Genomic DNA, 72,089 nt, shown 5'->3' on the forward strand with positions numbered 1-72,089 from the left:
AGGCGTGGATTGCTGTTTCAAAGTGCTGTTTTTGAAGGACTGGTTTAATTTTTGCCAGCTGCCTCAACTGGAAAAAGCTTGATTTTACCACAGATTTAATCTGGCTGTCAAATTTAATGTCAGAGTCCACTTTTACCCCCAAATTTGTCATGATTGGCTTGTGGTACTGTGCTAACAAACCCAGATCAACCAGGGGGGTCACAGAAGTGCCACCAAAGACCATGACTTCAGTCTTTTTTTCATTAAAATTTAAAAAGTTAAGAGACATCCAGGCTTTAATGTCATGTAGGCACTCTAGCAATGGTTTAATACTGTAAGCATCTGACTTTTTAAGACGGACATAAATCTGTGTGTCATCCGCATAGCAATGAAAAGAAATGCCGTGTTTTCTGAGAATTGAACCAAGGGGGAGAAGATAGAGAGAAAATAAAAGAGGGCCAAGCACAGAGCCTTGTGGTACCCCATATGAGAGGGGGACAGTGGAGGACACAGAGTCACCAACACTAACACAGAAGGTTCGATGTGACAGGTAGGACCTGAACCATTCCAGAGCTGTGCCTCTGATGCCCACCCACTGCTCCAAACGGGCAATCAGGATTTCATGGTCCACTGTATCAAAAGCAGCAGTCAGATCAAGCAGTACAAGGACAACGCAGTGACCAGAGTCAGTAGCTAAAAAGATGTCATTAAAAACTCTTAAAAGCGCTGATTCTGTGCTGTGCAATGTTTTAAAGCCAGATTGGAAGATCTCAATAATATTTTGCTCATTTAAAAAGTCCATGAGCTGGGAATACACAATCTTTTCTAAGATTTTAGACAGAAATGGCAATTTGGATATCGGCCTGAAGTTTGCCAAAACAGTAGAATCCAGCCCAGGTTTTTTTAACAATGGTTGCACAACGGCATGTTTAAAATTACCTGGAACCACTCCAGAGGTCAGACTGCTATTAATAACTGCAGTAAATGATGGTCCAGCAGTCTGAAAAACCTCCTTAAGAAGTCGGGGAGGGACATTATCAACTGGTGAGCCTGAGGGCTTCAAATGACCAACAATATCCAGCACAAAGGGCAGGGTCACAGGCTGAAATGAGTCAAAAACAGCAGAGAAGGGGACAGACACTGAAGGGTCAATTGAAATGACACTTGTAATTTGTCCTTTTTCCATTTTCTCTCAACTCTTCGGCAATTCTGTCTGGCAGCACGGGTTGTTTCATTCAGCCAGGGCTTCGCCTCCGACTTAGTTTTATGCCGTCTAGTCTTTAATGGAGCCGCAATGTCTATGGCAATTTGACAGGTGTCGAGAAACCATGAGTTCAGAGCCTCAGTATCATACCCAGATGCAGGCAATACACAGTTTTGACTGAAGGCAGTGGTGAAGCGAGCAGCAGTGGAAGGGTTAATAACCCGACATCTACGAGCAGCAGCAGCGCGAGGTTTGGCTGCTTGATAGCGAACAGTAGCTTCAAACAGTACAGGCATATGGTCAGAGAAAAATGCATCACAGATCTCCAGATTGTCAACAGGCAGACCGTAAGATAACACAAGATCAAGTGTGTGACCACGTTCATGTGTAGGCCCAATTACGCACTGTACAAGATTAAACGAGTCGATAATGTTTAAAAATTCTCGTGCCAATGGGTTCTCAGGGCAACACACATGAATATTACAATCTCCCACAATAAGGACTCGGTCATATTTAGGCATAATATCCGCTAAGAACATAGAAAAATCAGATATAAAGTCTCTGTTATATTTGGGAGGCCGATAAACCACCGCACACAACACCGTGTGAGAAAGACCCAGCTCAAACAGACTTAGTTCAAAGCTAGTGGTCGATGGTAACGTTAGTGATAACTGTTTGCATTTAAAGTCACTCTTAAAAACAGTCGCAATTCCTCCACCTCGGCCAGATGTCCGGGGAGAATTAAAATAGGAGCAATCGTCAGGTAAATCGTCAAGGGGCCACATGACAAACTGGGACTGTTGAGGAGGGCCGGACCCAAAATACCGAAGTCTGAACTCAATTCTGTTCAATTCTATTCTGTTCTTGTATAACATTAAGTAAATCATATGGTTTTGTTTACTAGTCGTAAGAACAGATGAAAATGTGAGGGAGACAAAGGAAAAACAGCAATGTTATTTAGTCTATGTCCAGTATTTAATCCTCATTCTCGAAAATGATTTTTTGACTTTTTTCAGTTTTCAAAGACTGATATAAAAAAGTACTACAATATCTATATAATTAGGCTAGGTCATGAAAATGTGAAGGAGTCAGTACAACCGATAGGCCTGTGCCACCATTTCATCAACACTCAGCAATATTTCATCATTAAATCATTACCATCATTAAATTAACTAATATGCAGAATTAGACTACTAAAATGTGGAGCAGACAATAGTAGGCTGTCATTAGTTAATCAACATGCACAAAGAAAACTATTTTAAAAATGTAGGCTATGTTTTTGCTTTAACTTTATGCACATAACTGTGATTGGTCAACTCGATCTCTATGCTAGGCTCTTGACTATTGTTCTTTCACGGATCTTACGCGGGCCGGTCAGGGAAAGCCCACGGGCCGGATGTGGCCCGCGGGCCGTATGTTGCCCATGTATGGTCTAGCAGGTTGTTCTGATATAGTAAGTTCAAGACTTACTTGAAGATCACTTTCTCCAAAAACTTTGACAAGAAAGGAAGAAGGGAGATACAGTAGGTCTGTAAAAACAGGAATGGTTTTAGAGGTGGTGGCAAATGATACATTTTCCATCTTTATCCTCCTTGACTGATTTTTCACTAGTTTCCCATTTGGCTAGGGTCAGTGTCACTACTGGTAGCATAAGCCAGTACTTGGAGCCTACAAACATTGCACAGGTAGTCCAACTCCTCCAGAATGGCACACCAATACGTTCCATTGCCAGAAGGATTGCTGTGTCTCCCAGCACAGTCTCATGAGCATGTAGGAGATTCCAGGAGACAGTTGCTCTAGGAGAGCTGGGCAGGATGGTAGAGGGTCCTTAACCCAGCAGCACCACCAGTATCGGCTCCTTTGTGCAACAACAAACAGTAGGAGCCCTGCCAGAGCCCTACAAAATGACCTCCTCCAGGCCACTGGTGTGAATGTCTCTGACCACACTGTCAGACTTCATGAAGGTGGCCTGAGGGCCCGATGGCCTCTGGAAGGACCACTGCTCACTGCCCAGCACCGTGCAGCTCAATTGGCATTTGCCATAGAATACAAAATTGGCAGGTTCGCCATTGACACCCTGTGCTTTCCACAAATGAGACCAGGTTCACCCTGAGCACATGTGACGTCTAAAGATGTCTTGGAGAATGTAATGCTGCCTGCAACATCATTTAGCATGACTGGTTTGGTGGTGGGCCAGTGATGGTCTAGGGAGGGATATCCTTGGAAGGACGCACACACCTCTACGGGCAAGACAACTGCACCCTCACTGCTCTTAAGCATCAGGATGAAAACTTCAGACCCATTGTCTGACCCTGTATTGGTGCAGTGGGTCCTGGGTTCCTCCTGTTGCACAACAATGGCTGGACACATAGCGAGAATGTGCAGGCAGTTCCTGGAGGATGAAGGCATTAATACTAGTGCTGTCAGTTAAACGCGTTATTAACGGCGTTAACGTAAACCTATTTTAACGGCGTCAATTTTTTTATCGCGAGATTAACGTTCTTTTTGGTGTAATAAACGTTGTAGTTTTTTCACATGCTGTTGCAACAACCCGGAACGTTAGAACAACTACAAAACCACACCGGATCTAGCTAGACCAGAAACGAATGGAATGGAACGTTGTATGTGCTGCACGTACACGCCCCTTTTAGGTGAAAGATGACTGATATAAAGGAAATCTATGCTGCTGCATCAAAGTGGGGAGCGAAAAGGGCTTATAGTAAACTTACTAAATCTTGAAACCAACATGAATAAACCCAGAGGAAACTTTTGCTTCTCATTTGTATCCCTTCTGCTGCTAAAGAGACAAAATGGTGATTCTCTTTTAAGGATCATTTAAGTATTACTTTTGTCACAATTATTTCTCCTAATTTTGCCTTAGGAGAAATAAAAAAAGCAAAAGATGAGACACATAGCAATAAGACAAGTAGGAGTCACATAAAAGATATTAGTTTGAGAAGCAGGAGAAATACGGGAGATCTCTTATATGTTTGAGTGTAGTCTCACTTACAACTTGTTTCTCCTTAGGAGAAATAATAGAGCAGATGGAGTCACATAAAAGATACTAGTTTGAGAAGCAGGAGAAATACTGGAGATCTCTTATATGTCTGAGTGTAGTCTCATTTACAACTTGTTTCTCCTTAGGAGAAATAATAGAGCAAATGAGGAGACATTGCAATGAGAAACTGTTGAGAAGTTACAATTGAGATGTCAGTTTGAGGGTCAAAAAACAGGGCACTCCATAGCATTTCAAACTTTTATTTTATAAAACAAAGCAAAACAGTTGTACTTTAAAAATTGACTTTATACAATGGGAGCTTGCACAGATGCACTTTAAAATGGACTTCAAGCAATGGAACCATGTTAATGCCTTGGTATGTTCTTTTTATAATGTGTATTCTTATTTTATTTTTTTTGTGTGAGTGTGTATGTGAGTATTATTTTTAAAAGCTGCACAACCAAATTGCATTGTGCGGACCAACTGCACAATGACAATTTAAGACTATCTATAAATCATACAACATGGAGAAATGAACTAATAAACAATAACATAAACAAACTGAACTTGTACCAAAGCGTGCCATACTGTGTACAATGGTGGATGAAAGCGTGGGCTGGTCAATCTGCGTCTTTTATCCTGGTGGTGGAACCAACCAAAGGGAGGAGGGAGAGAAGAGCAGAAAATAGAACATTGTTAGTTTGTGAGCCACTCAAAAATACAAAGTAAGACATTGGTTTGACCGTCTGCTTTCATAACTGTGGGAATTTTGATACAGCACAAAGATCAGACACATCTTATTAATCACTTAAACACAGAATGGGGGATGTGATAGCTACCACTCACATTTTTGCTATATGTTGCCCAATTGAAAAACAGATTTTATTGATATATTTGTCAAGCTTAAACAAGTTTGTTGAATTCCCTCACCTCATCTAGTGAGTAAACTGTATTGTCAGGCTAGGAATAACCCCTATCCAGCTTACCACTAGGCCACCAAATCATCACCAAATGGCGGACCGCGGTCCGAGTCCGGACCGTGACGTGATCCTATCCGGACCCAGACCATAATAGCCTAATTTAGATTTTCACGTAAGATTTGTACTTTTTAAAAGTACATAATCCGTCCATGCTGGAAGTGTCTCTCTTTCTCTTTCTCTCTCTTACACACACACACCTGTCTGTTTGTCTAGCTGATCCTTTACCCTTTTTTTTTTTCTTCACACTTACATAGGCTTCAGAAGGCCTTACAGACTTCAGCTGGTACTATCTAAAAGTCTATTAAACTTGATTTAACAGAGATCTCTGCACTTTGTGCTCTGAAAAAATGTTTTATAATGTTGTATTGTTTATGTGGTCCACTTTTGCACACTACCTTGTAGAATATCTTTGCTTTTTGGCACCAAACTCTATGCTATAATACCAGCAATGTGAGGTTTATGGACAAAACACCAAATTTGACCTTTTCTGAATTTGACCTTTGATTTGGGTCCTTCAAAACCTTCAAAAAAATGGAGACATGTTTTTTTTTACTCTTAAGAACCCCTAGAACAAAGATATATTACTCTCCAAAAATTAACATGCGAATCCCACAAGCCCCCAAATTAGACACATAGGCCCCCCTACTATTATGCATATGTGCTAATATAGCACACAAACAGTGAAGCAGTAAGACAGAGGTAAAAAGTGGCTAGACAGACAGTACACAAACATGGAGAGGGTGGAAGGCAGACTATGCGGAAAAGTCTATCTCTCCTCTTCCCTTAAAGGAATTATCCGGAGTAAAATGCACTTTAGATCGATTTACGGATGATTGGGGGTACATACGTTGAGTTGACATCAAAATCATGTCATTCGGATGTGTTTTGAGAAAGTTCGATTGTACTGTTTTCAGTCACAACTCGGTAGCCTGGAAGTGAGCAGGGCATTTCAATTTCGCCTCTTCTACAGTTCCAAACAACATAACACTTACGTGGTAGTGAGTAGAGGGTCCCTAAAGCCAAACCGAAGTATCCCGAGGTCTTTATGTGGTCGAATAGAGAACCGCCGTCATGCTATCCGGCAAAAGATTCTTTGGACGCCGCTATTTATGTATTTCCGGCTCCCATTGACTTACATTGAACACATATAAACAAAACGTCAATTATGTGCTCAAACTAACGCCGCTGACTTATGAAAACAACCATTCCACTTTGATACGAAACTACATAATTGTACAACATTTATACAACAAAAATCACAGAATTTGGATCAAGTAATGTGGAGAAATCTTATGCAAAGTGTCAACCCCTAACAATGTGCCCATTGCCCAAATTTATGGTGGACTAATGTCGAATGTCAGAGTAATGACATTGAAAAAGGTACCTTAATGATACACTTCAATTCATAAAGGTACGAAGTATAAAAAGAAAAACACAATTTATCAGATGGATTACCCATATAATTTAACATTTATTCGAGGGCACATTTATTCCCAGAACTATAATGGGTGTTAAATATTCCACAACCGCTAGATGGCAGCATGACACAGCACATAAAGTACACCTACGTGTCACTGCGACCTGAAGGATGGCGTGGTTGAATATCCACTTCTCCTGCACTTCGGGTCTAATAGCGGGTGAATTGCATGACCACCAGATGACGCCATTTCACTGCACCTCGGGCCTAATAGCTGCTGTAACTTCGTTTAAGTAATAAGCCTCGAGGAGCCGACGGTTACACTTGTTTTAGGGGCGTTGTTAGCCACGCTGCTACAGAAGAAGCCCATAGGCTACAGTCGCGTGTGTTTGTGGTGATTTATTCCATGTATTAACAAAATAATAATGTAACATTAAAAAAATAGCCTACATAGATAAAAAAAACTAAATAATTACATCAACAAGTAAAGAAGCTTTATCATTGATATATAAGCTTACTGAAAATTAAATATAGGCCTAGCCTACAATTGTGTTCCACAGACAATATGTCCTACAGATAATAACAACAGTAAGAACATAGGCTAACCTAAGTCATGACGACACGGGGGCTTAAGTCTCATGTTGGCCTATGACTACGTAGCCTAGGCTACCAAGCACGTCTGGGTCTGCGACAGTGAAATAGCTCCAATAATAATTGTGTCGCCAATGAATATATGCTAACATGAATCTCATCAGTCACCTATAGATAAGGGTTAGGCTATAACATATGTAGGCTATAATGTAAAAATAGGGTCATATCATATAATGTTGACTTATTAAGATGGGGGAGAGAGCTGAACATATTACACTGAACTAACTGTTCATTGTTGAAAATCAATCAAAAGTTTGTAGTTGATCCGGATGTCATTGGTCGCAAGGACTGTTAATGGGTGTATCCACAATTGGGACCTTGTTACAAGTTGGTCTTTCAGCTGCTAATGCAATCAGTGGCCGTCAGAAAACATGTTAGACAACTGGGGAATGAGATGCCACACATAAAATGTACAGTCAAACAGAACCCACAAACATCAATGGGAATCAACCAAACACTGCAGGGAACCATGTTATTGTCAATCAGCACTCTGCCACGCTAAATCAGACCCTGCTTATGTTTGTGCAGAGCAGAACAGATATTTGTAGATATGATGCAGGACCTGTTAAGAGAGATTGGCAGCTCAGTCTCCCTCATACTAGTCCCTACAGTGAACGATGTAATAGCATAGTGCTGCTGCTGCTGATGTGCAAGACAAGACAGGGTATATTCATAATGTGACAGGCAGCATGTATTTATCATTATGTTACAACCTCTGCACAACTACTATTGATGTTAGAAGAACAAAACAATACATCTTCAAATGTTCATTGCTTATTACATGTGTTATAAAAACAAAATCCTTGTCTGCTTTCTGTGTTTTTGCATGCACCTGTCAACAGGGGTGTAAAGACATATTTGTTCACCATGCACTTAGGCTGTTCTGAGTCATTGTTTGTATGTTATAGTATTTGTTGATTTTCATTTATTGCCCATTGATATTGCATTCACATTATTGTTTAGTATTGCTATTCTCCTTATTATGACCGCCGCGCAGCGAAGCTTTCTTTTTTCTTTTTCGCATGTCCAAATTTCCATCAATGATTCCCGGGACACTGAAAGACCGGGGTAGACGAAACTTGGTGGGCATGTTACCCCATATGGATAGCATGGAACCATCGTTTTTCATTTTGATCTGTAGCCCCCCCGCTGGACTGCACCCCCCGAAAGGAGGGTAGGGCAGACACAGTTCTCTGTGAATATCTTGAGAACTGTAGGGCCTAGGATGACCATTTTTTTCCGTATATTTGCCTCCAGGGGTCATGTTAACCCATTTCATGTGCACACATGTGCACAAACAGATACACACACACACACATACATTCACAGTAATCATATGTATGACACATACTCGTAGACATATGTACGCTTGCATGCACAGGAACATACGCAGGCACACACACAAGCACGCACGCACGCACACACACACACACACACACACACACACTCACACACACACACACACACATAACATAAACATGTACATGCACACAATTCAAGAATTTCTCAGAATTATGAACAGGCAAGATGGAGGTGGGTTGTATAAAATTATTTTTACATGTGAAATCTATGAACTAATCATGTTTTGGTACTTGTTGTCTAGTAGATACCAGTGAGAATTGAGTGTGGATAATTCAATTTAGTGAGACAGTTAGAATCATATAGGCCTTTCAGCGTGATTTCTTTTTGTGGAAAAAATGTGCTGGACTGGGCGGCGGTCATATTTTGTACCGCTCTGCGGTACATCTAGTTTAGTCTTCTTTCTCTCGACTCTAGGCTAGCGCATGCATTATCATGGCCCTATAATTGTGCAGACAGGCGGGATATCCGACGCTCCTTTTACAGTAAACTACTTCACAACGAACGTTCAAATAACCCCCAGAGTTCAGTGTCCATCAGTCCCAACATTTAGAAACATAATCGAAAAGTCCAAGCGTGAAGTGGGTGTGTTTTGATTTTGAGAGAGACTGGAGAAGGGCCGTATGTCTCACAGCAACTGCGATAACCTTGTTTCTTGAAGGCTATTCTTACCTCCAAATATCCACATGAGGGTCGGCGACTATCCAATACCCAATACTATTTGCAATACCCTCGATATACATATTGTTGGAAAGCTTAGTTTATGGCCGTTCGTGTGAGTACAATAACTTAATTTTGTAAATTTTACCAAAAATTTCACCTTGCAGGGTCACATTTCATTTGTTGTCTTATCTTTTTTTATTCAAAACAATTCGAAGGTATTCATACTCAAGTCTAATTACCACCAGACACAAATAATCATCACCAGGGTAGGAATTTCACGGCGGCCACGACGGCCATGGCCGTCGTAGTCCCTTGCGTTGGCCGTGACGCCCCTTTGAAAATCAGAGGTTTACAGGCCACGGTGGCCTTGGTGCCCCCTTCTTTAAATATTCTGCTTTGCGTCCTACGAATAGCGATATATATTTAGCCTATGGCCTGTCAAAATAATCTTAGCATTCGCAGCGCAAATTACGCAGTGGAGAAAGTGACAACGCAAGAAAGAAAGTGCGTCCAAATTAACCCATTCTTAGTTGAACTACTCGCGAAGTAGCCTACTCATCACACAGACATCACAAGTATCACATGAAAGAGCTTTTTCTCCGCTTTGAAACGATATTAGCCGCTAATTGCTGTGGTGAACGGTTCGCGAGAAAAGTAAATAATATTCAATTTAATCATAAATTCTACTGAAGGTTTTGCGTCCATCTCCCTACCCATTCATCTCGGTGGAATACTTCACGAACCCTTCGTTTAACATATGACAAACCATATATCAGAATAAACAGCAGACCTTACCGAACAGAAAGGTGTAAAGCAGTCCCCTGTACAGTTAGCCGTTCCAGACTAATCCCGTTTTGAATTTGCAGTAAATTTCAACATACATGGATGTCTCCAAATTTGGGATTTAAGTTTTACACTGTGTTTAAATTGTTCCACATTATTTCATAACGGGCCAAATACAAAATAAATATTACAAATGTCGCCTAGATATCGGTAAATCAGAGGACGGCTGACTATAAGAGTTTGTGAAAATAGCCTTAATGATCACAAAATGCTAAGCATGCATCTAGACTATTTGAGTTTCTTAAAGCTGAGCTGTGCTTAAATTGTTCAATACATGATTTCATAACAGGCCAAAATATAAAATTAAATATATGTTAAATATAGCCTAGATATCTGAAAATATTAGATGATCAGATGATTTACAGTGTCATGTTTTATGTTTTATATTTTATTTTTTATGTTTTATATATGTCATGTTTTATGTTTTTGTAATGTTTCATACAGTGATGCAGGTCTACTGCAGTGAATACAACTTTGATCATTTTTATAGCATACTACTGTATAGTTAACTTTGGCCTTGGTGCCCTGACATGTGGCCTTTGTGCCCCCCACCAAATATGCCCAACTGAAGGCCAAGTGGCCTTGCCCCTAAAATGGTGAAATTCCAAGCCTGATCATCACCTAGGTTAAATCCTCTCTCTCTCTCCAAAATCTCTTCCTCTGAGATGCACGCGCTATAGGCTATAATTTAGGCTACCCGACATTTCAAATGTGACTCTCTAATCAACTTTTTTATCAATGTAGCCTTTTATTGTTTTTTTGCCATGAATCGTCTGAGCTGTGATGAAATCGTGTGTTGTTTAAAGTTGGGACGACTACTGTAGGCTTAGGCTATACTGCCCATATTGGCCCACCCTACTTCGCAATAGTCCACTCCGTTGAAAAATCCTGGCTACACCCCTGTTAATGACCTCGTGTCGGAATGGCAGGACGTTTGAAAAAAAGGTCAATAGTGGGGTCGCATGTATCTGTAATTTTTCTCAGTCTCAGGGTCTATAGAACAATTTGAGTCCGAGTGTCAAACACACAGATAACAATAGCCTCTAGGGGGCGCTGCAAAATATTTAAACTGCTACAACTTTTGACTAGTTTAACCAAATATAACATATGAGGTATGTATGGATTCAGAATTAAAAGGAGAAACTGGTGAGCTAAGCATTTGGTTACCAGATTAAAAACACACTTTATAATAAACACACTTTTAGCCCATGGACAGCAAAATGGTGCTTTTTTTAGATAAAGGGTGGAAATGCCCTCAAAGTTGCAATGAAACATCATTTTTAAAGTTATTGTAAATAAAGCCTGGGTAATCACTCAACTCGATTTAAGATTGTTGTTCAGAATATCCCTGAAGCACAAAGATACCTAGGATACCCATACACAAATATGGCTGCATAAAGCCGATGTGATATTAAGCACCCAACTTGCAACTTTGAGTTTATGAATTTAGGATCATGAGTACCAATTTTTTTCAATCAAGCCATCATTTTATTCACAAAAAAATTCACAAAAGAACTTTATATCTGGAAGAAATAATAATGTGCGTGGAATTTTGAGGAACCCATTGCGTAATACAGGCTTGTGAAAAAGGCTATGGCTATTTTTGAGTACATAAATCAATGACCAATGACACAGTTTCTGAATAAAGACGGTTTTAGGTAGTCATGATGAAGTAGTCGTGATAGCCTAAAGTAGTCTAATAGGCAACAGACCCATTACACAGCTCAGTCATCATCATGGGCATTGCCTAGCTCTCTATATCAGGGCCGTGCAGAGACCTTTGGAGGGCCAGGGGCTCAAATTGAAAAAGGGGCACATGAAACAAGAGTTTTAAACATTTGTCAGCATAATTTACCATTCAATCCGTTAAATTATAGCGACCCATATTGAAACAAAATTCAACATGGAATCTTACAACAAACTACATCATACTATAGTATATAGATAATTTACCCCACCAGGTGAAATCTTTATCTATTTGTTTGTATGTGTGGTGTGTGTGTGTGTGTGTGAGAGAGAGAGAGAGAGAGAGAGAGAGAGAGAGAGAGAGAGATCCACTGCCTTTTGTGGCTTTCTTTCTGCATTTGTCTACTGTCTTTGAGGCATCTTGCACTGCATAATTCAATATTATGATTTATAAAACAAAACACAATTTAACTTTGTAAAAACCAACCTGAATTGACATGAATCTAGCTTTTAGTCAGTTTTATAGCTGTAGTTCAGCTGTTCAGCTTTGAATCAGAAAATATAGTATTATAGCAATAATTATAGCAATTATATACAGTAACCTCCGGAATTATTGGCACCTCGGTTAAAGTTGACTAAAAACTGGTATAAAAAAACAATCTGTTGGTGATGTATTGTAATCTCACAATGAAAGAAATTAGGAAAAATCCAACCTTGAATGGAAGCAAATTTATTTGGAGAAAAAGGAAAATCTCAAAGAAATAAATATTTGTAACAAAAACACATTGCTCACAATTATTGGCACCCCTGCTTGTAATAACTTCTTAAGCCTCCCTTTGCCAATAAAACCCCATAAAGTTGGAGAATGCAAAGCAAGTTAAGACTGTTCGTCTTTACAAAATCTCCCCAGATCCTCCAGATTCCTAGGTCCACACTCCTCTTTGACTCACCCCACTGTTTTCCTATGGAGTTTAGATAAGGGGACTGAGATGGCAATGTCTGAAGCATGATTTTGTGTTCAGCAAACAATATTTGTTTTGATCTGGACATTTGCTTTGGTTCATTGATCTGATGAATGATCCAATCATGACCAACTTTTAGTGTCTTGGCAGAGATTGGCAGATTTCCTTTGAAAATGTTCAGGTTTTTCTTGGTGTTCATGACACCATGCACCTTAATTAGGTTCTCAAGGCCTTTGGGAATAAAAACAGCCCCACAATAGCACAGCCCCTCCACCATAATTCTCATTAGGCATGGGGTTCTTTTCAGTATAGTCATTCTTCTATGTACACCAAACACATCTAAAGTTTCTAGCCAAAGAGCTCAATCTTCATTTCATCTGACAATACACCACACTTCCAGACAAAGTCACTGTACCATTCAGTAACTGCTGCCGTTTACATTAATAGTTAAATGGCTGGACAGGCGTTTACCTGCATGCCCTCTAAATAAGCTATTAGGAGTGAGGTCACTTTTGAAGATTTTTTTGGGGACTTGGTGACCCCAAGATGATACATCATCGGTTTAATACCGCTATTATCTGGCCCTATAGCCCAGAAACCCCCATTCAACCCCATCTTCAACCTTTACAATTTATCTTCATTCACTTACATAAACATACTGTCTACTGTTTTAGCCAAAATTGTGCAAAGTAAAGAAGCATCATACAGGCCCCTCTGATTGGACAGACAGTCTATCAGTCAATCCCCGTCAACAACCATTTCCATTGATTCAAAGGGCCAACATGTGAAAATAGACACCAATTTTGCAACAAACCAGTCTGAAATAAGCATGAGAAATCTTACCTTACTTTGCCTGGACTATATGAAAAAATTCATTTCTTGAATTTCCCCTAGGGATCAATAAAGTATATCTATCTATCTATCTATCTATCTATCTATCTATCTATCTATCATGCATGGGATATCATAGGCCTAATGTTTGTTTGTGGCAATGCAAGGGATTAGGCCTACGACAGTGTTTTTCAACCACTGTGCCGGGGCACACTAGTGTGCCGTGAGAGATCATCAGGTGTGCCGCAGAAAATTACCCAAATGTCACTTACTGGTCCGGAAAGGCAACTGTTGCATCAAAAAATTTAGTTAAAAATGATGTTTCATTGCAACTTTTAAGGGGCATTTCCATCCTTTATCTAAAAAAAGCACAATTTTGCTGTCCATGGGCTAAAAGTGTGTTTATTATAAAGTGTGTTTTTAATCTGGTAACCAAATGTTTAGCACACTAGTTTCTCCTTTTAATTCTGAATCCATACATACCTCATATGTTAAAATTGGATAATCTAATGAAAAGTTGTAGCAGTTTATATATTTTATGGCGCCCCCCAGAGGCCATTTTTTATCTGCGTGTTTGACACTCGGACTCAAATTGTTCTATAGACCCTAAACTTCAACTTGGAAGTGAAAACCAAACTTTAACACAAATTTGAAATGACTGAGCCTTAAACAACCCCACTACAAGTGTCGCTACTCCGACAATGGAAAACAAATGTCGCAGTAGTGGGACGCTTGAAAATTAATGTTAATGCCGCCACTTCGACAATTGACCTGTCGCTAAGCTCCGCCCCCCATTGTTACCGTGTGAAAACTCGGACAAACAAACCAGACTTGATTAGAAATACATTGTGGACAATGGCAGCTGACAGTATATGAAAGCAGGCTTTGAGGACGTTTTGGTCGATAAAGGATTTACTTTCCTCCAGAAGCTATCAAAAGGGACTTAATTATGCTATGGAGGGGTGTATTCAAAACTTTAGAATACATACAAGGTGACAAGCAGTTGTGGCGAGTAGCCGTGCAAATCACCGTGCAAAAACCACTGACATTAATGCTAGCTAGCTAGCTAGTGGAAGATTGATACTAAGATATGTTAGGTTACGTTAATATTTGATGTAGTAGGAATATAGTAGTTGGTTAATGAGCATTTTCATCTTGGGATTTAACAGGGAACCTGTGCCCACGTTGTTGGCTTAGTAGCCTACATTACGTCGAGCTGTTGCAAACGGGAGAGGCATCCTGTAGGCTACTGTTGATGGAAATATACCCGTTTTCTAGCCTCTCGGGGTACCGGCTATCAGTATTACACGTCCCCCATGCAAAACGTTTGACAATGGTTATCCATCGGGTTTTTTTTTAGTTAATAAACTCCATAAATAACCATTAATTTGTCATTTTATGCCTCCTCCCTGTTGTTTCCTATGGAGTTGTCCGAGCTGATGTCCGAGTCCCGCTGAGGCTGAACTGTCATTGGCTCATCAGCGTTCTAAGGGTGGTGCTTAGCGACAGGTCAATTAGACGCCAATGTCTAAGTAGCGGCATGTCGGAATAGCAGCATGTAACCCATGCATGCGTATATATGTCTACTGTGTGAGTATGTGTCATACGTAGGATTACTGTGAATGTATGTGTGTGCGTGTGTATCTGTTTATGCACATGTGTGCATATGGAATGGGTTTACATGACCCCTGGAGGCAAACATATCCAAAAAATTGGTCATCCTAGGCCCTACGGTTCTCAAGATATTCACAGAAAACTGTGTCTGCCCTACCCTCCTTTTGGGGGGTCCAGTCCAGCAGGGGGGCTACAGATCAAAACGAAAAACGATGGCTATCCATGTGGGGTTACATGCCCACCAAGTTTCGTGTACCCTGGTCTTTCAGTGTCCCGGGAATCCTTGTTGGTCACTAAATGTACACATAAATTATTTTATTGTAAGGCCCCCCATGAACGAAAGTCCACGAAACTTGGGATGGATTCGGAGGGTGTCATAATGATCCTACACTTTCAATTTCGTGCAGTTTTGACCATGTCAGCCAGAGATATTGTGATGAAAACACCTAATGTTTTGCTTTTTAATTTTTAACTAGGTGGCGCTATACATGAAATAAGTGGTAATGGGATAGGTTGACATGCCCCCTCAAGACCAACATACAAAAAAAGGTGGACCTCCTAGGCCCTAAGGTTCTCGAGATATTCACAGAAAACTGTCTCCGGCCACCTACAGGCCAGTTGGTGTATAGTAACATAAATTCATTTATTGTGTGGCCCCCCACAAACGGAATTCCACGAAACTTGGCGTGCATACAGAGGGTGTCATAATGATCCTACACTTCCAATTTCGTGTAGTTTTGACTATGTTAGGTCACAGATACCTGCGATTACAACACCTCATTTTTACCTTTTTGTGTTTAACTAGGTGGCGCTATACATGAAATGAGTGGTTATGGAATGGGTTGACATGGCCCTTTGAGATCAACATACAAAAAAAAATGGTCCTCCTAAACCCTACGGTTCTCGAGATATTCACAGAAAACTGTGTCTGCACTACCCTCCTTTCGGGGGGTCCAGTCCAGCGGGGAGGCTACAGATCAAAACGAAAAAAGGTGGTTCCATGCTATCCATGTGGGGATGTGGGGTTACATGCCCACCAAGTTTCGTGTACCCCGGTCTTACAGTGTCCCGGGAATCCTTGACGGAAATTTGGACATGCGAAAAAGAAAAAAAAAAAAATCTGACTAAACCTATATGACCGCTGCTTCGCTGCGCGGCGGTCATAATAAGTGAGTAGACTAATAAGTCTTTTATTTTACAAGGCGGTAGACTAATACGTGATAACTGTTTGGTTGACAGCCTTTAAAGTAGGCTCAATTTCATTTTCAGGGAAAGGTTTTTTTTATGTTTTAGCCTGTTACAGCAGGAATTAGTGGGGTTGCTTTCCAACCATCGGCACAACCCTAATTTGGATAAGGAATTTACTGTGAAAAACGATGCCAATCACAAAGCATGATTATTGGTGCAACGATGGCTGTGGTGCAAGTAGCCAATTATGAAGCTGTGCTGGGCTGGGCTGTCTGTGTCTGTGAAGGTGTGTGCATTTAACTTTTGACCTGTATGTCCAATTTTCAAAAATGATGTACCGTTGGAATCCTTGACTGAAGCCCAGTTATGCCTAGCCACTGCAGCCAGCACCAGTTGTAAAGGTCATGTAAAAAAAGATGGGCAGGCGCGGTTCTACGCAGTCTTGCCACCCCATTTATAAATCAGATAATATTGTTTTAAGTATATTTTATGTTCATACATGTTGGTCTGAGAACTGTGAGAAGGTGTGAACCAAAGATTCTAGAACAGAGCCGCTCTAGAATCTTTGGTGTGAACCCCGCACCAAACTCCCCTCAAACAGAAATCGCCAATTTAGAATCCCCCGCCCCCTCACAATGATTTCACCCATCACCATCACAGGGTGTCCGCGCGGTAGTAAAAGGTAGTCAAGTCAAGTCAGATTTATTTTTAAAGCGCATTGAACATGCACTCAGTGCAATCCAAAGCGCTCCACAAACAAGACACATAACAACAAGACAAAAGATGCCGGATGGAGCGGCGTAGTCGCCAGCGTACCCATGACATCAAGACATGACAAATACATTTAAAAAATAACAAATACAAAAAATGCCGGACGGAGCGGCGTAGTCGCCAGCGTACCCGTGACACCAAGACATACAAGACAGACAACAAAACAAATAAATAAAAAAAAGAAAGTATATTTAAAAAGTTGAAAAGTGATGTTAAAATTAGTCCAATTTCCAAACCAGCTGAAAATGTCCAAGGGCAATGATGATCCGTGAAAACTGCGCACAGAGCTGTGTCTTCACAACCGATGCAATGCCAACAAAGTTCTTTAGCAACTGACCAACCCGGTGAATTCACTGGCAGTCTGGAGATAACGTTAACGTTAGAAGCTAGGCCTGCTAGACTGCAGTCTGGAGATGATGGAAGCACAGTCCAAAGTACTGAGCGATCGTGTAGATCCGCAATTCGGTGGACTTAACAGCGACCGTTTGTTGCTCCGTGAGATTGCAGCTCTTCACCGTTAACGTTAGTCTGCAGTTGGCAAGGCAGCTCGCAGGTCAGCAACAGCTCGGCAGCCACGGTAGATCTTTCGCAGAGTAGCTAGCCTAGGTCCAGCTGTCCTGAGAGATCCCCTCGACCAGACAGTGACGTGCACTACTCACGGATGGATGGAAGGATGTCATAGGCCCAGTTAGTCTGCAGTTGGCATGGCAGCTCGCAGGTCAGCAACAGCTCGGCGGTCACGGCAGATCTTTCGCAGAGTAGCCTAGGTCCAGCTGTCCCGAGAGATCCCCTCGACCAGACAGTGAAGTGCTGCACCGCTCACGGATAGATGGAAGGATGTCCGATGCCCAGCTAGGGCAAAAGCTAGCCATAGCAAGCTCCCAATGGACAAATGTCAACGACATCAGCTGACTTACAAGTAAAAAGGACTAAGAATAACACGAAAACTATCAAAAATAGCGTAAATAAATATGGAAAACATTTAACTAGACAAACCAATACAAAAAATAAACATGACATTACATAAAATTGCGAACATTACATAAAAACAAACAAAAACATGATGCCAGACGGAGCGGCGTGTCTCGCCAGCGTCCCCGTAACCTAGCAACCTTGTAGTAAAAGGTAGTAAATAGAATCTACCAAAATTAAGGCCCTTGAAAGGTAGTAAAAGGAAATAAATGCAATTTGACTTGGTAGTACATTTTTCATCACCACCTCAATATATGAGTTTACATTTTTTGCTTAATATTTGTGTTTTAACTTCGTCTCCTAATTAAAAAATATATACGTGCTAACAGGACCTGAGTGAGTCGGAGTCGATAGCAATGACGTAGAAGCAGAGCCCGTCTACGGAGAGCCTCCCCACTCTCTATTAATCCCATACAAACCGAATTTGGCTGCAGTTCACCAGAGTTCACCTAGATGGCGATCGCGGGCGAGTCCAAAATGCATGGGGTCCTATGGAGCTACATGGCTACATTTATTGTTTTCACCTATTTAACAACTGAAACCCTCAGATTTTATTTTATTTTTCGCAAAATGGATATGGATTATCAATCAAAAGTGAAATAATCCGGGAGTCATGTCCTTTCGTTTTCTTACAGGTTGGGTCGTTGTTGCCCATAACATGCTAGCATTGATGCTATGATATGCTATGATCATGCTAATGAATGACGTCATTGACACGTTTGAAAGGCTTTTTAGAACAATTAAGTGACTTTAAAAAATATAATACTCAACCAAGTGTAATGTCTTTGCCTCCCCTTTCGAATACAATATTCAAATTACTTGAAAAAAAAATATATCCCGAGAAAAGTGGATTTTGAGGGGTACAGCTCCATAGACGTCCATTCATTCTGGACTCGCCCGCGAGCGCCCCTAGATGCAGTACCACACCGGAAGAGTTCCGAGAGTGAAGGTTCTCCCCTTATTAGACATTCTCTGGTAGAAGTAAACTGTGTAGAGTTCCGTGGTTGACAGCCTATCAGCGACGCCAACAAAGTTTACATTTTCGACTTTTTGCTTCAGTTGATATTACAGGGATACAAACAACGCGCTTTTCGGTGTCTCCTTCACGTTGCTTTGGGCGACTTATATGAATCGTGCAGATCCGAAGAGTTTTTTAGGGGCCAGGGATGCAGGGATGCTTTTCGGCGACTCTCACGTTTTTCACGTCATCTAGGCCCTACCGCAGGCTACCAGAGCAGCGTTTATCATATGGGCCTGCTGGTCCAGTGTCCGGTGCTTCTGTCACTCATCTAATAATATTTCTTCATGTAGCAAAGAAGCGGTAGATGTAGGCCTAGGCTAGCCTATCACTCTGATAACAGCTAAAAATATATAGGCTACACTCACTCGAGTCACTCTCTCAGTTTACACTAGGCTACTTCAGCTGGAAGTTTTAACAACTGTGGACTTGACTAGTGTACGCTTTCGTTCAGCTGACGGCAGCGCTGCCATCTGACTGTGATCATCCAGAACCGTGCAATAAAATTCCACCTATCCCATCAGTAACAAAGTTCGAACTAGTCACTGACATAGTAACCGACAACATTTTTTTAACGTAACCTAGACCTAATATCTAATGTTACGGAATTGCAAGAAAACGAGTGAACACAATTCCTTACTTTTAACCACGCAAGTGCGCGTGTCATTTATTAAAACGGTAGAAAACTGAATCAAAGACGGCACTGTCCATCAACAAAAACAGCATGCAGTTTTTAAAGTCCCGTTATTTAAAGTTCCAGACATTTAAAGGGACAGCGATCACTCAAGACAGACCTACACTTCAACTGAGTGATGAACGTGAAATTCTTTGAATAGCCTACAAAACACTGCATTTAGATGACAACTGCGTGAAGAACCACACTAATCTAGTTAATGGCGAATTAAGTTTATGGCATTCACATTTAAATCATTCAATAGCCTATGAAAACTTGATCAGTTAAATTGTTCTCATAAAAGGAACAGCAGGCCTACAAAATATTCCAAATAGGCTAGTTTTATTGCAGTGACAGAAAACTGCAACATATTTAACCATGTTAAATTTGAAAGCATCTAGCTAGTGACAGGAGGTTTTAGGGGGGGAAAGAAACTCTGTAACCTACTTGATTCCACAGTCAATGTTCAGTATTTGGCCTATAATTTAGCCTATAATATTGGCATTTGAATCCATGAAAACTAACCAAAATCTATCATTTCCTATCGACAACAGACCAGTAACGCATCGAATCGCATTGCTACACATTTTGAAGTATTGAAAATAATCAAATCATTGGCTTAAAGAATCTATATTTTATCAAATTGTGATTAAACTTGATTTACACTCCTAAATGGCATCCTTACCTACCTAACTAACTGTTGTTTTGGGAAGTATTTATCATGCAAGCATCGTGCATCCATGCTGAGTAATGCAATGAAAACATAGTTTTCAATTTTGCATTAGTAAAGCAGTCCACTGATGCAGGGACGGATCATGGCTTGTGCCAAGTGTGCACGTGCACAGGGGCCATCAGCCAATGGGGGCCCTCGGATTAAAAAAAAAAAATTGCCATGAATTGAGGCTAGATTATGCCCGTGCTTCTGTCGGTTAATTTGCGGCATAACTGAATGGTGTTATGGAACCGCGGACCGAAAGAAAAATAAACTAAATGTTTTCCTGATCAATAAATACTTCTTAATTCATAAAATATAGAGGCATAACATTAGGTGGAAGTGGTAGGCTATGAGTGCTCATTCAATGTGTATGCGTGTTTGCGAAAGTGAAACTGACAAACTGAACCACTCGTGGGTAGGTGAATGAAGTGGATTCCTGCAATGTTCATGAAAACAGCATAGCGATTGGATAGCCTAATAAATCGCGACTTGTTGTAGGCCTAACAGTAGCTTATATCGTAGCAAATAGCCTATGGCGATGCCGATGACATACTGTAGGCCTACACTTATTTCACTCGTCTCGCTGGAGTGAGCGCAATGTGGGTTGTTGCGCAAAGAAATTAATTAGGGGAGATGATCTGCATCTCCATTTACCAAACGCTACTACTCCACTGTTAACGTGAAATATGTCTCAATGCAAGGTAGTGTCAAGCAGCAGTGAAGTGAAAACCTTATCATGCAGGTAGCCAATGTTCATTTCACCTGAGTCAGACAGAAAACGGGCCCTGCTTGCTCTGTTAAAGTTTGTATGCCCCTTCCAAACTGCATTAAAAGGGTATATTTAACAGCCAGAATTTCAACATTTTCCCGGGGGAGACATCCCCGAACCCCCCGTAATTCACATCCGTCCCTGCACTGATGTGCATGTTTTCACGGACTGCTTTGTGTCAAATGTGCAACAACAATACCATACCAATAATAATGGCTTTATATATCCATATAAATAGATTTCTGGGCCTATCCTTAGACTGGAGTTGTTGTTTTTTTTTTTTTTTTTTTTTGGGGGGGGGGGGGGGTAGTCGGTGGTGTTTTAACTAGGGTTGAGATAAGGACAACTGAAACTGAACTCCTCGACACTACAAAAAAACATTGTCATTGACAATGACCATACTTAATGATCACAATTAGAAATTATTAGTGTACCTAATATTTATGATTTATACCTTATAGCAAGTTGTAAGTGGTACCCCCGCCCCCAAAAAAAAGGGCTGCTGCTTGATGTCATGTTGGTAGTAAAAAATACTGTGGAGGTAGTAAAAAAGGTAGTAAAAAGTAGTAAATTCAACTCAATGATTCCTGCATATACCCTGCATCAGCACAGTGACCCCCACGAAATTTCACCATAGGCAGCAGATTTCACAGTCCATGCAACTAAAAGTGTCAACTGTGTGTAGCCTACAACGGAGTGGTAAGTTTGACCACCAAGTCGAAAAAGTCCATAATCAGACCCATAGTCAGTCCATAATCAGTTAACCCGGCAACAACTGTTAGTCTAAGTTATTTACATTCGCAAGAATTTGTCTCATCGATTTTTTCGATGATGGTCAGGTCAGATAACTAGATGTACCGCAGAGCGGTACAAAATATGACCGCCGCCCAGTCCAGCACATTTTTTCCACAAAAATAAATCACGCTGAAAGGCCTATATGACGAACTGTCTCACTAAATTGCATTATCCACACTCAATTGCTAGACAACAAGTACCAAAACATGATTAGTTCATAGATTTCACATGTAAAATTCATTTTATACAACCCCACCCCCATCTTGCCTGTTCATAATTCTGAGAAATTCTTGAATTGTGTGCATGTGTGCATGTACACCTTTATGTTTATGTGTGTGTGTGTGTGTGTGCGTGCTCGTGTGTTTACCTGCGTATGTGTGTTTGTGCATGTGCATGCATGCGTACATATGTCTACTGTGTGAGTATGTGTCATACGCCGCTTCGCTGCGCGGCGGTCATAATAAGGGCATGCTAGTGCGTTAACGTTAGTCTATTTGTGTGTGTAGCTAGTTTATAACCTTTGGTTTTAACTATTGCTATCGATGTCAACCCGTTAATGCATGTGATAATTCAATGTGGGTTCTCAAAATTGTCATGCATCCACTTTCCCAGCATCTGACTATCCAATTTTGGTTGACATGTCAAATCAAACTAGGATATCTAATCGGTGTCAAGCTGGTGATGGGGGTTGCGTTTTTCTTTTTTCTTTCTTTTCATATGGTGTGAATCAATCTACACAAGTAAAAGTAGGCCTACAGTTACATGACTAAAATTCTATTCAATCACAATAATTTGTGGGCAGCCGTGGCCCACTGGTTAGCACTCTGGACTTGTAACCGGAGGGTTGCCGGTTCGAGCCCCGACCAGTGGGCCGCGGCTGAAGTGCCCTTGAGCAAGGCACCTAACCCCTCACTCTCCCCGAGCGCCGCCGTTGAAGCAGGCAGCTCACTGCGCCGGGATTAGTGTGTGCTTCACCTCACTGTGTGTTCACTGTGTGCTGTTTGTGTTTCACTAATTCACAGATTGGGTTAAATAATTTCCCTCACGGGATCAAAAAAGTATATATACTTATACTTATAAGTAAAAATACTATTTCAAACAAACCCTACTCAGAGTAGGGTACTAGACTAGACGTTTGATGATGTCAAAGCACATCACATATGTAATTGCTTAGATTCCAGTTAAATTTTCCAGTTTCATTGGGTGGTAGATGGGTGGATTTCAATCATTTGCTGGTAGATGAAACAACAAGCTGAGGCCAGCACAGGAGTTTGTGTCCTCAAGAAATTAACATGTTGCTTGTTCACTCGTGTTTGAGGTTGTTTCCTAATAGGAGATTTATAAAGGTACTTTAATACAATAACTGTACTTCATTATCCACCACTTTGTCAGCGAGTGAGTAGATTGTGAATGGCAAAACATAATTTGGCACTAAAGATCAGGGACTGAAAACAGAATGATTTTCATTTAGGTTCGTTCTGAGCAAAAACATTATTTGATATCATAATATTATACCTGTATAATATTAGGTCTTAAAAATGCTTGATGTCTAATGCCTAACTTCAGGCACAGAAAATGTCCTTGCTTTAAGCCTTGCATGAGCCTAACCTACAGTATGTATGGTGCTACCAACTGCATGACAGGTCTATACATATTTGACTAGTGTCTCTGGTAGCCTATCTTATTTCACAAATTGTTTTGGCAATTTAGACTACATACTTGGAAAAGGCAGTTAAATAGTGTTGGATATGAATATTCTTTTTATCAACTAGTAGTTCTAGCCAATTATACAGGGGAGATACCGATTCAGTTTAGGGAACGTTCCCTAAACTTTAGTTTTTGGTGTGGTTCTAACTAACCTTTAGAGAATCATAGGCTAACGTTCCCTAAACGTTCTTTGTTAGTAGGGATAGACCCACCAGGGAGTAGACATCCCCAGAGAAAGGAACACAGAGTATTAGACCTCATCATCACAAACACAAATGACTGTCGCCACAGTCGGATACTGAATCTTGATTAGTTGGTTAGCGAGGTATGTTGCGCTTAAAGCCAGGGTATGCTGTGCTACGAAAGTGGCTCTGTTTTAGCATCGCTGTATCACCATGGTGTCTTATGCTGTCAACCAAACCTGGTCGGGAGCAGGTTATGTGTTAAGTTATAACTCAAATCTTGTGAAACTACCGCCCACTGACCAATCAATTATCTTGAAAAACGAAGTTATCTCACATGTAGGATTCTGTCATATATCTTACAGGTGGAGCTCCGCCTCTACAAACATTTTGGACCTGATGCGCTTTAACAGTGTTGTGCGTGCAATTATGCCACTATAGACGTGCATACCGTACAACATCTGATGACAATCGATTTATTTGATGTTTAAGCTAGACACTAAAAATGACCACAGTGTAGATTACGCTATCGCTTATAAATGCGGAAGTAATTGCTTTTTAATATAGGCTGTCTTGTGCGTCTCCATGTTTCACGATTGGCTAACATCATCCCAACACCGAGAAGCCTAGTTTGACAAATATATCACATAACTGCTATCGTAGTATCATTTAACTTATACCCCTGAGGCAAGGCTTTGTGTAGCCTCTATGTCTAGATAGCCTAGATATGTCTAACGTGCTTACACAATCACATGTTCTAAAGTGATAAACAAAAAGTGACCAAAAAACAACAGAGCACAGCAGATGATTATTTTCTCTCTCTCCTCTTCAGTGTCTTCAGTGTGTCTGCTAAGATGTGGGTGGCAGTCACTGTGGTAATTCTGGCATTGATACCTTTCTTAATATATAACAAGGTAAGGTCTCTCTCTTTCTCTCTCTCTCTAAACTTGTGTGCACTGTCTGTAAAGCCAGACCAAGTATTCTGTCTGGCACTGACAAAAGCAAGGGCGCCTGCTGGAATGAATGTTATGGTACGCACACCTATCAATCCAATTAGTGTGGTTTACGTGAATCCCAGCTTGGTAACTATGGGGATTTATGACCAGTAACTAGCCTGGTCCTTAGGAGGTTAACTTTCAACACTAAATCAAGCTTTGTTGCAAAAAAAACATCAGTTGGAAAACAAATTCAAAATCACAGTTCTCTCAATGTGCTTTTATGTTCATGTTTATGCTCATCACCCTGTAGCCTACAACTTCAAAAATAGTAGTCAAAACTTTTCCACGATAATGTCACCAAGCATTGATTTACATATTCACTAGTTCCAAAGAATTTCTGAAAATTAAAAAATATTAACTTGACGTGTGTGGTTCTAGGAATCTTGCTAGGAAGCTTGCATCTGTGTATTATGCAATGGTGTAATGCAATGGTGTAATGTAAAGGTTTTTTTTACGCACTTCAGTTACGCATGTTTTAGTTACACGCATTCTCCCATTCTTCAGTCACACCCACAAGTTCGAAATCAAGGAGTATCAGCATATTAAAACACGCCCTCTGTCGTGCGTAAATGACAGAGGGGAGAATGCGAGCAAGGTGAAATGTGGTGTTAAGTGGGTTTTACATATGTTAAGTATGACCATAAGGCTTGGAATTTCACCATTTTAGGGGCAAGGCCACTTGGCCTTCAGTTGGGCATATTTGGTGGTGGCACCAAGGCCAAAGTTAACAGTAGTAGTCAGAGCTGCCAACTCTCACGCATTGGCCGTGAGACACACATTTGATTAGTTTCACACGCTCACACGCCACACCCCCGATTTCTCACGCTGAACTGTCAACGCGGTCGGTCAGATGCCTGAAAAATGAGTTTAGCCCAGCGTTTCTCAAACTGTGGGTCGCGACCCACTACTGGGTCACGGAGACATGCCAGGTGGGGCGCGAACTGACGTGAAAAACAGGAGTCTTTTTCATTTATTTTTTATCTGTAGCCTAGGCCCAGGTAGCACCCGATGCGCAATGGACGCACTATGTTATTCATAGGGAAGCGCTCGTGTCAAGGCAGCTTAGTTAGTCCCGACCTGAATGAGATTTTGAACGAGGTTGTGAGAGTGGTGAATTTCATCAAGACCCGGCCCTTAAAAGCGCGTCTATTCTCCGCACTTTGCGAGGAGATGGGAGCTGACCAGAAGGCTGCACTGTTTCACAGCGAGGCAAGGTGGCTTTCCCGAGGTAAAGTGCTGTCGCGCGTGTTTGAGCTCCGAGTCGCCTCTTCTGGGAGGAAGAGCGCATGTTTGAATCTGCAAGCACGTTCACTAATGAACATTTCTTGACGAAGCTGGCCTATCTTAGCGATATATTATTTGGAAATCTCAATGAGTTAAATCTCCAGTTACAAAGACAAGCACCTACCTCACCTAGCAGATAAGATTACTGCATTCACCAAAAAACAGGCGCCTCGATCGCAACAGTATTATGCCTTTGAGAATCTGAGTGAAATCGCTGAAACGTCTGCTTCGGGAGCCACTCTTGTGATCCCATGTATTAAACAGTAGGCCTACATCACATCCCTGCAAAGTTTATTTCCAAAATATTTCCCAACCAGCAGTGCTTAGTATGACTGGATTATGGATCCATTTAATGCAGCATGTTGGTATTTCATTGAATATATTGTACAGTGCTGTAAAATATTGGCCTATGCTTCCTAATAATGTTGCTGGAAAACAGAAATATGTGTGTTTAATTTACAATGGCACATTATGTATTTATTTATTATTATATCTGCAGCACCAGCGGATTTTAACTCTGCTAAAGAGAATATATTTAGAACTTGTCATTATTTCAATACATTTAACAATTTTAAGCTTGACCTATAGGCTACCACTTTCTTAGAGCAATGAGGGTCAGGTGGGGCTCGAAAAGGCTCCCTTGATCAAAGTGGGGAATGAAAGAAAAAGTTTGAGAACCACTGGTTTAGCCTATCTATAGATCTACCTGTTGAGCCACTGATCGACTAGTTATGCTTTCAGAGACGGTGAGAGGGTTCAAGACCACCCCTGTGTAATTTTGTAAATTTTCTCTCATTTGCGATGCTACTTCAGAAGCCATCCCAGGCGCATTTCCCCCGCTTCAGGTATGCTTTGAGTATTATTGAGTATTTTTAACGCTGAAGTGTCAACCTGGTAGGTCAAATATCTGACAGATGAGGTTCAACTAAACTAAACCTATACATATCACACATCATGTGAACGAGCAGAATCTAAGATTTCCAAAGTATTAGTGCCAAGTTGCTGTGATAAATGGTTCGCCAGAAAATTAACATTGAACTGACATGCAATTTAGGCTAATCATATTTGCATTTTGCACACAGTGCACACCCATTACTCTCGGTTAAATATCTCACTAACCCTTCACACAACACATGGCAAACCCAATATCACAATAAACAGCAAACCATACCGAATACGAGGATATAAAGCATGCCTCTGTGCAATAAGTGGTTCCTGAGTAATCCGGTTTTGAAATTGCAACACATTTCTACATAGCCTCATTGGGGCGAAATTATAATGTATTCTAATGTAAACTAGTAGCCTTCATACATTTTTGTAAATTGCTCAGCCATAGATTATCCCACTATCATGGTTCTTATATTGTCAGGTTCCAGCCAATCCCACTTAACACAGATAAATGAATATATTTCTATTGGCATGCTACCTAGTGACATTAATGCAAAAATATGAAGAAAATCAAATAATGGGACACAAATATTGATATAAAGCCTGACATAAGCCATATGCAAACATTCACATCATACGTTCCCAGATATGGGTACATCCTGAAAAAGGAAGAGCATGTCCTGTAGGCTATAGGCTAGATGGCCATTACAATGACCAATATAGTATCTTACATGAACTAGCTGAATAACACAGGTGACCACTTCTGCATAATTTCATGGAGTGCTGAAATGTACACACATTTTTGAAAATTTCTGAACTGTGAAATGTAGCATATTTTGAGTTTAACGTTAGGCCTAATGTATAACGTTACAAACTAGGGAAGGGATTTTATCAAATTCATGTTAGCTGATGTGATGCTTGATAACGTTAGCAAAGTCGCTGTTCTTAGCTTCTAGCTTAGCCTACAATGCGCATTTCTTCAGATAGCGGTCATTACGTGCATGTAACATGCTCTAAATAGGCAGTGGTTTATTTAACGTAGTCACGTACTTATATCTGTTTTATTTTCAGAAACACACACACGGACACACACACAGCCGAATTGGGACTGAACCGACTTTTGGAGCTGAATACCATGCAATACAACTAGAGAAATGATAAAAACAGACCACGTAGCATTTGTTTAGGGTTGTCTAGCATGGTTCGAATTACGGGGGGATTGGGGGGGTCCGACTCCCCTAGATGAGACTTGGACCCTCCCAAATGGGATGAAAATAATAGTTTAGGGGGTACTGAAAAAAATTAATAAAATGTAATGTTATCATATATTGCATGTAATCAAATGTATTACCATCACATACCAACAATTCAGGATATAATCTAATGAAATACGATTTTCAAACCCTCACCCCCATTGGGCTGTACCATTTATCTGGTACGTTCAGACTGTGTTCTTTGCTAGCCTATGATATAATACTGACGACGAATTAAAACAAATGCACAGTGTAGGCTGCAAACGCCTAAATGGATTGACAAGCGGTGGACAACTGACCATACATTTGTCTAATATTTCACTGCCTTTGTAAAACATATTGATAGCCAACCTTAGAAAAACATTGAGTACAGATCGCGGTTTAACCGGAGGTCTCCCTTCACTCAGCGGCCACGACCATCGCTGCTGCTTAGCTTAAAAATCAGGCCTACAATCACACGCCATAGGAGGAGTTCCATAGATTAGATATACAGACACGGAGAGAGGTTTAATGAGGCGATTTATCATTTTGTGCAATTTCATTCTTAATGAACAAGAGGGAATCTGCACTAATATTCAGGGAATTTCGCATGGTTCTCAACCTTTTTAAAGCAAATGCCCATACACCCATAATTGCAACGTTACCTGCAGTTTGTTTGAAACGCTAGGTAAACATATAATAATAAATTGGACCTGAAATGTCTTTCTTTGTTGCCATTATTAGAGATCAGGGGGCGTAGGCCTATTACAGAAACTTCCTAACTCGAAAATCCTATCTTATCTGTTTGGTAACTACGGTAACAAGGGTTAGGATCCATAGTAGCAGAGTTAAAATCCGCTGGTGCTGCATATATATACAGTCTATGTTAGGATCGGATTTAGGGAAAAAGTCATTACCAGAACGGCCGATCCTAAAGTCAGTTTCTTATCTTAACTCCAGATAGGAAATGTGTATTACAGAAATATCCTAAGTTACCAAAATCCTAAATAAACTGTCCTAACTTTAGGATGACCCATCAGCTCTCCTAACTGTCAAATTACTGTTACAAATAAGCGAGATGGCAGCTCTTTTGTTACATGTAGCGCAGGTACTGTCTGTATAAATCGTAAATTGTAAATAAATCGTAACTTGTAAATAAACTACCAGTGCTTTTTCAAAGTTCACAATGTCTCGTTTTAAATGTCAAGGCCCTCGGAAGTCTAACAATGAAGTATGGAGCTACTTTGAGACTCGTAAATGGTGTAAAACAGTGATTTATTTGCATGGCTAGGCGGATAACTAGCGCCCGATTTCTGAGTGCAGGGGATAAGCCGAGATGAGCTAGACATACGTTCACACTCGGTATCATGTTTCAACACATTTTAGGTCAATATCACACCGGAATTCTCCTTTAACAGAGGTGGCAAAAGCCATTGGTGGATTAGCGCGAAGTTACATCAAGTTTCCAACGGGTAATGAACTCCACATTGAATTATTATTATGATAGCTGCTAGTTGTGAAGTGAGGTGATCCAACAAGTTTCATCTGTTGCTAAGTAACAGACATAAAAGCTGAACGTCGATGCTAGATCGCCTACTTAGGATATCTTAACTTGAGATAAGATAGGATTCCTAAATTAAGATAGGATATGTTTCTGTAATACCAAATTGAGAAAAATCCTATCTTACACCTCTCCTATCTTAACGTAGGACTTAAGATAGGAAGTTTCTGTAATACGGCCCCAGCCTTTCTTAAAAGCGTATTGCTGCACGTTTTGTGATAGAACACCAGGCGCACAATCCACTAGGCTACATTATATGAAATGCCTAGCTTAATTCCAACTGTGAACAAGTCATTTTTTTATTATCCAAGAAAAAAGAATTAAATGGACCAAAGGCACGCTAGGTGAACTTGGCTATTAAACGGGAGACTTTCTGTGGCCCATCTGTAAACAATTCTGGGTCTTAAATTAAGTAGTATGTTTGCCATTTCCGTGCTATTGGTCTATGCATGTCCATGTTTGCATTGCACTGCTATACCAAATATTTTTTGACTGTGGCGCGCAATTTTACGCACGGGACGCACCTTGAAACAATGTTTACCCAAATTCAACCCTTCCCATAACGTGCAAGGTATATTGTGCTTGCTAGTATGATTAGGCCTACAGTAGTTTCTTTTAACTTGTCGACCAGCCAGCCACGGCCATATGACCTATATTTCGAAGGAAATTTGACTGTGAACCACAAGTGTAAAATCATGTGTAAGCCTATATAAAATTGAAAGTGACGTCACCAGTCAAAATAGCTGTACCCCCCGAAGCTCACGGTATAATTCGAACACTGGGTCCATCTCTGCTTATGCACGAGATAGAAAAGTAGACCAAAACAGTAGATTGATGAAAAAAGGATATGTCGTAAAATGAAGGCAATACTAAAGGTTTTCTGTTCGATTTACAAGCACCATCTACAGGATTTTCATCGAAAGTCATCAAATTGAACATTGACAAAAAAATAGATATGCCTAGGACTACATAAATTGGAAAGTAATGAAAGCATAAATTTAAACAACAATGATCATGGTTTGTCTCTTGAACAAAACAAGTGAATAAATAAATAGTATTAACCCAAAAACAACTTTGGCATAGGCAGTTCAAAATAATAGGCATAGCCTACGTTCTTAGATTAAAAGGGTTCACTCCAAATTATTGTCTAGGCGTAGGTGGTCATAAAAGAAATTGGTATCAACGTATAGCCTATGTCTCATAGTTCTGCCAAAGTGTAAATATAATTACATACAATAATTAGTCAAATATAATTATCTGAAATGCAATGGCTTTCAATTTGTCATTTAATATTTAATCTGTGTAGCACACAGTTGATTTGACATTCATGAACAGTCGTCGACACATGACACGGTTTTAATTAGGCTATTGTCACTGAACAGGCTTCCAAATGTGCATGACACTATCAACAGTAGGACTTGTCTCTCATTAAAAAGTATAACTAAACCTGTACATCCAATCCGCGAAAATAAATCACATTAATCAATTTGTCTCCATCTTCTACTCCATTCCCCACTCTTGAAGTTTTTGTGTATGCTTGTTTGGCATGTGTGTTTGCGGGCCGCACAGAAAGTAGCCTACTGGCGCTGCAAAGGTGAATAGATTTGTAGCACTTGGCATGTGTGTTTGCGGGCCGCACAGAAAGTAGCCTACTGGCGCTGCAAAGGTGAATAGATTTGTAGCACTTGCCAAAAAATGTGTAGCATTGTTATAAAAATCTCTAAACAATCACAAGTAGGGCAGTTCATCACAGTCCTTCCATTGCAACTGGACTGATGAAAGGTCATGTGCACCTGTAGGCTACATTGTATTTGGGAAAAGCAGAAGGTAGCAACATAATGTATTTATTTATTTATTTATTTATTATTAAACAAAACAATCCCTGTCATGTCCATGCAGTTTTCAACAGCTATCAAGAAGAGAGGTCATGTCATTGATATTTTGTGAATGTTTCTTCTTCTACATATGCAAGAGTTTAGTCATCTAGTTCATATGATATTCAACTTTATTGTCAATGCACAAATTAAATACCAGTAGTCTAAAACAAAATGTTTTACCCAGTGGTGCAAATAACTGACATGTCCAAAAGGGCCTTCATGAAATGCGTCGCTAGACTGTTCATACACATTTTAACGGGCCAAGTTGAAGAGCTGCTGTCCGTTATTGTTCGTGCAAATATAGGCTGATTAATGTTCCCTTGCATTTTGCAACTGTGAGGTCCATGGTTAGTCTGGCTTTCGCCAGACCAAGCTCAATCTTTTAAGAAATCGAAAAAGAAATCGCCGGCAGATCAGGCTGGGTTCACCCAGCCTAGTCCATGGTAGGCGCTCGATTGAAATATTGTTTAATTTTGCGATTGAGATATCCACGTACTGGCACCCCCCAGCTTCAGAGCTATTCTAAATGCAAAAATGCATAGAGGGAGTTATGACAAAACCGTGACTGTTAACAAACTATAAGCTATATAAGGTAGGCCCTATGCTAGGCCTATTACACAACATAAATTGTCACTAGGCTATGCTGGCGACCAAAATAAAGTCTCCTTTGGGAACCAATGGCTTACAGTATCAAGCGGACTTAAGCTGCCACCTCTTGGCGAAAAGTTAATAGTTTTGCATATCAGTAGTAGGCCTAATACATTTCACGCAGCTGCGTGAATCACGGAAAGCGCAAATGAAGTGGACACTTCTAAATCATCGCCCTGCCCTGGATACTTCTCTCAACATGCGCTCTAAAACATTTGGTTTAAATTGAGACGTAGATCATCACAGGTGCGATAATAAATCTACATGGTGGCGAGTTGACACAAATTATTCACTTTGACGAATTTATGTAGTTTCAGTCCTAGTTACTTTACTTTGAGCCATGCTCTTCCTTACTTGAATTACCTTTGAAAATAGAGGATTGAAGTAGCCTAGTGGGTGTTTGGGAATGAACGTTAACTCAGATGCTTTTTGAGACTTTGAGCAGAAATGTCCCAGCCCGGTGTTTAGGATGCATCATAGACAGGTTATCTTTCAGGTATATATTTTCCATTAGAAAACCATCACGTTAGCGAACGTGTTGTGGCTAACTCACTTAGCTCCTGTTAGTAGCCTATGTCATGGGTTCCCAAAGTGGGGGTCGGGACCCCCGTTGGGGTCGCGGGACGCCAAGGGGTGGGTCGCGAAATGATTTCCATAAATCAAATAAATTTGGGGAAAATAAAAGAGGTGTCACTTGACCGCACTTTAAAGACAGATTTCAATTCCAAGACGCTTGCTGAGTTCTGGATTTCAGTCGAGAGGGAATATCAACAGCTATTCAAGGCCGCGATGGACGTACTGACGCCGTTTGGCTCCACATACCTGTGCGAAAAGACTTTCTCTGCACTGACATACAGTATATTAAAAACAAATACAGATCGCGTCTAAATGTGGAGGATGATCTCCGTGTGGCCGTCTCCACAATTAAACCAAGAATGGACTTGCTGTGTTCCGCGCATAGCGCGCATCCATCTCATTAGATGAGATTAACGCTGAAACATAGTTGCCAAAATGTAAATTTGCGCAGCAACAATGTACATATGTTTACAACAGTTTGTGATATTACCCTGACTGAGATATTCTTCTGTTAAAATGGAAATTAAAGTAATGTTTCAAAGTTAAGTTTGCACGACAGCAATAATGTGCACTTATGTTACATGGATATTATTTTTTGACTAAGGTATTCTGTTTTTATCATATAGTAAATTTCTATATGTAAAATCATAACAGGCTGCTTTTTTGTTGTCGTTAAGCCTGTGTTTGGATAAGCCTAGTGCGTATGGCCGGTGCGCACATTTTATTTTATTTTTTGAGTCACATCCAGGGATAGTGGGGGTCGCCAGTCTCTGGCATGGTTATTTTGGGGGTCGCGGGATGAAAAGTTTGGGAACTCCTGGCCTAGGTTATGGTCAGAAGAGAATGAGATGACAGTCGAAAGATACCATTATTGCTGTTATCAATTTGCTGGGTAGCCTATAACCGCATATGGTTTTCTACAAATACATCAATAATCAAATTGGCCTCCATCACTCAACCAATGCTAACGGTAACATTATTTTACCTACGTCCTAGGCTATTGATATAACTTATAAGATTAACGTTGCCTACCTGCAGTAAAAACCAAGCATGTCCGATAAACATTCTCAGATTTATTTCGGCTTCAAGAAGAAATGGGAATTACATTTCATGTGGAAATCATCCTACCCTTATTAGACGTTCTCTGCAGTAAACTACAGTGTTGTCCTTGTAGGAAGCGTCTATTGTCTTTCCAACCCACTTTAGATTGACTTCCAACAAAATTACGTCTCACTGCAACGATGCGCCATTTGGTGGACAAACGACTACGTAACGCCAATACTGGAAATGCAGCCAAATGATGATGAATATTTGGTTTTCCTTTAATCCTACTGAATTTGTAATTATGTATCGGCCATTCTAATTGCCGGTACCGATAGTATGTGCGTGCCTGTGTGTGTGTGTGCGTGTGTATATGTGTGCACCACCTTCTACAGGCCAATGAGTGTACAGTCACTAAATAACTTACATTTTTTTAGACCACCCCATGGATGAAATTCTACAAAACTTGGCATACCCCCAGAGAATGTCAGGTTAATCATATACATAAACTTTGGTGCAGTTCTTTACATCTTAAAGGGGTGGTTCAGGATTTTGGACATAGGACCTCATTTCCAAGTTGGCAAGGGTGATATTTATCAGTGGAGACCGTTTTCAACACATTTCATCCAGTCCTTTTAGTTGCAGAGTTCGCAGATGCTAGGCTAGCGCAAGTCAACGGTATGTGTTAGCCTGCCATTAAAAACAGTCTTACCCACTCCACAGTACACCCGGTACTGGGCTGTATTTTGGGCCACCAGCGCATGGCGTAATACTCGTTATTCACCCGCGGAAAGTTGAATTCGTTATTTTGCACGTTTATTTTTTAAGCATTGCGCCCAGGGGTGTGGCAATTAACAACCTAGGGAGGGACCTAGCGCGTCTAAAAATCGCTATCATACACCACCTAAACCTGGTCAGAAGTCAATGGCGAGTTGTTCATATGCTATTTTAAGAGCGCATGTCATATTGGCAGGTGCACGCACCATCCTTCTATCATTCATGAACGCACACCAGCGCACGTCCATGCAAAGCATTACAAATTGCACGATTACAATGGGAAACATAATTAGAATAAAGATATTACGAAATACTGTACATCTCATGATGAGTAGTTATTCACCTTCATTTGCAAATTGGTAATGACGGTTAAAAGTGATTAGGGGAGAGGCGAGAGACACGTATGGAGCACAGCTGAAGACGCACTGTCACGAGATATAAGCAACTCCTCTGCAGGATAAATGTTGTTTTATTCAGTCATTTGAGCAACATTAGGGTAAGTGTTGCTTTTTACAGCCTATGTTTTCGATGGTAACCCATTGTCAGTCAATAGTGAAAGTAACTGCATATAACTGTCTTGTCATTGACTGACTCCTTGGTGAAGTTAGTTTCACTTTGCCAATGAGTTCAAATAATAGACGAGTGCAAATGCGTGAAGGCTATGCTAGGTTTTAGTAAAGCATGGTTTAAGAATGACTATTCCATACGGTCTCGCAAGCAGCCTCATTCAAATGCGCCGTTGAATGCCAAAATACCGATGTATTTATTTGACATATTGCGCGTTGCGCCGTTAAAGGGAATGACAGATGTCATTCTCATTGGTTTAAAATGATGTTACGCCCCAAACACACCCATATGACCGATTAAAAGACCTAGGAACACCTTGTTACGCCATGCACTCCACTTTTGAGAACGTAACCCCTACCACTGTGAACTGGATATCCTACTAAATTTGAATAGACTTTTGACGAGTGACGATGCACTTTAGAATGTCATGATAGGGCCCTCTATGTCCAAAATCCTGAACCACCCCTTTAACTGAAGAGAGGGGCGATTAAAGCAGAATGATATTGTATTTTCATTTTTTACCGGGGCGGTGCAAATCACAAATGAGTGATTATGGGCTAGGTTGATGTGGGCCCTTGAGACCAACATACCATAAAAATGTCTTCATCCTCGGTGCCACGGTTCAGGTAGTTATTTAGGAAAAGCTGAATCTTTTGGGTTTCGGGGGGCCCAGCGCGAGGGGGGAGTGGCCCCCGGGGACCAAACAAAATTTTTCCCTAAAAGTCTAGTGGGGCTACATACCCATCAAATTTCATGTGCCCCGATATTTCGGTGTCCCGGGTATCGTTGACCAAAAATTCAGGAAGTAGATGACGGGGGGGGGGGGGGGGGGGGGGGGGGATCTTTGACAATCCCTATATGACCGCTTCGCTAGCGGCGGTCATAATAAGCTATGTGGTCTACACGCTTTAAGTGGGAAGCGAACCTGCACACACACAAATATAATTACTTTACTATGCCGTCTCGCTACGCATCACAGAACGCAAATGACGCAGAGTAGCAAGATTCCTAGAACCACATGTCAAGTTAAAACATTTAAAGTCGCATAATGTTTATAAATTCTTTGGAGCTAGTGAATGTGTAAATCCATGCTTGTGACACTGTCGGAAAAAAGCGTTTCTACTTCTATTTTTGAAGTTGTAGTCTACAGGTGACGAAAGCACAGGTTGAAGGAACCATCTGTTTGGACTCGTTTTCCGATTGATTGGTGTTTTTTGCAACACAGCTTAATTTAGCTTAAAGCCATGGACAAGGTTAGTTCTGTGGGATAAATTCCCAAGCTGTGATTCACTAGTGAGGTTGATGGAATACCCCTTTGGTCAGTGGTGTAATGCATTTTAGGTAGTGTACAATAGCGATTTTTAGATAATGCGCCAGAACCCTCCTTGTGCGTTGCTCAATAAAAGAGACGTGCAAGATGAGAATAAACTTTGAGCTGGGATAATAATCCGCTTTCTTCCAGGTTTTGCGTCACGAAAATAGGGCCCAAGGTATCCGTTGGTCTGGCCGCTCTTACACTCCTTCCCGCTCCCTCAGATCCTCTAACCAAAATCTCCTCTCTGTCCCCCGCACTCTCTACCCTTCTTTCAGCACCATGGTCCCTAAACTCTCCTCTCTGTCCCCCGCACTCCCTCCCTCAATCTCTCCGAGACTGTCCCTCCTTTCCTTTCTTCAAAGCTCACCTCAAGACCTTTCTGTTTCAGAAACACTTCCGCCACCGCTTAGACTGATCACAAATGCCCTTTTTTTGACTGTGTGTTTGTTTTTGTGTTGTCTTGCTCTGTTTCAGTTGACTTTGTAAAGTGACCTTGAGTCTAAAAAAGGCGCTATATAAATAAAACTTATTATTATTAAAGTTTCAATGGGTTTTATATGTAATTAAGTCACACCGTACTTGTGTTGCCATGTATAATTCCTGCACTCCTATGGTAAATACCATCATGAGTTTTTGTCCTTTGTAACATTTGTATTAGTTAAGGACCATCAATAAGCAGTTATTGGGTAGTGTACAGTTAACAAAATACCACATTATATCATTTATGTTTATATACATTTTACAATCAAATAACTAAAGTTTTGTATCTATTTTTGACAGCACACATATGGGAATCTCTATCTTGACTCTGGTAATTTGGTAATATATCTTGGAGAAACATTGGAAATGGCTGGAAAAGGGACAAACGACGCTTTCAAATTCTCTGGTAAATATGTAAGGGATAATGTATAGAACGCCGGTCATTATTGGGAAAATAAGTCCCAACTGGGCGAAACGGACCCCTACATGCCAGCGGAGGGGTCTTGCTTTGCCCTGAAGGAACTTTGCTGAGAAACAAATAGTTCGCAACACACGCTGAACTTGAATCAAACGTTCTGTAGAACACAGCTGATCAACCATCTGCCTTCACTTTTGAATGAAAATCTGTGCCATTGACAGCAGTCATTATTTCCAGGTCCTTAGATGAAAATAATGACTGGTAGAACTTTGAGAAATCCCATTCAAGTCAATGGAGCTTTCTACTTGCTTTGTGAAGAGCCGTTTAATTAGCATTAATTGAAATTTATTGAAACATTAAGCCAACAAACAGAATTTGCTTTTTTCAGAACTGATGCTATTTTGTACTACAATGCTTATGTGGGAAATCTTTCTCTATTTACATTTTTCAAGACTGTACATTTGTTAAAATGAAACAATTGGGGAATGTAGTAAAACAGTCAAACATGAAGGAAGAAATGAAGGAATTGACGACTTGCATTAACACTGTAAGAAAGAACTGCAATGGATGGATGGATGTGCCAGAGTGCTCCACTTTGTTTCCACATCTGGGAAAGGTAAGTTGCTATAACAATATAAAACAATATCTGCACCTTTAATGTGTCTGGATGGGCATGACTGGAGACTACTGATGCAGAATAAACATGGTTATTTAGCTTTATCACCCAGAATGAAGAAATACTCTTTTCTGATTGGCTGGCGGGTGGCCTTTAATTCTGAATAACAGGACACCGTTCCATATCAATGCTTATGAATGGTAACTATAACAACCATAGTAGGACGGCTCTAGAATCTTTGGTTGCAGGCTTCCCAACAATGGAATCAACTGTAAACAAGCTAACTGTCCATGCTAAACAACAACAAACAATGTACAACAAGCTGAACTAGTGAGCTTCTTTTTAAACAGAATCGCGTGTTTCCAGTGTTTACAGTGGCAACCGGGTGATAAGCGGGATAACGGCCTTCGAGGTATGTCCAGTTATACGGAATTAATGGACTTGGGCGGAGGCCGCTGCGCGTCGGGGAGTTTTTGCCCCTCGCCCTCGTCCATTAATTCCGTATAACAGGACACCTCGGCGGCCGTTATCCCTTACTTAATTTACACTTTTAAATATGTTATTAGCTGCTTTGAAATAAGATTTTACACCTTTAAAAAACTCTTAATTTGGTGATACATATTTTGATTAATGCTTACTTTAATTACTGATAGTCTCATCTCTCATAACAAATGATGGGTCATTAATAATGACATATTTTGATAATGTGCTTCATTACAAACGGGGGACATGGTAAGCCATGTCATGCATCTGACATGGATATTGTCAAGTGCTTCACCTCCCACCTTATCACTTATTTAAGGATATGGATTGATTGACAATTTTGACAATTTATCAATAGGACCCCACCTCTAATATGTTGAACATTGTATGAGATATTTTAGTTGGCATTATGCCTAATTTTTAACGGGGAGATGATTTAGCCTAAAAAGAGATACTTTTGCATTTGCCTGACGTGATGTAGCCTAAATAGTATGTTTGTTTTAATATTTGACTTACATTTGACATATTTAGGCCTATTTGATATATTTTAATTAATTCAATGTATTTACTACTGTAGATATTGTTAAAACGTTGTTAATACTAATAGTTGATTATAAGAGCAAAGTATGTTGCAAATCATCTTTACCATGTGTTCTTGTAAAACCATTACAAGTGTTCCCTTGCATTTCCTAACATTACATCAATAAATGTACAAACATAGTGGAGAGTTCATGTTGATTTGGAAATTTGATTGACAACTTTATACCAGACAGTTTAAGTAAGCCTAACTTTTTGATCATGTGTGTTTGGATCATAAGCATATGATGACTTGTATAGATTCTTGTTTATTCATGGCTTCATAAAATATCAACATCCCATGTAGCTTTTAGAGTATTTAACCATTGGCCCAAGCAGTGTGAAATAACAAAAGTTTAATCAAAGTAGAATTGCTTAAGCGTAAAAGCTAAGAAGACCTCCCACATAGCAAGAAGCTGGTCTGAGGGCAGATCTGGCGTTCTGCCCATCCTCCAGTTTTGATAATTTTGATCAAAACATATTCTGATGGTCGACAGTGGGTCAGAAGTGGTAGTCTGCAATCTGGAAGCCAGATTTCACTATCTGGGTTTTTACTCACAATTTAGCCCCCCTCACTTTGAAAATATCTCCTGCTCCCCTGTAATCACCCACTTTGGATTTTGGAGCTTACTGACTGTGCATCTTCAGTTTTAACATGATCATAATCCCATAGCCTACTACATTTGAATCTGTCCATCTCTTTCCAACTTGACTGAAGTCATCCACATATTTGCACAGACGTCCTCACTATTGTTGAGCAGCATAGTTTATATTCTCCTGTCTCTTGATTTGTTGAGGTAATTGAGGTTGGCATTGTTATGTACTGTATTCGAAGGTGCAGGTGTCAGTCTACAGAATTGTTAGATAAATTGATATTATGAGAAACAGCTGCCATTGAAACATTGTTTCTCAACAGTGAGTTTTAAATTCTGAATATACACACCTCAAGAACGTCTTGACTCTATAAACAAACTTCAAAGCAAAAGTGAAACTCGTGAAGTCAATTTTTTGTTAGGCTATGTAATGACACACTATTTTACTGTACTCCATTCTCTATTCAGTTCACCATGCTTACGTTTTCAAAATCAAACACTGAGATCAGAAGAGAAAGTCCTAAATTAACAAGGTGGTGGATCAGTCTGGTTCTATTTTAAGTAAATCACGCCTCTTTCATAAGGCCGCCTTGATTTCAAACTTGGCCGCTGTGTGACAGAAGGGGGAATGGGAGAATACGCATAACTGAAAAGTGCGTAACTTAAGCGCGACTTACGCACGAATGGGAGAATTCACCCCTGTTATAAAATACTTTTTGAGCTAATCAATTGCAATCAATCAATCTAGTTGAACGTATGTTTCCAAATAAATTGTAAAAGTTATATTCTGCATGTGTAGAATGTCAAATCCATCAAACCAGACACACTTATTCAAAATTGTACAGTTTGAGTAAATTTTCAGACGTAAAGATGTGTGGCACCTTTTTCTCTCTCATGTGTACACACTGTTCCTTGCTATGCCAAAATGTCACAATTTATGGACGTCTTATGTTTTCTATTCTTTTTACAGCTACAGTTTGGAGATCTCATTTTATTTAATCGCTGGCATTTGATACACTGGGGTGTTTATGTGGGGAAAGGACAGATTCCAGGACTTACAGGAAAGAAAGATGAAGAGGATTTGTTTCACATCACCTGTAAATACACACAGCCCAGTAGTAGCAGTAGTACCGTATTTTCCGGACTATAAGTCACACTTTTTTTCATAGTTTGGCTGGTCCTGCGACTTATAGTCAACTTAGAGATGAAAAAATATATAATTGAACATGTTTTTAAATGTTAATTCATATTAACTGACATGACACCCTACATGAAACATTACCGTCTACAGCCACGAGAGAGCGCTCTCAAATGCACTTTCAGTCAGAGATTAGTATGTCCTACACTGTCCTACACCATGAGTCTCCAACACATCGCTCTCAAGCTACCAGTCGCTTGCCGCCCCGTTCTGAGCTTGCCAGAGGCTGAAGCAGTAACCTACATTTAAACACAATTGTTGCTGCCAGGCATCAGCCTACAAATTTTCTAAAAAAAGTAAATCATGCATAATTAAAAAAATAACTCAATTTAGGCTATCGTAGACCTCTTTGGCTATACGGAATAAGGTTTCCATTACAGCACAGCACACGTTCCATGAATGAATGAAAACGGATGCCTTATCTCGCAATAAGCGGATGGAAATCCCAACACTCTTTCAACTACATGAAACTTAATAGTGAACCATCAAATACCCCACAGATTGCAGTGGTCATCAGTCCTGATATTTAGCAATATAATCAAACAGTCCAAACGTAAATTAAATCCCAAATCGAACATCTTCTGCTTTTGATAGCCTACCGGTATGCTGCTCCAAACGAAAAGTAGGCCTATGTAAAACGCACCACGTAAGAAATAAAGGCCTAGCTGCCTCTAATACAAGCCTGCCCCAAATAAAGGTGCTGTGCTTTGCACAGCCTAAATAAAAGACCCCAGCCATAATTTGAGGATTTACGATAGACTGTCTCCTAAACATTCCTCACCCATTATCTAGGCATGCATGAAAACATTTGAAAACAAAACTCATTGCCATATATGTAATATTTGATCGCTGTTTTGCTACAAATTATCTTTCACGTAATGACTGCGCACACTAGAAAGTGAAAGTAGGCCTACTATGCGCTCCATGTCTGTAGCTGTCTGTTCACGTCCGCAATCGATTATAATGTTCCTCAAATGGAGAACACATCCATATTCTCTCGCATTATAGGCTGTCATAAGTATAGAATAAGTATACTCTTTTGATTTGAGGGAAATTTGGTCTCTGCATTTATCCCAATCCGTGAATTAGTGAAACACACATAGAACACAGTGAACACACAGTGAGGTGAAGCACACACTAACCCAGAGCAGTGAGCTCCCTGCTACAGCGGCGCTTGGGGAGCAGTAAGGGGTTAGGTGCCTTGCTCAAGGGCACTTCAGCCGTGGATGTGGGCATGGGAGAGCGCCGCTCAACCACTTCCCCTGCCCACACATTTTTCCTACTGGTCGGGGATCGAACCGGAAACCCTTCGGTTACAAGCCCGAAGCCCTAACCAGTGGGCCACGGCTGCCCCTGTGTGTCATGCTTCTGTGTTTGCAAAATTCCTGACGGTTCCTGATCACTAAAATTTTGTTTTCCTTTCCTGTCGATAGCGGTTGATGTAGAAGCACCTAGGCTATCATTTGACTTCAGCGGTGACAAATCCTGCTGAGAGAGAGAGAGAGGCACCTGCAAAGTGGTCCTGCGTGCGTGTGTCTCTGCATGGGGCTACGTTCAATTCAAGTCAGACTTGGTCCATCCAGTCAATAGTCCCACATTCAGGCCGCTCCATTATTAGATTAACGTTATCGCTGTAAAATGTGTGCAGGAATTTCTCGTATTATGATGGCTAGAGTTGCGGGACTTTTATTATTATGCGCAATACTTAATAATTTATGCGCAATACCCGCAATCCTGCGATGAAATTTAGGCCCTGGTTTTAAATGCGCATCTTTTTTTTCTCTCGCTCTCTCGGAGGTGGCCTGCCGAGCATTTGCTCTGCTGCCAGCTTGTGCCAATATATCGTTGAAAATGCTTGATTGCATTGCATTCTCCACATTGTTAGTTAAATTTTCATGTACCACATCAGCATTTTTGTTCAGTGAATCTTTTGTAAATTGCTTTACAATTAGCTTTGGGCCTCGTTGGCAGCCTTCTTTATCGGCTCTGGCAGCCATTCACTCCTTCCTCTGCATGTTCTTTTTCTTTCTCGTTCTGGGCGGTAGCCTCCAGAAAATTTGCACTGCTGCCGGCTTGTGCCTCGATGTCGCCCAAAATGCTTGATTGCATTGCATTCTCCACACTTTTAGCTACATTTTCATGTACAGTGGGCAGTGCTTCGACTTGGCCAGCTTCCCTCGCGGTCCGCGCGCGGTATCACACGACTTTAATTTGTATTTTTCCAGTGACGCTGCAACGACGCTGCAACAACCCAAACAACCGGCAGATGTCTCAAGTGAGCAGGGTGTCTCGTAAAAAGAAAGCAGACTGGTTTAGAAATAATTTAATAGCCAGAAATATGCCTGCCCTGCCCTAATAAAGAAATATTTGGTTAACTGCGAGTGAATCCCGTTTGCAGCCGTAGAAGAAACGCAGGACAAATTAAACATTCTGGTTTTCTCCGAGTGCAACGATGATAGACAGACATCATTTGGACAAAATATAGAGCATATTAACCTCCGTTGCTCAGCCAAATGCCTTCCTGTTACGTCCTGTTATCACGGAGTTACAGGCAATAAACGATTTTTGATGGTCACAAGTTTACTTAATTAGCGTTTATTTTTTTTATTATTAAAGAGTGTTTTTCATTTAAAGGCTTGACTTCGTGCTTAGGGACCGTTCGTTATTTATTGAAGGGGCCACCGGAGGAAAATAGGGGAGGGTCATTTTCATAGTCTAATTTTCATAGTCTAATTATTGAGTTAATTTAATGATGGTAATGATGGTAATGATTTAATGATGAAATATTGCTGAGTATTGATGAAATGGTGGCACAGGCCTATGGTTGTACTGACTCCTTCACATTTTCATGGCCTAGCCTAATTATATAGATATTGTAGTACTTTTTTATATCAGCCTTTGAAAACTGAAAAAAAAATGTCAATGTCAAAAAATCATTTTCGAGAATGAGTATTAAATACTGGACATAGATTAAATAGCCTATTGCTGTTTTTCCTTGGTCTCCCTCACATTTTCATCTGTTCTTACGAGTAGTAAACAAAACCATATGATTTACTTAATGTTATACAAGAACAGAATGGAATTGGACAGAATTGAGTTCAGACTTGAGTTCGGTATTTTGGGTCCGGTGTTACATGGCAACTGGCTCCCGTGTTAACTGGCTGCGTTGATGACGTTTCATGATTGATGACGAGTCTTTGACAGATGTGGCCGCTTGCAGATTTGTCACTTTCTGATATACTAGAGACGCACACAAATATGCATGACATGTTTAAAAGTCAAAATTGTATGTACTACTACATGCACTGGACCATGAATATGCCACCCAAAAAACAAACACCTAAATAGCATAAATTAACTTCACGTGGGTATCGAACCACGAATAAATTGACCTGTTTGCTTGGTAATCGGACGTCTATCAACTTGCGCCACGAGCCAGCTGACGCTACTCACAGAAATTGACTTCAGTTGTATGATTAAAAGAAGTCAGCTAACGTTATGATAATTGTAACAAGTTAACATAGCTGTTCATGTTATCTGGCTACCATGTTATCATGCTACCGTTGCCCAAGCCATTTAGTAGGCCTTCAAAGTATCATGGTTAAGTTTTACAAACATTTCACTGAGGTTAGGCTGTGGCCGCCCCTACCTGAAGTGTCTGTAGAGCAAATAAATCAGCAAATAAATCAAATAAAAATCTGTATCCTTGTGTTGTGTATCCTTTTGTCCAGCCTATTCTTTTAAGAATTCAGTTCATGAAACACAGGCATTGAAACCCACTCTGCAATGGGCAGAAGTCTATAACGTGTCCATATTTTACACAAAATGTGCGCACAGGGAGAGTCAAAACTCTTAGGCTTATAGGCTATTAACGTTAATGTTGCTGACATGTAAACATGGGTTTGATATTTTATTGATATTTTATTTCCCAATTCACACGTTTATGCTTCTCCTGTGGCGCAACAGGTTAATGCTTATATAGCCTATTGCTTTTTCACGCAGTCAACATGGGTTCAATCCTCCCCATTACACGTTTTTTTTATTATTATTTATTTATTTTTAGACCAGCAACGCTTCCTCAATTTAGGCTACAGATAGGCTACTAGGTGGCCACAGAGAGCCTGCCAGCAGTCATAATGTTTGAAAACTTAACCATGTTACTTTGAAGACCTACTGGCTTGGGCAACTGCTGTAGCAAGACAACACCATCAGCCATGCATGTTAACTTGCTACAATCATCAGCTGACTTCTTCAAATTGTATAGACTAAGTCAAATAAATTTCACTATGACTTATCAGCTGGTTCGTGGCGCAAGTACGTAGATGAATGGCTATCATGTAGCCTAAGTGGTTTCATTTAGGAAGCAGGTTCGATACCCACGAGTTATTATTAGGCTATTTGTATTTATGTTTTTGGTGGCATATTCATGGTCAAGTGCATGTAGCCTCCAGTTTCCATCAGAAAGTGACAAATCTGCAAGCGGCCACATCTGTCAAAGAAACGTCATCACTCGTGAAACGTCACCAACGCAGCCAGTTAACATGGGTGCCAGTTGCCATGTAACACCGGCCCTCCTCAACAGTCCCAGTTTGTCATGTGGCCCCTTGGGGAAATTAGTTGCCCACCCCTGGCCTATACAGACCAGTTTCCATAGTGCACATCTTATCAATAGCCTAGTTTGAATGCCGAGTGTGTTTCTGCTCATTGACAAATAGCGTTCAGCACAATAATTCAAGCCCAATTAATCCCCCCTAAAGTGCTTTGTTACACTAGTTTGGTTTCGTGATGTAGCCTATGATAAACGGCCTATAGTCAAATAGCCTATATGACTCAGCTAATGTTATAGGCTCATGGGCGGATTATGAACTTTCGGGCCCCTGGGGCCAGATGTATTAAGGGCCCCCCACTTATTGTCGTACATGTGGGAGGGGGGGTTTGGGGGTCCTCCCCCAGAAAAATTTTCATTTGTTTGATGTGATTTCCTGTATTCTGGTGCATTTTGGAGATGGCTAATACTAAATTCAATCAGATTCATAGCCTACATCCTGATTTGTTGATATTGAGGCAATGATTCCATGCAAAGGCTTGGGCTTCAGGGCCCCCTGACCCCTGGGCCTGGGCCCGGTAGGCCCGTTCAGTAATCCATCCCTGTATAGGCTATGTAGCCTACTATTAAAATGCACCAACAGGTAAAGTAGGCTATCGCATGACTTCATGCACGTAAGTGAAAAGAGCCTCACACCCGTCGAGTTCGCACAGCCCTGCAGCTCTTCCTAAGACAGCGGGAAATAAAGTTCAAATATGTGATAAACCCGGAAAAAGTTGTCAGGTAGCCTATGTTTCGGTTCCGGTGATTATTTGTGAAATTGTGCAAACGACAGACTTTTCACGGCATTTCAAGGAAGGAGTGGTAGCATGCAAGCTCCCAAATTGACCCAGTACAAAAGGCATCAATAAATTATTGGGGAGGGTCATGTGTTTTTTCTCAATCACTTTGGAGGGTCATAGAAACATTTCTTGCTGACGAGGGATGGTCACGTCTTTTTTGACGCTCCCAAAACTCCTCCGGTGGCCCCTTAAATAAATAACGAACAGTCCCTTATTCAGTAGAGCATTTAGTGCTCTCCTCAATCCCAGACGTTCACATTGCATGTTTGTTTGTAATGGATGCAACCGCGAGATACGCTTGTCATAGGCGCCGATACCGTGGGTGCTCCGTCGCTCGAGCACGTGTGCCAGCTTACAGTCCCGGCTAAATTTACATTCATTTAAAATCAAACATCGCAGTTAATGTTAAATTCAGCATATCTCATAATGTGATTGGCTAGGTTGCTGTCAATCCCCTACTCCATATACTAACCACCAATGAGAGCGTCTCTCGTATGAAAATTCACTTCCCACCTGACACTTCCCACCTGAAGAATTAACGCAAGCTTTGTCGGGTCTTCAGCCCCGAATGTTTAAAATGTATATAGTCCTGAATATCATTTTAAAAGTAGTCTGACAAAGCTTATTGTTTTGTGACACAGCTAAACACTGGTAGGCTACCTCATAGAACGTCTATAGGTGGTCGCAACTCACAAAAGTAAAGCAGATAGAAAGAACTCACGCAAATCTAGCCTACAACACGCAGACAGCTGTCTGAGCGACTACCAGGCCTATGGTTTTGAAAAATCAGATGTTCCCTGACAAAGACATTCGAAAATTAAGAATGTTTATTGACTTGAAAAATACGCTAATTTTTGCAAACTCCCTTCATTCAACCCTTGAAGACATCGCGGTCTGGGGCGCTATGTAGATCGTTTCTCGTTCCATTTAATTTCTCAGAATTTAGGTCTACTAGGCCTACAATAACGTCATCACCAAATACATCTTTTATTTTTAGTTGACACTAAACTTTAACTTTTTAGTTTAACCACAAAGAGTAGCATAGGCCTACTGTGCACAGTGCACTGACGACTGTAGCAGCCCAAGGTAACCAGTTGTTGTAGATGAAGGGCAACCACTTGTTTCAGATAGCCTGGACAACATGTTACCTGGGTGTTGCCTAGGCCTACGTTATTAATTGATGGTAGCCTACAATAGTTAATTGTATCGCGTAACATATTGGCTCAAAGAGTAGGGAATCAGGCTGGAGAGAGTCACGCGAGTGTTGCTTTTGCGGGATCGAATCCAGTTTAATGCTAGTTTTCAAAACATATATTTTTTTACATGTCATTTTGTCCGAGTGGCTGTAATGTAGCCGAGCGCTCATGGCGTATGAAAAGTGACTTCAAACCGCCTAAAACAACTTGTTTTGTGAATGTCTGACAACTGCTGCAGCACATGCACACGCAAGGAAACCAGTAGGTGGAGTAACCAGAAGGCACACAACACCGGAACGATTTTAAGGCTATTTCGCATAGGCTACTCAATGGTGCTATTTCACACGCATTATAGCGACCCCCACTCACCGGGGTTAGGTGGAAGGTGTTAATAGACGATTGGCGTAGCCTACAGTGGACTAGGGCTGTCAAAATTGCTCAAAAACGACGTTCGAATATCCCCTCTAAAATAAACACATGTATTCGAATATATTGGAATATCTAGGCTATATTATTTGCGCATTATGTCAGTGACGCACATCATGTCATCTGTTTTTAACTTTTATTATGGTTATTGCTTGACAGGGGGGATCCCAAGCAGCTTTCAGCCATAAGGCTACTTTGAGAACATTTCCTAATTCACCCGACACTGATATTCAAAATGTTGAAACTATTTCGGCATAGCCTATAAGCAGTTTAATTAAATGTAATGTTAGTTGTAAACAAACGGGCTACTTGGTGAGGCTTGGCCTCACAGATGCGCTTGTGCCTTAAATGGCAATAAAAATCTTCACGATATAGGCCTATTAACTGACCGCCGATTCATGTTGGCTGAGGGGCAGGGGGGGGCATCAGACATTTGTTCCCAAGGGTCTATGAATTGTTAATCCGGCCCTGCCCCCAACGAACGCAACTTTCCACCTCTGAGACAGCTTAAAAGAAGTCGAGAGGACTCCTCACTAAGACCTACTTACTGTAGGCTGCGCAAACCACAGGCCTGTAATTCTGCGGCATAAAGCAGATGTATTTGTTTATTGTACAGAAAAATAAAAATGACATGTCAAGCAGTCAATTGACTACATTGCAGTCAAGAAGTAGGGCAAATTAATTTACGAAACCAAAACGTGGGTCATAGTTGTCTAAGCCTCTTTTGCGTAGCCTGTTAAAAACGTCGCCAGATAGTATTAAATTGGCAACAACATTGTTTTCTGCAGAAGCCTACCCAAGGCTACAGATTAATTCTGAACAGTTATTTCTCTACTGGCTCAATTATCACACCACTGTTTCGATTTGCGTACTTGCGTTACCCCCAACACTGACAATAATGTAGACAGCAAATTTCGATTTCGATTTTCGTTACCACCGTGTAGTCAAGCCTTAAGCCATACCCAAGTTGCCTAAATCGAGGTAATGTTTAATTATGCATGATTTATTTTGTTATTGAATTCGTAGGCTGGGATTACTCTCGGCAACAATTATGTTTAATGGTAGCCTCCTGCTTTTTCAGAAGGGGCGGCAGGCAGAGCGATGTACAGTGGCAGAGCGACGCACAGTGGCTGAAAGTGGTACTAAAGCTTCATGCAGCTTCACGCCTCGTAATGCGCGACTGAAGTGGTCATTTGAAAGCGATGCCCACTGTACCACAGCAGCATTTCTGTTAAGTGAATCTTTTGTAAATTGCTTTACAATTAGCGTCGGCCCCTCTTGGCAGCCTTCGGCTTGCCTCAGCTTGCCACTATTCACTCCTTCGTCTTCATTAACATTCCCGGTAGAATATCTTTGGCCTCTATGTGTCCAGTTACATACTCTGTCTGTTCTTGGTCTTGTATTTTGTGAAATAAATTTCTAAATATGACCTGCTTGCTGCAGCTTCGGCCTGCACGTCCTTTTAACACCGCATCTTTTTCTTTCTCGTGAGCATTTAATCTGCTGCCGGCTTGTCTCTCCATATTGCCCATAATGCTCGATTGCATTGCATTCTCCAAATTATAGCTACATTTTCATGTACCACATCAGCATTATTGTTCAGTGAATCTTTTGTAAATTGCTTTACAATTACCGTCGAGCCTATAGGCCTACTCTTATCGCCTGGCTTGCCTCAGCTTCGGTCATGTCCTTTTAAAACCACATCTTTTTCTCTCTCTCGTGAACATTTAATCTGCTGCCGGCTTGTGACTCCACATCGCCCAAAATGCTTGATTGCATTGTATTCTCCACATTTTAGCTAAATTTTGGTGTACCACATCAGCATTTTCTTTCAGTGAATCTTTTGTAGCCTAAATGGCTTTACAATTACCTTCAGGCCCTCCTCTTGGCTGCCTTCACTCCTTCGTCTTCCCTTCATCTTCATTAACATTAATCTTGTTTGGCCTCAATAGTCCAGTTACATAGTCTCTCTGTTTGTTTTTGGTTTTGTGAAATACATTTCTAAATATTAGAATTAGACTTATAGTCCGGTGCGACTTATAGTCCGGAAAATACTGTAATAGTCAGTAGTCTGCAAAAGCCTTAGGTCACTATTACATTTGTTACTTTAACAATGCTATGATTGGCACATATATCTATTGCTCTATCTCTTTATTAGAATACAACCAGAAAATACAGGAAGTATGAAGTTCTGGTTGTATTGTAATAAAGTTAGACATGCATAAACATGGTCCTTATAGCATTGCTAAGGCTTTTGCATACTGATATACCTGATTGCTGAGTAATTTGCCATGACTAATATACTATAAATTAGTAGAGATTACCTTTACATGTCTAACAGTCTACTCTATGATTATGTTCCCTGTCAGCGGCTATGGCACCTTGTTTTTACACCACCCTGAAAAATGTAGCATTCGCGAGCTTTTCAGTGGCAACAAAAAAATGGGAAAAGTGTAACTACCTTGATCAGACGAAAGATTGGAAGGTTCAGTCGCCGGATGCCATGAAAGCTGAAATAAGAAAACTCTCCATAAACTGTCATTATAACCCCATCTTGAACAACTGTGAACACGTTGCTACGCAAATCCGCTATGGACAGAAGAACAGTGCACAGGTAAGAGTGCTTAGTACTGAAATGCTAAACAGAGTTCACATAGTTTTTTAAGAAAGCCAGTGAGTTGTCAAACACCATGCACAGGGTGATGTCAGTCAGATCTCAACTGTGACTGGCCACTGTCTTAATCCATCCATCCAAAAATGCATGTTAAAACAAGGCGCACACCAAGTGCATTCAATGACAAGTAATATATTCAGTAAAACATGGTGTGATTTGCCACTGTTTCCCCTTTTTCACTGGTTTCAGTCTCAGTTTCTCAGTCTGCTGACTTACAGTAAATGCATTAATATTGAACTTAGAAAATGAAAACATAATTTAACTGGAAAAACGCCACAGCAGTACCGGCACTTCTACATTTCACTCGTAAGTGTACCTGCACTTGTTCTTGCATACTTGCATTTGTTCTAAGTTACCGGTACTACAATACCGAGGAGTGTCTTTGCTACGTGACACTCACCTGTTCCCTGTACTGTACCTCTATTTTCTACAACCCCAAATCAGAAAAAGTTGGGTCATTGTGTAAAATGCCAATAAAAATAGAATGTGATAATATACAAGTCTCTTAAACCTATATTTAGCAGCAAAAAGGACATAGACAACATATCAAATGTTGAAAATGCAAATTCTGACTATTTCATGGAAAATATATGTTCATTTAAAATTTGATCACAGAGTGAATGGAGTACACGACAAAAGACCAAACAACTCGCATAAAACTACAAACAACCCGTTGCGTATCTCTAGGTGGATAGTTTAAATGGTTAAATTATTTAATAGGGTATTATTGTAGTGAGGATTTTTATTTTGAAACAGTTGTGGCCAGAGGAAACAGTTGAATAGGATGTGTAGTCTTAAGAGAGTCAGATTGTATGCTTAAAGCCTGAGACTGGCAGTTGCTGCAGGTGGCCTGGCCACTGGCACAGGATTCTAATTGCTTAATGGCCAAATTGTGATGTCACAATCGCAATGTTAAGTCTATGGGGATTTTTGAAAAGTTTATAATTAATAGTTCAAAAAGTATAACAGTCACAAAGATGAAAAGTACAAAGCCCACATGTCTTAAGTAAGACCTACGTAACATAGTTTGAATGAAGTTTCTACGTTAAACTGTTGAAGCTGCATTAACTGCGTTAGAAGAAGAGAAAAAATAAGAACTAGAAAACGCAATTCCAGGGAATTACAATGAAAATGCAAAACATATGGTGTGAAATGTATTGTTAAAACAGATGATGCGCTAATTGGCAACCAACATGATGAGGTTTAATATAGTTGGAATGACTGAACAGTTAAATAGGTGGATAGTTTAAAAGGTTAAATTATTTGCTAGGTAGATGAGGTTTAATATAGTTGGAATGACTGAACAGTTATATAGGTGGATAGTTTAAATGGTTAAATTATTTGCTAGGTAGATGAGGTTTAATATTGTTGGAATGACTGAACAGTTAAATAGGTGGATAGTTTAAATGGTTAAATTATTTAATAGGGAATTATTGTAGCGAGGACTTTGAAACAGTTGTGGACAGAGGAAACAGTTGAAGAGGATGTGTAGTCTTATAGTCTAGTCGTGATTTCATGAACCCAGAAATGTTGAGTACCCTAAAGTTTTATTGCAGAAATGTCATCTATAGGCCTAGTGGGTGGAATTCAACTTGGTTGCCTAAAGTTGCACTTTGGGCAATTTGCATAATTAGCATAAATAGGCAATTAAGGCGAGGCAGTACAGGTGAATAGGGTCAAAAAATTAAATAATAGATATCACCATGAAACTTTCTGAGTTGATTACTTATGTTAAGATGAGAAAAAAATGTATTGCATGTTTTTTATATTTTAATGTTTACATATGCAAATGAGGCCCTATCTTATTAAAAATGCTCTAATTTGCATACACACAAAAGCATATAGTGTGATAAAGCCAGGCTCAAAATAGTTTTTCCAAGGTAAACACGTATACTTGGGAGGGTGAGTTGGTGAAAACCTTTAAGAAACTTGGTAAGGAGGCAGTGTTGACCTATGGACAGACAGATTAAGAAATTAAGTGTGCCATGCAAAACTAGAAAAGCACTCCGAGAGTGCAGACCTCCGCCAAGCGAAAACATAACCGCCTCCTGGATCCAGACGGTGATCCGGATCACTCCCAAACTTTTTGAGTTATCTTACGAACAAACAGATGAACAGACACACAGACAAACAAACAGACAAACAAACCCCGATGAAAACATAACCTCCTTGGCAGAGGTAATAACTATATAACAGCATGCACACACACAAACCCACAAGAACTATATACAATAGGCAAAATAACTATATCCAGCATGCACACGTACACAAATGCACAATAACAAGAACTATATAGAACATGCAACGCACGCACACAAACACACACACACACACTGTAAACTATATAACTATATACAGTATGCACACACACGCACACACACACACACATATTTAGATAGATAGATAGATAGATAGATACTTTATTGATCCCCAGGGGAAATTCAAGGTCTCAGTAGCATACAGACAACACACACACATTCACTAACAGCAGAAAAAGTAATTAAAGTATATAACATAAAAACACAGTTAAGCAATAAGGACAGTAGAATATAAAGAATATACTAAATACACTAAAATACAAATTATAATAACTAACACTTAATCTAAATTAATTCAAAAAAACAGTATCCACATAGTGGTGATTAATCAATCAAGAGGCACTTGTAATGACTGAGGCAGGGACTGAGCCTGTGATTCTCTGTGCATAGTAAGGTAAGGTAAGGTAAGGTGCTAAGTGTGCTCTGCTCTCATCTTAACATAAGTAATCAACTCAGAAAGTTTCATGGTGATATCTATTATTTATTTTTTTGTACTGCCTCGCCTTAATTGCCTATTTATTCTAATTATGCAAATTGCCCAAAGTGCAACTTTAGGCAACCAAGTTGAATTCCACCCACTGGGCCTATAGATGACATTTCTGCAATAAAACTTTAGGGTACTCAACATTTCTGGGTTTACTATTGGGCCTATGGGGATCACGACTAGACTATTAAGAGAATGAGGCTGTATGCTTAAAGCCTGAGAAACTGACAGTTGATGCAGGTGGCCTGGCCCAGAGCCATACCTTTATATGCCTCTGGCCTGGCCACCTGGCATAAGATTCTAATTGCTGTGATGTCATAAAGGCCAATGTTAAGTCTATGGGGAAATTGTCAATAGTTTTTCATTAATAGTTTAAAAGTATAAAAGTTACAAAGATGAAATGTACAAAGCACCCATGTCCTAAGTAAGACCTACATAATATAGTTTGAATGAAGTTTCTACGTTAAACGGTTGAAGCTGCATTAACTGCGTTAGAATATAATAAGAAGATGACTAGGAAGAACAGTACAGTGCATTTTCATTCACTGTTATAAGAAGAAGCCTAGGAAGAACAGTACAGTGCATTTTCATGCACTGTAATAAGAAGCCTAGGAAGAACAGTACAGTGCATTTTCATGCACTGTAATAAGAAGCCTAGGAAGAACAGTAGAATGCATTTTCATGCACTCTAATTAAGAATAAATCGGATAACAGTAGAGTGCATTTTCATGCACTCTAACTAGAAAATGTAATTTAGAGGAAATAAGCAGTGCATGAAAATGCAAAACATACTGTATATTAACATAAAATGCAAAACAAACTTTTATTTGGAAACAGTTGTGGGCAGAGGAAACAGTTGGCAGGAGTCATAGTTGATACTGACAGTTGAAATGGCTGTTCAACAGTTAGTTGAGTAGTTTAAATAGTTACATATATATTTAAAGGGGAACTTGGCAACTATTTCAACGTAATAAACCCGTTTAGAAATCATTTGGATGGTTAAATGACCTGTTCCGGTGGAAATGGTGACTTTTCCCGCTGCCCCTAGCGTTCTCAGGCGGAAAACCAACCTTGCAACATTGAGACTACCGTCCCGAAAAGATAAGTGAGAAACAAGAAACTAGTTTTAAATCGTGTTTCTTACCTTGTAACATCCACATTGTCTGCCAAACTTATGCTAACCGTTTTGCTAGCTTGTAAACAAATCCATGTGCTTTATCGTTACCTTTTTCCATAGTTTGAAATAGCATAATGCACAATTTCTCCAGCAGAGGGGGAAATCCTGCCAAGTTTCCCTTTAATAGTGAATTATTGTAGAGAGTACATTTGTTTTGAAACTGTTGTGGGCAGAGCAAATAGTTGAACAGGATATGTAGTCTTAAGAGAGCCAGATTGTATGCTTAAAGCCTGAGACAGAGTATATAGTTTAAAAGTTAAATGTAGATAGTGTAATGGATGTTAATAGACAGAAAGTTGAATGGATGTTGATAGGCAGATTGTTTAATGGATGTTGATGGGATAGTTTAATGGGTGGATGAGTGAATGGTTTGAAGAGGATGAATGGATAGAAAGTTGGATGGAATGTGCCTTATATCCTTGTAGAATGGAGATACACAGAGAGAGTTGGCCTAGTTGAGCAGAAAGCAGTTGATACAGGTGCGATCAGTTTAACTGGCTTTTTGATGAGGCCTAGTTGAGCAGTTGCTGCAGGTGGCCTGGCCACCTGGCCTAGGATTCTAATTGCTTAACAGCCCTATTGTGATGTCATCAGCCTAATGTTAAGTCTATGGGGAAATTTTGAATAGTTTTTAATTAATAGTTTAAAAAGTATAAAAGTTACAAAGATAAAAAATACAAAGCCCAGATGTCCTAAGTAAGACCTACGTAACATAGTTTCAATGACATTTCTACGTTAAACGGTTGAAGCTGCATTAACTGCGTTAGAAGAAGCCTAGGAAGAACAGTACAGTGCATTTTCATGCACTGTAATAAATCGGATAACAGTAGAGTGCATTTTCATGCACTGTAATAAATCGAATAACAGTAGAGTGCATTTTCATGCACTCTAATAAGAATAAATCGGATAACAGTAGAGTGCATTTTAGAGTGCAACTGTCTGTCTCAGGCTTTAAGCATACAATCTGGCTCTCTTAAGACCACAGATCCTGTTCAACTGTTTTCTCTGTCCACAACTGTTTCAAAATAAAAGTCCCCACTACAATAATTCTCTATACACGAATCCGGCGAAACTACCAGAAGTAAGCCGGCGCCATTACTGAGCTGTCGCTGGGTAGCATTACGCCCGTGCCCGTGCCCGCCCCCGATGAGATCTGAAATCAAAATGGCTGCGGCCTATCTTTTATACTCCTTAACCTTGAAGTTGGGCCTTCTCGCCTCCCTCGAAAGACACCTGTTGGCCTATCAGCATCCACCAAGGTTACGACTATTGGTGGAACCTATTGTCTCATCATGCATAATTATATGCAAAACTGTCTTCTTCTGGGTTTTTCCCAGATTCTGGTTTTTTCCAGTTGTAACAGGGCTTCTTATCTTGCCACCTGTTACTTGGCCTTGCTGTTACCACCATTACATCATCCAATTACATCATCCTCTCGCTCTCGGCCATCTAGTTCACTGTGAACTCCTTCACCTCGACCATCTAGCCAGGTGTCACTGTGAACTCCTTCACCCCACTCCTTGACTGCTGGTCTGGTCTGTTTAAGATGTGTACAGGCCTTGAAGTCTCATAATAATTGCAGTAATATCAAAGTTTATAAAAACCATACATGCATCCGTTAAGTCATAGAAATCCACCACACTAGCTACAGTAGTTAAGTAGATATAATATCAACCTAGTCCCAATTGTGTCTTTATTTCCTCATTCTCTACTCTAAACTATTTTCATAAATAATCTGTAAGATCGCTTGTACCTTCATCTGTGACCGGAGGCCACTGTCTAACATCATCAACCCAACAAGCCATACTGCCTGGCTGTAGCTGTCATTGAAGGTGCGTTATCACGGAGGTTTGTTTACATCTCAGTAATGGCGTCGCCACAAGATGGCAGCCTACACAAAACGCTCGCCGGATTCGTGTATTAAATCATTTAACCAACTATTTAACTGTTTAGCTATTCCAACTGTCATTTGTCATCAACTATTTCTCCCGCCAACTGTTTCCTCTGCCCACAACTGTTTCAAAATAAAAGTTCTCACTACAATAATTCTATATTAAATAATTGAACCATTTTAACTATCCAACTATTTAACTGTTCAGCCATTCCAACTCTCAGTTGTAATCAACTATGACTCCTGCCAACTGTTTCCTCTGCCCACAACTGTTTCAAACTAAAAGTCCTCACTACAATAATTCCCTATTAAATAACCTAACCATTTTCACTATCCAACTATTTAACTGTTCAGCCATTTTAACTGCCAGCTGTCATCAACTACAACTTCCGCCAACTGTTTCCTCTGCCCACAAAATAAAAGTCCTCAATACAATAATTCACTATTAAATAATGTAACTATTTAAACTACTCAACTATTTAACTGTTCAGCCATTCCAACTGTCAGTTGTCATCAACTATGACTCCCCACCAAACCTTTTTCTCTATCTGACCTCCATCTTTTTACTTGGATTATATTTTAAACAATATTGGAATTATATTCTATAACGTTAGTTTAGATTTTTACCTTGTCCGTTAGCTAGTATTATTGCCACATCTAAACTGCTAACCCTACGCTTGCTCCTCTAAACTACCCATTACCCCAGCATGTTGTCAATGGCAGATTTTACCTACTAAACAACGTCAGTTGAATAAGAAGTTAGTTGGCGAGGTAACATGTTGTGATGGCGTTTAAAATGTTGTATGTCCAGGTTCGTTATTTGAACGGACCGGGCCAATTTTATCTTTCAGTCAAGACGACTTCACTGAAGTTCTGAATCCTACCAACTGATGAGCACACTTGCTTGCTAACCAGCTGCACTTGTTAGGAGATTGTTAGCAAGTAGCAGCTAATAACTAATACGTTTGCTTGATTCTGTCAGAATTCTTGTCAGCTAAAACACACCACAAAAGTTATGCACAATCACAACATACATTCATTAACGCCACCATGGCAAAATTATATTATTAACAAGCTTTGTCGAACATTGCCTCGCCTCTAGCGGGGGAATCCGACAAGGCATGCGTGTTCTTGTTTCAAAAAAGTTGGCTGAACTTTGCCCAGCGATTAATAAATAATAACTTACGTTCTGTATTTCTCCAAACTTTCCCGCTCAGGTTTTCCTAATGTTGATAAAAAACAGGCATATAAAAAAGATTTTAAGTGAAGACAACGCTCATCTGAAAGAATGCTCTTTCTTAATTAGTTCTTCAACTTATGGCCACTATTTCCAAAGTTTGATTTTTTTACTACATTTGCAAAGAGGAGAACATTTTTTAGTTTGATTAACAATGAAACGTTACATTTAGGACATGTTGACAATGAGTAGTTTTGGTTGTTGGTGGTGGTGTTATTGCATCCCTTAGTTATGCCTACAATGCACAAGTGTTCCCTCGCGATTGAAAGCTCCTGTAGCATGTCCATACGAAAATGTTCAGCAAGTATTGTCAACTACTTAATAGAGGGAGAGCAGCTTCACGGAAGAGAACTTCTGACGGCAAATTTGAGGAAAAGTTGGTAAACCACCCTTCTTACCTAATTTGAGGGTGCTGATTCTGAATATTTTGTTTACCAAGCTCAATTCTGAGTTCTAAGCCGCATAATCAGCATTTTAACATAAAATAGCGATTATTTTTGCTTATTTTTCCCTAAATTGGGTTGATTTCAAAAGTAATCACTAAAACCAAATCAAAATGTTCTCTAAATACATGTTTTGAGCATTAAAGCCATACTATAGTTTATTAACATATTTAATGGGAACATGATTACAGTTAACATGTAGTAAACTCAGAAATTATAATCAAAACACAGCCATATTTTTATTGCTAACATGAGTCACTCGTGGTGTTTAATGCATTTCATCACAATAACAAATTGCACAGATAACCTTCAACTCAGAATATATCCTACAGTACATATGAACTTAGATAGCGGGAATAAGCCTAATGCAGAACTGCATCTACCGTCAGCAACAACTAACAAGTAAAAAACATTTTACTTCTAGTAACACTGGATTTGGTATGTGTGCTTGCCTCCATACTAGAGCTTGATAATGTGCTCTTCTAATATGCCATTGAGCTGCATCACTTGTTGGTGGTATAGCCTCCGATCCTCGACATCTAGAAAACAGAGTGGCTCTGGCATAGTATTGTCACGATACCAAAATTATGACTTCGATACAATACCTGCCATAAATATCTTGATACTCGATACTGAAACGATATCCAAATCCTAAAATATCTGAAAAAGAAAGGATGCAGGCCTCCTCCAAATGTATTGAGTCATTTGTGTTGAATTTTGTGCACTTTTGGTCAATTCTGGGTTTTAAATTTCTAAACTTCCTACATAATTATTTTTGTAGTCAGTAAAATAGTAGTTTGTGTGTGATTAAGTCCTTTATTGTTTGTTATAGCTCATTTATATTGTGTGATGTTTTGGCAATAAATTACCTTTAAATAGCCAAAGTAGGCTAGATCAAGGTTAGTGTTCAAATTACTGCATGCAAATCACTTAATGCTATGCAGAAGAGCCTAATCGTTAGGCCATCTGATGTAGGCTACCCTAGGCCTTCCTGTGTTTATGGGATTTCTTTGACAGTTGCAAAGGAAAAAAAGTAAAGATAGTCTTCTTTGCTCCCAGTGTAATTTAATAAGTACGTTTCAACCACTCTTTGGGTCTTAATCAGATAGGCCTATACCATTATTACATTACATTACATTACATTTGGCTGACACATTTTTAACCAAAGCGACTAACAACATGGTAACAGTTAAGTTTTAAAGCAATTCTCTCAACAATTTTAGGACAATTTAAAAACGGTAGAGTACAGTAAGAATAAGTGCATCAGTGAGTGCTGTTTTTAAACAGTTGAGTGTTCAAGACGGGTGGTAAGTGCTAGGATCAGCAAGACTTGTTGTAAGTGGTGCTATGAGAGGAGATGTTCTCTAAAGAGCTGGGTCTTCAGGAGTTTTTTGAAAATGGAGAGGGCCCTGCCCTTGTAGGAACTGGCAGTGTGTTCCACCAATGAGGAACAACAGATGAGAAAAGTTTGGATTGGCCTGAGTGTATCTGTTGCAATATCTGTGTGCATTCCTACATCAGGTCTATTTCTTTGAAAGTCAACATCATTTGATACCACATAACAAATACCAAATAACAATACAAAAGTTTCTTACAAACTTTCCTGCATACTTCTTAAATGTGCTGCAGTCAGATGGGTGTCCTAAAGACATAACTAGATCTTGAGCATCTATTACCATGTTGAATGAGCAGTTTTTGCAGTGATCACTACTAGACATTCCACATTGCTATACAGCACTTGAGAGAGGATAGACTTATTTCCACTTCACAAATAACCATCGCTATCTGCAATAGCTACAGTACAGGGACAGTTCATAGCTGAGGATTTGTCCTAGGTCCACTTTCCTTTCAGCATCATATGCATGCAGTAATAATGCACTGGAGAATGTTTCTCTTTGTTGCACTATAAATGATATCTTGTCTATTTTTTTTGCAAATAATGCAATCTCCATAGCACTTTTCAGCAACCCTTAAACATGCACACTCTTCCATTTTTTTGCATGGCTGGAATTTGAATGATAGGAAAGAGCACCAGTGAGATATTTTAACTAGGCAAGCACAGTCACCTTTACAGTAAAAAAAATACAGTGTAACTCCTCTGTAAAGACTGACAACTGTTCATAATAGTTAGTGACAAAGTACTTTCTACAGAAAAATGAGCAGTCACCTACTATTCTATCAATTTATTATCAAGGAATCTATTTTGCTTCTAAACGTCATACTGAATTTTAGCTGTTATTTCAATTAATATTTTAATTTTAGCTTATTTTCATTTGCTACTTGAGGGTCATTGGGGTAATTCCTGTCCTGTCCTACAACATATCATATACACATAAAGAGTATATTAATGCCTTATTTTTTTGCAATTTCTATGATATCTGATGGCAAAACCAAAAAGTATGTGAATTATGATAATTATGCTAATTAGCAAGCTTAAAACTCAAAATTGAGCTTGGTAAACAAAATATTTGAATTCAGCACCCTCAAATTGTGTGAAATAGCCCCTTTACCGACTTTTCCTCAAATTTGCCAACAGGACTTTTTCTGAACGTTTGTTAGCTATCTGCTCTCCCTCTATAACTAGTTACACTGATGATGCAAAGTTTGCTAGTAAGTAAGCTAATATGGAAAGTTGGCTAGCAAGTTAGCTAAGAGTTTGGGGAATGTGTTGCGCACATCACTATCTAGTGTGGCGGAGAAAAACATTAATACTTGGGTCTACGAAGATCATGACAGTGGTCCAGTCAAATCTTTTACTGTCTATGGTCAAATCCCAGCCGAGCTACCTGTGCATGTAAACATACTGACTGACAATAAATCAGAATGAGTAATTATAACCGACGGGTAGCCCTGTGGACACAAAATATTGTTGGAAAATTGAGATGTGTGAAACAGTATTTGACTGAAATGGTAATCAGAAAAAAAAGACTAAAACTAACCACTCGGTGAGTTGCACAGTTTTGAAAACAAACGTTAAGGGTTGTTTTAGGACATGTTTGAGTAGCCTACAGTAGGCTATGCCTGCTGGCAGCCACTCTAGTCAAAAGCAATTCAAAACGAGTCAGAAAGGTCGAGACAGGACCAATCGTCAAAATTTCGGTGTCCACCACTCTAGTTCATCCAAAACAAACCAGAAAAGGGACTCAAAGTGCTAAATACCGGAATTTTCCTTTAACAGTATACAACACGTTAAAAGCCTATACAAACTATGCAAGTCATTTGGAAATCTTGTTTTATTTAAACTACTCAATGCAATCTCAAATCCTCACCAGAAATACCAACAGTCAATGTATTTCTCCAAATCCTTTGCTTGTTTGTTTTATGGACTAGCCTACTAGGTGGTCGTGGAAGAGATCGTTAAAACATTAATTTGTCTTGTACTGTAAGTGGAACCAAAGTTTCACAGGCACCACTGTGGTAGAACAAAGGACCTACAACCTCGTGCTTTCATTGGATAGTCGCGTCGAGTTCAACGGATTAAGATGGGCATTGGCCAGCTTTTTGATTTTTCAAATGCAGCACTGCCTTCCCGGAAGGGAGCGTACCTATGTTCCCTGGGTCCTATGTTCCCCGCTATTTGTATTAGGCCTGTTAAACTCGATTCCTTTTAAGGATCCGGGTTATTCTGAGTCACTCACTAAACTGATCCGGGTTGAACGAGTCACTTGAGTCAGTATTGCTAAATCACAAAGAAATTCAGTCCTACGTTCAAACAGTGCAGTGGGGTGCTTCATTTCGTTAAGTGCCTTCTCATGTTGGATGTGGATCCTCCATGATTTGAAACCAGGTTTTTGCAGTACTTGCATTTAGCCTAAGAGTTTTGCTCTCCTGGTCAAAGTGCATCCACACATTGTTCATCTTTTTGGTGCTCATGTTCAGAAACTTTGATCTTATTGTCAGAGAGGGTAGCCTATATAATAATTAATTATTTGTTGTTGTTTTGTTAACAATAGAAAATTTGCCTAGGTCTAATGCTACTCTGCTACAATGTTTATTACCACTACTATACTAATAGTAGGCTACTAGGAATCTATTCTAATAGGTATTACTAGGCAACTAATATTATTAGCCTATTAATCATAGCTATATATATATATATATATATATATATATATATCATGTTAGGTAGCCTAATATAATATAATATAATATAATATAATATAAAATAGCCTAATATAATAGCATCAAAACCTCCACCCACTCACGGTAAAGAAAGCAGTTTGAGCCAGACTGTTTATTTATTGTCTTAACCTAGCCTTTGCAATTGACTTTCAATGTAGACATAGAAACAGGAACGTAGAAATGCCCTGCAGTGAATAAATTATTATTATTGTTAATATTATTATTATTACTACTACACTACTACTACTACTACTACTATTCTCATTAGGCCTATTATTATTATCACCTTGACACGAGTAGAAACTAGGCTACTTGCTCGTCTACAGATCCACTCATGACAATGTAGCCGGCTGATTAGACACATTTCGTGCACAAACGGTAGCAATGTATTTTTCTATCAATGTTGCTTGCCGTAGCACACCAGGTAGACCACACATACGCGCACGGTGCAATATTGACACAAGCCAGAAGGGCGTTTTTCCTAACTTCCACGTTGAGTATAGCGGAGTAAAAGAATAGATGAAGAACATTTTTTATAACATAGGCCTACAATGGTTTTACTTGTGCTTCTTTACTGAATATAACGAGTTCAAAGTTAACATTCTAGGTAACTTCGCATTGTCCGCTTCAGCACTAAATTGAGGACAGCAACGTACACGAGCTGCACCTCTCACAGAAGAAACGCGCTACAACTACATGCCTTTTTAAGTTGATATTTCATTGGTTTGTTTTGTTCATTTTTCCGTTCGCTGGCACGCTGCAGGGGGGACTGCGCGTTGCTCCGAAGCCCCTTTGGTCTGACTCGTCAATAATCCAAAAATGTCCCTTTGGGTCTACAGCCCAGTATAGTTTGATATCTCTTTGTTCCATTAAAATTAATCCAATTCTTCCGACAGCTCAACCAAAGGCTATAGATCACCTCCCTTACCTCTTGTACAGTAAGAATCAACAATGACATGCCAAGTGCAAAGACAATGACAAGCTTGGGACTGAAGCCATGCAGACTCGGCTAGATTTAACAGTGTTTCTCAAACTTTTTTTCTGGGGACCCACTTTTTAAAAATGACAGACTATCGCGACCTAACTCGTGACTGTGGTAGTTAACAAACTAGATCAGTGGTTCTCAAACTTTTTCTTTCATTCCCCACTTTGAGGGGACATTCTCGAGCCCCACCTGTCCCTCATCGCTCTAAGAAAGTGGTAGGTCAAGCTTAAAATTGTCAAATTTATTGAAATAATGACAAGTTCTAAATATATCCTCTTCAACAGAGTTAAAATCAGCTGGTGCTGCAGATATAATAATAAATAAATAGCCTACATAACACACATATTTCTGTTTTCCAGCAACATATTAGGAAGCATTGGCCATTATACAGCATTGTACAATATATTCAATGAAATGCCAACATGCTGCATTAAATGGATCCATAATCCAGTCATACTGAGCACTGCTGGTTGGGAAATATTTTTGAAATAAACTTTGCAGGGATGTGATGTAGGCCTACTGTTTAATACATGGGATCACAAGAGTGCCTCCCAATCAGACGTTTTAGCGATTTCGCTCAGAAATCTCAAAGGCATAATACTGTCGCGATCGAGGCGCCTGTCCTACTCAAGTTTTTTTGGTGAATGCCGTAATCTTATTTGCTAGGTGAGGTGCTTGTCTTTGCCTTGTAACTGGACATTTAACTCAAATGTATCGCTAAGATATATCAAATATATCGCTAAGATAGGCCAGCTTCGTCAAGAAATGTTCATTAGTGAACGTGCTTGCAGATTCAAACATGCGCTCTTCCTCCAAGAAGAGGCGACTCGGAGCTCAAACACGCGCGACAGCACTTTACCAACCCGCGCCTTGCCGTGCGGCTGCAGTCTACTTGGAAGCAGCGGGGAACATAGGACCCTTTTTTCAAAAAAGGGTCCTATGTTCCCCGGTAGCGGGGAACATAGGACCCGGGGAACATAGGGATGACCCCTCCCGGAATGCTTTGTGGGCGCGTTAAAGTCGCTCAACGTCACCCATAGGAGGTAAGGTAAGGTAACTTTATTTGTACCCAAGGGTAGATTTGGTTGCAGGTCAAAAGAGTGGGTTTCTTACACACACACATAGATGACATTAAACGACATTGACAGAAAACAGTGACAGTGACAACAGTGCTCTAGACCTAGGAATAGAGTGAAATGCGACACAACAAAATGTTGTGCTAGTGGATCAGCACCGCAACCGTAATGTGATTGGCTGTTGCCATCCGTCAGTGCAGCAACAGCTGAACTTCTCAACGCAAGCGACGGGAGCAACGCAGCGCAACGGACCCACAATTCAGTTCGGCAACGGATGACGTAAGCCCATGTAAAGTGAACGGGAGGCATTAAGATCATTAAGATCAATTTCCAAAAGATGATTTTATATTCCTCTTTTTAGTCATTTTTAGAAGAGGTGCCAATAATTCTGGAGGGTACTGTATGTCATAGGAAAAATCAGGGTTTAAGGATTTGACCATTCACAAATGCCTCGATCTCATAAGCAAGGTAAGACAGGATACAGAGCCTACACTCTCGCTGTAAAATGGGTGTAGCATTAGGAATCATGTATGATGGGTGTCGATCATCAGAACACAAAGAGTGAATGAAAACCAATCTGGAACTTTACTTGATGTATTGGGAGGTAAGGTCACACTATTTGGTATGCAACCTACAGTATTTAGGTATAAATGTGTATACATTTGTGTGATTACGAATGGATGTGAGTGGTTTAAAATGAGAATAAACAAGACATAACATTTCTAGGGCTGTCAAAATAACTGATTAATTTCGATTAATTAATTTGAGAAAAATTAACTGATTAAAAAAATTAGTGCAGATTAATCGATTCCATATGACCTTTGACCCCGAGCCGTTCTAGTCAGTAAAATTTAGACTGTAATATGAAGGAGACAGAAGAGAACGTGCTGCCTGGATCATTGATTGGAACATTTACTTTTAAAAAACGGCCTGATGGTGTTGATAAAAAATAAAGTGATGAAAATAAAGTCCTCTGCAATGAAATGCCTTGTATGTGAAAAAAAAAACTTCTTCCCGAAGCACTTTTGAATTTATTTCCTTAGCATATTAGGTCATATCATAGATTATTATGGCAATTATTTGAACAGTGAAAATAATAATAAAAGAGTTTTTGAACTTTAATGTCACTAATGCTGATTATTCAATGATTCATTAGAATTTAAATATTTAAAATACTTTCACAGCAAAAAATATATATGCAATTAATTTAGATTAATTAATCACAGAGTATGTAATTAATTAGATTATTTTTTTTAATCGATTGACAGCCCTAAACATTTCCATTAATTTCCGATTAAAAAGTACATAATACATACATATGCTTACATAGGACAGATGTAAATTAGACATTTTAAGGAGGAGGACTGGTGTGCATGTGGGATAGGCTACCACTGGCATTAGTGTAATAATAAATACAATGCTATTATATATTTGTTTGTTTGTTTGTTTATTATATTTCTAGGCACAAATTAAAAATAAGTTAAGAAATAAATATAATAAAATAAAAAAATAAAACAACAAGAAATAAATATAGCCTACATTTAGGCCTATACTGTAGGCCTAGGGTAGCTTTTAATTCAGCAAAGAACATTGCATGGAACAGACAGAGGATATGTAATTTAAATCTAAAAACCATCCCTATCTCTAAAAACCAGAATTGCAGCAAGGATTGGGCCTACTGGTTACAAGAATTGTAGGCCTAACTAGATAATAGCCTACCCCGTGTAGAATCTGTATGCCAGAAAAACAAGAAGAACATAAAATGTAGCATACGCCCAGTATATAAGAACAGATGTTAACAGAAATAAATAATCTTTTTTGGTTGTGTCAACAAAAACCAACAAGATCCTTCAGTCCTCTTCAGCCGTTTGGGATCCATTCAGCAACAACCAGACCTATCAAACGATATAATAGGCTACAGATTTAACAAATATTACTAGATCTGACTTAAACAGAAATGTAGGCTATAAGGTGAACAGTAATAAGTTATGTCTGTTGATTTACCTATTTTGGGGTATTTAGGTAGCCTAAGTAGGCCTATGTCTTACCTATATTTGTCCGGGTGCACTCGCTGACGCACTCGCTGCACACACTCGCTGACGCACACGCACTCACCCTGGACTCCGTCTCCCTTCCTTGCTGCAGTTCCTTCCTATACAATTTTTTTTAAAACAAAAACATTTTTCATTTTTTCCATTTATTTAGCCTATGTTTTATTAATATTATATCCATTTCGGCAACTGAACACCGACATTTCTCACCTCTTTCTCCATCTGTATTTCTCGTCCCTTTTAGCTGCTTTCAGAAGTCCCTGGTGTCCCTCCATGAAATGTTTAAACTTCATGCAGGATAACTTAAGGTTCAGTCTGACCTGCAGTTCAGCTTTCACCAAACCTACTGCCAACCTATTTCTTTTGTCTGACCAGACATCCTCCATGTGACTAAAGACGCGTTCGGCATATGCGTTACTGACAGGTATAGACAAAACGAAAGACACCATTTTAAGCAATTCTGTTGCTGTTCTCTCGCTCTTGAAAAAGAATGCCCATTTTTTATCAGGGGCCAGCTCTTCTGGTATACTTTCAAAAACACTGTTTAGTACAGTGTAGTCTTGGAAGAGCTTATCAATATCAACGCCTCCCAGAGCCACTTTCTCAACTAACTTCTCCAACGCGTTCCATTCGATGGGAGCGCACAGTTGAAGACAGCTGGAGTAACATATTAATGGGTCATCAAAATCAAAGTTATCCTCTAGGTACATGATGCCCTTTTCAAAGAACCCATCGGCCAATCTGACAAACTCTGTTTGCTCTTTTGCGCTCAGTTGTCTGTATGCCTGTTTCGTCTTACTACCATAAAACTGGTCAGTGCGACGCAAGATTAATTGGCTGCGCAGTCGGTTCATCACTTCATTATTAACATCCAGTAAACTAACACTCTCATTTTCCAACTTCCGAATTGCGTTGTCAAATTCGGTCCGTGTATCATTCGTTCATTTGATATTCAATTGAGAATCCAAAATTAAAAAACGAAAAAAGGACTTGTTTTTTCATTATTTGTTTATGAATGTGATACAAACCAACAAATAATGCTTTGTTTTTCAGACTTTTGATTTCATGATCAGATCAAAAGTAGAACGTTTAAAAAACGGCCTCAGGCCCAAAACTGATTTTGATATTTATTTTTTCCGATTGCTCTGACCCGGAAATTATTTATTGACTTCCATTGCCAGCTGCTGCTTCTGTTTTGCAGTGTTAAATCGGACTAGGCCTACCAGACAATAGATTGGCCATATTGTAGGCCTACAACTGCAAAGCCTTATCATATGCATGTTACATTCATGACATGAAAAGTAGAACTTATTGAACAAAAATGGCAAATTACGCAGTCGGCTAAACATTTTAAACTTGCGCAAAACGGCATGTACCCAGCAACGGTGCGTCGAACTTAAAACACAAACTGAAGCAACAACTTGGACAATCCTACTGCAAAGCCTTTCTTTCCATAGGCATGCAACGTCTATGACATAAAAAGTGGAATATGAACGCATTTCACACCTGACAATTAAACGGAGCTGCCGCCTGTTCGCGATTTGACTCTTTCTTGAGCTCTCAGAGCAGTGTTGACTTGCGCGTCTTTTTTAGATGGTGAACGTAGGCCTAGTTGGACGGGCAAGACTGACAAGTAGACGGGCCTAGGCCCGCCTGTGGCTACGCCTATGGCTCGATTTGAATTATTTGCTCTGTTTGTGAATGAAGTTGTAGCCCCTCTTTCCTTTGATCAATGTGCTTGTTGAACGATGTGTCCCTAGTTTCCTTGTCATAGTTACTGTCTTTGGTGTAATCTCACCAGAAGGCTACTGCAACTGGCTGCCTTCCAATGACGTTGGCGACAAATGATGATCTGAGCTAACATCTAGGCCATTGGTTCCCAATAACTGGGTCACGACCCACTGGTGGGTCACAGGAGATTTTATTTGGGTCGCCAGCACAATTTATGTTGTGTAATTGGCCTAACTTATACCATTTAGCCAGGAAAGCTAACAGTTTTCTATTAGGATCTAGTTTGTTAACTACAGTCACGGCCCATTTAGAATAGCTCTGAAACTGGGGGGCGAACACAGAGGGGACAGCGTGGACATCTCACTCACAAAACTCACTGCGCAAAGTCCTCTTGTTCCATTCTTACAACATAGCCTGTCACAACATACCGTGACAGGCGTATCTTTTCGGTAGTCATTTCCAACTTTCCACGCTAATGATGAAAAGTTTGAGAACCTGTGGCCTAAAACAATAGAACAATATTGGTGGATGATTGTTTGCTCTGAAGTGAATGGGTCGCGATGGTCTGTCATTTTTAAAAAGTGGGTCCCCAGAAAAAAAGTTTGGGAAACACTGATCTAGGCCTACTTCCCTAACATGGGCTGATACTACACAGCATAGGCCAGTCATTACTTCTATAATGCTTTGGGCGAACGCGATGTTCATAAACGAAACAGGCATGAGAAGGGAGATGATTTTCTGTCGATTCAACTAAACCAAGTTTGCCATCGTTGCGCAAATCGCCCAAATGTCTCGCTATAGTTGTTAGACAATATTTTCTGTCGCTATGGGATGGCCAAAATTAAATCTAGCAACAAAGTCACTAAATTGGCAACACTGAGCACTGACAGGTCTAGACCAAGAAAGTGACTTGGATAGACTTCCAGGTCACAGAAATAAATAAAGAAAAAATAAATATCAAAATCAGTTTTGGGCCTGAGGCCGTTTTTTAAACGTTCTACTTTTGATCTGATCATGAAATCAAAAGTCTGAAAAACAAAGCATTATTTGTTGGTTTGTATCACATTCATAAACAAATAATGAAAAAACAAGTCCTTTTTTCGTTTTTTCATTTTGGATTCTCAATTGAATATCAAATGAACGAATGATACACGGACCAAATTCCTGCATGACATTATGCATAAGCAACAGAACACACTCAGACACTGTCACGTCATCACTGCTGTCTGCTGCATCATCACCACCTGAGCACAAAAACCTCCAGACAATGACAGGGTAATCTTTCTTTCCCAACGACAAAAAATAGCATTTCAGGGCAGGCCAACATTCTAATACTCGTTGGATTGTGGGCAATAAGGATTACCACCGGGTTGGTACATGCCTCAGAATCTCTTTGTATTATACTGAAGTGAATTCGCAAAACTCCTTCAGAGACTCTATCTTCTTGGCAGAGCAAGAGAACTCACTGCAGATTTTTAGAATGATGCACTCCACATCATAGCCTTCCGCGCTTAGAATCTTGTTTGCATTTTTCAGGGTGTTGTGAATCAAGTGACATTTGCAGTTAGCTTTTACGATATGCGGATTAACTTCTTTCAGTTTTTGAAAAACAGAATTATGCTTGCCATAATTGACAGAGGCATTGTCAGCACCGTATGCATTGATTTTTCTGACACTGAGGCCAGAAAGTGCCTTTGCACCAAAAAAACGGGACATTTGGTGTCCCGGGAAAGATTATCCATTTCCCGGGACAGGCATTAAAAAAAGAGAACAATCCAGGGAAAACCAGAACGTGTGGCAAGACTAGTTGTCAGTGATATAAGTATTTGAAATGAACATGATTTCTTAATGTCTAGTGACATATCAGGGCCATTTTATGATTAATTGAAATACATTTCTTACATACGGTTCCTTTAACTTTACCAGATATCAGCAAGTAGTTTTTTCCTACAAGTTTGCTGTTTTAGTTGACAGCTGCTCTGAACTCTTGCCAATTCCAGTTACAGTTCCTGCTTGTTCTATTGTCTAGCTTCAGGGCAAACCTTCGATGCACAAACCTTTGATGGTCTGGAGTAAACAACCTTTTTTATCGATAGGCTAGTTTCCCTCTTCAGTGAGCGATTACCAGCTCGTTCTTGTAACAGAGATGGCTGTTTATTGTCCCTAGGTTTACAGAAACACCTATTCATATTGATGAGTATGGAAATGAAGTGAACTCTGACGAGTCGCTGCTTGTTTATTACATGCCTTGCATGTCTTTACAACAAAACAGCACAATAATATATAATTTCCCGTAAATATATGAATTTGCATACTTGTAACATTTTTTATAATATTCTCCAATCATGACATTAAACAATAATTATGAGAAAGACAGGAAAAAGTCCGCAACACCAGTATATGTTCCCAATAGTTATATTTTTATTACCGTGACGTTTCGGGCCAGCTCAAGCCCTTCATCAGACATGAGTCAAAATTCAAAGGACACCCATATACAATTAAGTGAAAAATAATTGTATTTTTCAGAAAAATATTTATACATACAAAAGCCAATAAGTGAAATGCATATGTCCCAAAATTACACCTATATACATTTATCCAGAAGTACATATATAGAATATATAAATATTACAGGCATACAACAACTACAAAACATGTATATATGACCTCATTCTCTGTCCACAGGATATACAACGGCTAGATGTCAAAAAAACAGTCTGTGCAAAATATGCAGATTGGCGTCTATTGTCAGAATGTGCAAATTAGCATGTCAGCATTAATCTCATGTTCACTTATAGTAACTATCCATAGAATAAGCAAGTATACACATATCACAAATCACCAAGCAGTAAGTATACATAGGCTAGATGTCAAAAAAACAGTCTGTGCAAAATTGTGCAAATTGGCGTCTATTATCACATTGTGCAAATTAGCGTCTATTGTCAGGAGTCATCTCATGTTCACTTATAGTACATATCCATAAAATTGTGCAAATTGGCGTCTATTATCACATTGTGCAAGTTAGCGTCTATTGTCAGGACTCATCTCATGTTCACTAATAGTACATATCCATAGAATAAGCATGTCTCCACATATCACATGTCAAACATCAGTCAGCGGTAAGTATACATAGGCTAGATGTAAAAGAACAGTCTGTGCAAAGTTGTGCAAATTGGCATATATTATCACATTATGCAAATTCGCGTCTATTGTCAGGACTGTGCAAACTGGGGCCTAGGCTACAGGAAAGGCCTAAGATCGAAGTCCTCATTGAGGCCGCGAGGTGACAATGTGTCTAATGTATAGATCCAATATGCTTCCCTCTTAAGTAGTAGTGCATTGACATCCCCTCCCCGACTGGGTGGTTTGATCAGTTCAATTCCTGTGTATCTTAAGGACGAGACATTGTGAGAGGCCTGTGTGAAATGAAGTGCTACTGGACTTCTAATGTCATGGAGGCGGATATTAGATCTGTGTTCAGAAATCCTTGTTTTAAGAGGTCTAGTGGTAGTAGTATTAAACAATAATTATAATTAAGATTTGAACACCATGGATGTGAAAATTACCGTAGCATGTCAGCAATATATATAGCTAATGTTCTCCTTACTATTTCAGTTCATAAGCCCATAAACTCCTATGGCAGAGCATTGAATTGATGAGCGAGGCAAGGCTGGACTGAAACTGTGTGCACTTGAAAAGAATTCTGGCAGAATTACAACAGCAGCAGTGGAGATGATGGTGATATCAAATAGCTGGATGGGGTTTGCCAAATTATGTAATATTTT

At 39.8% G+C, this 72,089-nt stretch overlaps 1 long non-coding RNA gene across 1 annotated transcript; it reads right to left on the bottom strand.

The window, feature by feature from the left end:
• Positions 1-4,571: 4,571 nt before the first annotated feature.
• On the bottom strand, positions 4,572-57,883 carry LOC143099751 (uncharacterized). Its single transcript, XR_012981736.1, has 3 exons — positions 57,846-57,883; positions 50,577-50,625; positions 4,572-4,820 (listed from the first exon to the last, which is right to left on the bottom strand). It is a non-coding gene; the product is annotated as an uncharacterized LOC143099751 (long non-coding RNA).
• Positions 57,884-72,089: the final 14,206 nt, after the last annotated feature.

The sequence above is a fragment of the Alosa pseudoharengus genome, unplaced genomic scaffold (assembly GCF_046254945.1).
Source record: "Alosa pseudoharengus isolate Yale_2024_CS ecotype anadromous, Long Island Sound unplaced genomic scaffold, YU_APseudo_1.1 YU_APseudo_1.1_scf_3, whole genome shotgun sequence".
Classification (NCBI taxonomy): Eukaryota; Metazoa; Chordata; class Actinopteri; order Clupeiformes; family Clupeidae; genus Alosa; species Alosa pseudoharengus.